Here is a 72,089-nt window from a genome sequence, read left to right as displayed (position 1 = left end):
AATTGTTTCGAGGATGATGTCTGAGTTTTATCATTGCTTTTTCAGGATTGGATGGAGAGGGCGAAGCGGATCCAGTGTCCGGCTCCGCTGCCTGAAGAACCAGTCATCCCGCGTCTGGCGAAGATGCTGGTGCCGGTGCCATATAAGGCACCGGAGAAGAAGGCTGAGAAGAAGGCCAAGGGGGCCAAAAGTGGCCCCCCGTCGCAAGGGCACTTCAGACGTGACGTCCGAAGAGGAGGAAGCCCATTCCTCCATCCCTGAGGACGACGACGAGGAAGAGGAGGAGGAGGAGGAGAAGAAATCTCCCCCTAAGGAGAAGAAGAGGGGGGCCTCCATGAATCTGGAGGCGGGAATGCCCAAGAAGGGGAAGGGCGCCCCTGCGGTCGACACCGCGTGGGACATTGACAGCAGTACGGAGCGACGGCTCCGCACTATGCCCCGGGCCGCAGCGTAAGTACTATAACTCCCGTACATAAGTGTACCCGGCCTCTCCTTTTTATCGTTTTGACGTGGTTAATTGTGCCATTGCAGTCCGGCCCACGGCAGCATCCAGCGATCCTCATCTGGGGGTTCGTTGGATCCGGTGGAAATGGCCAGTATGTCGCCGCCGCCCGCCTACTCCCCTGAGGCCAAGGACGACACCGAAGTGTTGTCCCGGAGGACCGCTCCGAGCTGGGGATGGGCCCAGGACGCTATCCAAGAGGCGCCACAAGGCGAGACCTCCACTGCCGGACACATGGGGGAGCAGATCCCCATGGAGGCTGGCGAAGAGGGACGTATTCAATTCGGCCCTCAGCCGAATATGATCCCGGGGACCGATACGGCCCCGGAATTTGGCACGCGCCTACCTTCAAAGGAGGGGGTGCACCAATTCCACCGATGGCCCCTTTCCAACCAAGGGCACCGGATAACCTGATGGAGGCACTACGAGGAGCCTCCATTGCGGACAAGCACCGTATCCTTATGGGTACGGTGATCGAGAAAGTTCAGTCCGTCAAGAGCGGACTAAACGAGGCCTGCCACAACTTGTTGACAGGTTTCGAGGTAAGTCATGTAAAAAGAGAACACCCCATGCTGACAGTAGCCCCTGAGACACTGTCCGGTATTCGGAAAGAAAGGCCGGACAGAGGATCAACCCCTTGCAGGAGACTAATTTGATATTTATGAATAAGCAGGCGTCGCTGTTGGCCGTGACCTCGCATGCTGCCGAAGTCTCTGAACTGAAGCAGAGGTTGGAGCGGACCGAGAACGAGCTCGGCGAGGTGAAGATTCAGCTCCATGAGAAGCAAGGTGAGTAACAACTTGCTGTGTATTCGGAAAGAATAAGTGGTGAGTATTGACCGGAGTGTCATAATATGTGTAGGGTCGGCGACCGTGGTCGAGCCCCTGAAAAATGCCTTGACCGAAGCTGAAGGGAAGGCTGTCCAGCAGCAAGCCGTCCGTAAGAAGGTCAAGGCCCGGGTCGGCGAGATCCAACATGAGCTCCAGGACGCGGTGAAGAAGTGTGAGGCTTTGGAGCGCGAAGCGTCGGTTCAAGAGACCGAACTTGCCAAAGCTCGCCAGAGCGCGGAGGCCGCACAGAATGAAGCCCGGGGTGCTCTCCAGGAGATCTAGGAGGCCAAGAAGATCGCAGCGAGTAAGGCTTTTAACATGCAAAGCAAGTATGTGGAGAAGAAGTACCTTTTACTAACCCGGGTTCGGAGTTGCCCAGGGGCCTTTGCGGATCTGCCATGCAGCGTGTCCGATGCCGCGGAGTTCTTCCGAGCCGGAGAAGGGAATTCCACGGAGAAGTTGTTCTGGTCGCAGTATGCTGTGCCAGATCATCTGGTGCCCTTTGCCGATCAACTGAAATAGTTGGTCGAGCTGCACAGGTGATAACACACAAGTATAGGGGATCACAATAGTTTTCGAGGGTAGAGTATTCAACCCAAATTTATTGATTCGACACAAGGGGAGCCAAACAATATTCTCAAGTATTAGCAGTTGAGTTGTCAATTCAACCACACATGGATAACTTAGTATCTGCAGCAAAGTATTTAGTAGCAAAGTAGTATGGAAGTAACAGTAACGATAGCAAAAGTAATATTTTTGGGTTTTGTAGTGATTGTAACAGTAGCAACAGAAAAGTAAATAAGCGGAGAACAATATGTGAAAAGCTCGTAGGCATTGGATCGGTTGTGGAGAATTATGTCGGATGCGGTTCATCATGTAACAGTCATAACATAGGGCGACACAGAACTAGCTCCATATCATCAATGTAATGTAGGCATGTATTCCGAATATAGTCATACGCGCTTATGGAAAAGAACTTGCATGACATCTTTTGTCCTACCCTCCAGTGGCAGCGGGGTCCTAACGGAAACTAAGGGATATTAAGGCCTCCTTTTAATAGAGTACCGGACCAAAGCATTAACACATAGTGAATACATGAACTCCTCAAACTATGGTCATCACCGGGAGTGGTCCCGATTATTGTCACTTCGGGTTGCCGGATCATAACACATAGTAGGTGACTATAGACTTGCAAGATAGGATCAAGAACACACATATATTCATGAAAACATAATAGGTTCTGATATGAAATCATGGCATCGGGCCCTACTGACAAGCATTAAGCATAGCAAAGTCATAACAACATCAATCTCAGAACATAGTGGATACTAGGGATCAAACCCTAACAAATCTAACTCGATTACATGATAAATCTCATCCAACCCATCACCGTCCAGCAAGCCTACGATGGAATTACTCACGCACGGCGGTGAGCATCATGAAATTGGTGATGGAGGATGGTTGATGATGATGACGGCGATGGATTCCCCTCTCCGGAGCCTCGAACGGACTCCAGATCAGCCCTCCCGAGAGAGTTAGGGCTTGGCGGCGGCTCCGTATCGTTAAACGCGATGAATCTTTCTCTCTGATTTTTTTCTCCCCGAACACGAATATATGGAGTTGGAGTTGAGGTCGGTGGAGCTCCAGGGGGCCCACGAGGCAGGGGGACGCGCCTAGGGGGCAGGCGCGCCCCACCCTCATGGAAAGGGTGTGGGCCCCCTGGCCTTGATTATTTCACCAGTATTTTTTATGATTTCCAAAAATAATCTCCGTGAAGTTTCAGGTCATTCCGAGAACTTTTGTTTCTGCACATAAATAACACCATGGCAATTCTGCTGAAAACAGCGTTAGTCTGGGTTAGTTCCATTCAAATCATGCAAGTTAGAGTCCAAAACAAGGGCAAAAGTGTTTGGAAAAGTAGATACGACGGAGATGTATCAACTCCCCCAAGCTTAAACCTTTGCTTGTCCTCTAGCAAGTTGATAAACTGATAGTGATAAAGAAAAACTTTTACAAACTCTGTTTGCTCTTGTTGTTGTAAATATGTAAAGCCAGCATTCAAGTTTTCAGCAATGATTATGAACTAACCATATTCACAATAACACTTAGGTCTCATGTTTACTCATGTCAATGGCATAATCAACTAGCGAGCAATAATAATAAATCTCGGATGACAACACTTTCTCAAAACAATCATGATATGATATAACAAGATGGTATCTCGCTAGCCCTTTCTGAGACCGCAAAACATAAATGCAGAGCACCTTTAAAGACCAAGGACTGACTAAACATTGTAATTCATGGTAAAAGAGATCCAGTCATAGTCATACACAATATGAATTAATTGTAATGAATGCAAATGATAGCGGTGCTCTCCAGCTGGTGCTTTTTAATAAGAGGGTGATGACTCAACATAAAAGTAAATAGATAGGCCCTTCGCAGAGGGAAGCAGGGATTTGTAGAGGTGCCAGAGCTCGATTTTAAAGTAGAGATAAATAATATTTTGAGTGGCATACTTTCATTGTCAACATAACAACCAAGAGATGGCGATATCTTCCATGCTACACACATTATAGGCGGTTCCCAAACAAAATGGTAAAGTTCATACTCCCCCTCCACCAACAAGCATCAATCCATGGCTTGCTCGAAACAACGAGTGCCTCCAACTAACAACAGTCCCGGGGGAGTTTTGTTTGCAATTATTTTATTTGATTTGCATAAAGCATGGGACTGGCATCCTGGTGACCAGCCATTTTCTCGTGAGTGAGGAGCGGAGTCCACTCCTCTTGAGAATAACCCGCCTAACATGGAAGATACGGACAACCCTAGTTGATACATGAGCTATTCGAGCATACAAAACAGAATTTCATTTGAAGGTTTAGAGTTTGGCACATACAAATTTACTTGGAATGGCAGGTGGATACCACATATATAGGAAGGTATGGTGGACTCATATGGAATAACTTTGGGGTTTAAGGGATTGGATGCACAAGCAGTATTCCCGCTTAGTACAGGTGAAGGCTAGCAAAAGACTGGGAAGCGACCAACTAGAGAGCGACAACAGTCGTGAACATGCATTAAAATTAATAAACATTGAGTGCAAGCATGAGTAGGATATATTCCACCATGAACATAAATATCGTGAAGGCTATGTTGATTTTGTTTCAACTAGATGCGTGAACATGTGCCAAGTCAAGTCACTCGAATCGTTCAAAGGAGGATACCACCCCATCATACCACATCGCAACCATTTTAATAGCATGTTGGCACGCAAGGTAAACCATTATAAACTCCTAGCTAATTAAGCATGGCATAAGCAACTATAATCTCTAATTGTCATTGCAAACATGTTTATCCATAATAGGCTGAATCAGGAACGATGAACTAATCATATTTACAAAAACAAGAGAGGTCGAGTTCATACCAGCTTCTCTCATCTCAATCAGTCCATTATATATCGTCATAATTGCCTTTCACTTGAACGACTGAATGATGTGAATAATAATAATAGTGCACGTGCATTGGACTAAGCTGGAATCTACAAGCATTTAATACAAAGGAGAAGACAAGGCAATATGGGCTCTTGGTTAAATCAACAATAATCCATATAAGAGCCACTTCAACAATTTAATCATGGTCTTCTCCTATCGACCCCCAAAGAAAAGAAAAGAAATAAAAGTATTTACACGGGAAAGCTCCCAACAAGCAAAAGAAGAACAGGAAATCTTTTTGGGTTTTCTTTTAATTATTACTACTACAACAAGAAAATAAACTAGCTAAAAGCTATTACTAATTTTTTTGGTTTTCTTAAGATTTTTCAAACACACAAGAAGAAAGCATAAAAAGGAAAATAAAAGCATGGATATTACAGCGAAAAAGTATGAGCACCGACATCTAGCAATGAGTGTGTGAACATAAATGTAATGTCAGTGAGAGATACGTACTCCCCCAAGCTTAGGCTTTTGGCCTAAGTTAGTCTATTGCCACGGATAATTTAGAAAACAGACAGAAAAAAATACTATTTTTACTTTATTTCAACTAAATAACAGAAAGTAGAGAGAGGGTACAGAAGGTTGTGCTTTCTAAGTTCATCCATCTAATGTCATCAAAAGGAATCCACTAACAAGGTTGATCAGGTCTTGTTAACAAACTCATTCCGAATCGCATGAAACCGGAGAAATTTTGAATAACACTATGTTACCTCAACGGGGATATGCACATCCCCAATAATAAGAATATCATATTTCTTCTTGACAGTAGGTAGAGGAAATTCAAAACCTCCAAAAATAATCGATGGAACTTTTCCAATAGAATTGATACTGTGGACTTGAGGTTGTTTCCTCGGAAAGTGTACCGTATGCTCATTTCCATTAACATGAAAAGTGACATTGCCTTTGTTGCAATCAATAACAGCCCCTGCAGTATTCAAAAAGGGTCTTCCAAGAATAATAGACATACTATCGTCCTCGGGAATATCAAGAATAACAAAGTCCGTTAAAATAGTAACGTTTGCAACCACAACAGGCACATCCTCACAAGTAACGATAGGTATAGCAGTCGATTTATCGGCCATTTGCAAAGATATTTCAGTAGGTGTCAACTTATTCAAATCAAGTCTACGATATAAAGAGAGGGGCATAACAGTAACACCGGCTCCAAGATCACATAAAGCAGTTCTAACATAGTCTCTTTTAATGGAGCATGGTATAGTTGGTACTCCTGGATCTCCTAGTTTCTTAGGTATTCCACCCTTGAAAGTGTAATTAGCAAGCATGGTGGAAATTTCAGCTTCCGATATCTTTCTTTTATTAGTAACAATTTCTTTCATGTACTTAGCATAAGGATTCATTTTGAGCATATTAGTTAATCGCATACGCAAGAAGATAGGTCTAATCATTTCAGCAAAGCGCTCAAAATACTCATCATCCTTTTTCTTGCATGGTTTGGGAGGAAAAGGCATGGGTTTCTGAACCCATGGTTCCCTTTCTTTACCGTGCTTCCTAGCAACAAAGTCTCTCTTGTCATAACGTTGATTCTTTGATTGTGGGTTATCAAGATCAACAGCAGGTTCAATTTCTACATCATTATCATTGCTAGGTTGAGCATCAACATGAACATCTTCATTAACATTATCACTAGGTTCATGTTCATTACCAGATTGTGTTTCAGCATCAGAGATAGAAATATCATTTGGATTCTCAGGTGGTTCAGCAATAGGTTCACTAGAAGCATGCAAAGTCCTATCATTTTTCTTTTTCTTCTTTTTAGAAGGACTAGGTGCATCTACATTATTTCTCTGAGAATCTTGCTCAATTCTCTTAGGATGGCCTTCAGGATACAAAGGTTCCTGAGTCATTTTACCAGTTCTAGTAGCCACTCTAACAGCAAAATAGTAGGCATTGTGTTTACTAATGAGTTTAAGTTCACCTTTAACTCTAGACATATAATCCCCCAAGTGTTCAATCATATAAGCATTGTGTTTTAATTGTCTACCAAAATAAGCATTGAAGTTTTCTTGTTTGACAATAAAATTATCAAACTCATCTAAGCATTGTCTAGCAGACTTATAGTGAGGAATATCACCTTCATCAAATCTATAGAGAGAATTTACCTTTACTACCTGTGTCGGGTTATCAAGACCATGTGTTTCTTCAATAGGTGATGAATTAAAACCATGTATTTCTTCAACATGCGGTAAATTAAGACCATGTATTTCTTCAATAGGAGGTAAATTCTTAACATCTTCAGCTTTTATACCTTTTTCTTTTATAGATTTCTTTGCCTCTTGCATATCTTCAGGACTGAGAAATAGAACACCCCTTTTCTTCGGAGTTGGCTTAGGAGTTGGTTCAAGAGTTGGCTCAGGAAGTGTCCAATTATTTTCATTGGTCAAAATATTATTCAATAAAATTTCAGCTTCATCTGGTGTTCTTTCCCTGAAAACAGAACCAGCACAACTATCCAGGTGGTCTCTGGAAGCATCGGTTAGTCCATTATAAAAGATATCAAGTATTTCATTTTTCTTGAGAGGATGATCAGGCAAAGCATTAAGTAATTGGAGAAGCCTCCCCCAAGCTTGTGGGAGACTCTCTTCTTCAATTTGCACAAAATTATATATTCCCCTTAAAGCAGCTTGTTTCTTATGAGCAGGGAAATATTTAGCAGAGAAGTAATAAATCATATCCTGGGGACTACACACACAACCAGGATCAAGAGAGTTAACCATATCTTAGCATCACCCTTTAATGAGAACGGAAATATTTTAAGGATATAATAGTAGCGACTTTTCTCATCATTAGTGAATAGGGTGGCTATATCATTTAATTTAGTAAGATGTGCCACAACAGTTTCAGATTCATAGCCATAGAAAGGATCAGATTCAACCAAAGTAATTATATCAGGATCAATGGAGAATTCATAATCCTTATCAGTAACAAAGATAGGTGAAGTGGCATAAGCAGGATCATATTTCATTCTAGCATTCAGAGTTTTTTTAAGCTTAGCTAATAATTTCTTAAGATCACTTCTATCATTGCAAGCAAGAAAGTCTCTAGCAGTTTCTTCGTCCATAACATAGCCCTCAGGCACAACAGGCAATTCATATTTATTGGGAGAGTCTTCATCATCACTTTCATCAATATTATCAGTTTCAATAATTTCATTCTCTCTAGCCCTAGCAAGTTGTTCATCAAGAAATTCACCAAGTGGCACAGTAGTATCAAGCATAGAAGTAGTTTCATCATAAGTATCATGCATAGCAGAAGTGACATCATCAATAACATGCGACATATCAGAATTAATAGCAGAAGGAGGTTTAGGTGTCGCAAGCTTACTCAAAACAGAAGGTGAATCAAGTGCAGAGCTAGATGGCAGTTCCTTACCTCCCCTCGTAGTTGAGGGATAAATTTTTGTTTTCTCATCTTTCAAGTTCCTCATGGTGACCAGCAGATGTAAATCCCAAGTGACTCAAAGAATAGAGCTATGCTCCCCGGCAACGGTGCCAGAAAATAGTCTTGATAACCCACAAGTATAGGGGATCGCAACAGTTTTCGAGGGTAGAGTATTCAACCCAAATTTATTGATTCGACACAAGGGGAGCCAAAGAATATTCTCAAGTATTAGCAGTTGAGTTGTCAATTCAACCACACCTGGATAACTTAGTATCTGCAGCAAAGTATTTAGTAGCAAAGTAGTATGGAAGTAACAATAATGATAGCAAAAGTAATATTTTTGGGTTTTGTAGTGATTGTAACAGTAGCAACAGAAAAGTAAATAAGCGGAGAACAATATGTGAAAAGCTCGTAGGCATTGGATCGGTGATGAAGAATTATGCCGGATGCGGTTCATCATGTAACAGTCATAACATAGGGCGACACAGAACTAGCTCCAATTCATCAATGTAATGTAGGCATGTATTCCGAATATAGTCATACGTGCTTATGGAAAAGAACTTGCATGGCATCTTTTGTCCTACCCTCTCGTGGCAGCGGGGTCCTAACGGAAACTAAGGGATATTAAGGCCTCCTTTTAAGAGAGTACCGGACCAAAGCATTAACACATAGTGAATACATGAACTCCTCAAACTATGGTCATCACCGGGAGTGGTCCCGATTATTGTCACTTCGGGGTTGCCGGATCATAACACATAGTAGGTGACTATAGACCTGCAAGATAGGATTAAGAACTCACATATATTCATGAAAACATAATAGGTTCAGATCTGAAATCATGGCACTCGGGCCCTAGTGACAAGCATTAAGCATAGCAAAGTCATAGCAACATCAATCTCAGAACATAGTGGATACTAGGGATCAAACCCTAACAAATCTAACTCGATTACATGATAAATCTCATCCAATCCATCACTGTCCAGCAAGCCTACGATGGAATTACTCACGCACGGCGGTGAGCATCATGCAATTGGTGATGGAGGATGGTTGATGATGGCGACGACGACGGATTCCCCTCTCCGGAGCCCCGAACGGACTCCAGATCATCCCTCCCGAGAGAATTTATTGCTTGGCGGCAGCTTCGTATAGTAAAACGCGATGAATCTTTCTCTCTGATTTTTTTCTCCCCGAACACGAATATATGGAGTTGGAGTTGAGGTCGGTGGAGCTCCAGGGGCACACGAGGCAGGGGGCGCGCCCAGGGGGCAGGCGCGCCCCCCACCCTCGTGGAAAGGGTGTGGGCCCCTTGGCCTAGATTATTTCGCCAGTATTTTTTATTATTTCCAAAAATAATCTCCGTGAAGTTTCAGGTCATTCCGAGAACTTTTGTTTCTGCACATAAATAACACCATGGCAATTGTGGTGAAAACAGTGTTAGTCCAGGTTAGTTCCATTCAAATCATGCAAGTTAGAGTCCAAAACAAGGGAAGAAGTGTTTGGAAAAGTAGATACGACGGAGACGTATCAAAAGGGTGGCCGAACTGGCCATGAAGGATTTAATAATCCGGCTTTGGCCAGCCGAAGCTATACCTAGCAGTTATTTTGGCCTCGTGAAGCGGGTGATGGAGGCTTGTCCGCGGCTAGACATCTTCAAGTGATCAGTCTGCATCAAAGGTGCCCGCATGGCCTTTGCTCGTTGCAAAATGTGGTGGGCGAAGATGGACGCCGTCGAGGTGGCCAAGGGGCTGCCGGAGGGCAAGGAGCACCGCACACCTGAGCGATATTTTGCGGATCTCCTAGAGGGGTCTCGACTTGCAGCAGCGCAGTGCGGGCGGGACATTATTTTCGAATGAAGACATTCGTTTTTTGTCTTTGCCTTGTATGACGAAAACAAATCCGGTTTGTAATATAATGTTTGTTATGTTTTGATTGTTTCCTCCTGTTTGGCCGTGTTGTATGGAAATCTGAGGGTTGACCAGTCGTCGGCTTCTGCCCTCACGTAGGTAGTACGCAGGTGTTCGAGATGGAATCTAAACAATCTTGATCCAATTATATGGTCCTTGAAGGAGTTGTTTAGCACAACGAACCAGGCAATCAGACTATGCGGCTTAAACGCCCTCACTTTGCCATAGGAGTTTTATAATAAAACATAGGTGCAACCCCTGGTATACGAACTAGAGTGCTGTCAGCGCCTGATCGGGAAGTACCGATCCTTCGCGTAATGCGGAAAAAAATCTCCAACGATTTGTGACCTCCGAACAGCTGACCGGCTCTCGCCGCATCATGACAGTCAATTTTCGGCTTTCTCTACTGAGGTGCTCATCCGGTTTAGACCAGGGCACAATCGCAATAGTTCTCCCTTTACTACCCTAGCCGATGTAGCGGAACGTAGGGTAGCAAGCATAGGAGCCGGGCAACCCAACTATTAACCAAAGACATGCTTCGGAGCCAATGCATATAATGCTAAATTTGGGGTGCCGAACTTATCTATAAGAAGTGTTCGGACTTTGTTGCCGTATTATGGGGCGATAGGGAGCCCCTGGCGAATATGAAACGTACCAAAGTGCTCGAGTGCGAGGATATAAGTAATTAATAGCAACGGGAAACAGAAAAAGAGCGGAGGTAGCATCTGGGGCCCCTTGACTTGGGCCGTAAACTGTTTCCATTATAGTTGGGTTAATGCGTCAAAGCGCATTTATACAAATAATGCGATAAGCAACCGGCTATTTAACATGCCAGAACCAGAGGAGAGCTGCATTTGGGTATTGAAAAACAGGTAGACTAGTCGTTGGATTGTTCTCTAGGGCTTCCCCTGTATGCCTGTTCTCTGCGCCAATCTGGTGTACTTGTCCTTTGACAGGACCGGTAATCAGGCCGTCGAAGGGGGCCTGTATAAAAGGTACCTGAAAGAAAAAGAAAAAGAAGGAAAAAAGGAAATAGTAAAGGTACCAGTGAGTCCGGGATTGGTGTAGCCGAACTACAAGCTAATTGTGCCTCCGTCGATGCCCATGGGATTTTGAGTGCGTAATTATGTACGCGTGGTGCGGATGCCGCTACCTCATCGGGACTGGGATGGAGGCCGAATTGCTAGTCGAGCTCTTGACGAGCCGAACCATCCTGTTGTAGTGTGGTCCGGACTCTCTTAGTGATGTCCAGGGGCTCGGCAGCCGGATTCCGGTTCTGCTTGAGAAGGCCGCTCTGTACCTCTGCTGCTAGGGCGGCTGTGTGCTCCTCTGTTCGGAGGGAGCGTTCAGTGTTTCCGTTGACTGTTATGACGCCGCGTGGACCGGGCATCTTGAGCTTGAGATAAGCATAGTGCAGCACTGCGTTGAATCTAGCAAACGCAGTTAGTCCGAGCAGTGCGTGGTAGCCGCTGCGGAAGGGGACGATATCGAAGATTAACTCTTCGCTTTGGAAGTTGTCCGGGGAATCAAAGACCACTTCCAGCGTGATTGAGCCCGTGCAACGGGCCTCTACGCCTGGTATGACTCCTTTAAAGGTAGTCTTTGTGGGCTTGATTAGTGAGGGATTAATGCCCATTTTGCGCACTATATCCTGATAGAGCAGGTTGAGGCTGCTACCACCGTCCATTAGGACTCGTGTTAGGTGAAATCCGTCGATGATTGGGCCGAGGACCAGTGCGGCCGAACCGCCATGGCGGATACTAGTTGGATGATCTCAACAATCGAAGGTGATCGGGAATGACGACCAGGATTGGATTTCGGGGCGACTGGCTCTACCGCATAGACGTCCCTGAGTGCTCGCTTGCGCTCCCTTTTGGGGATGTGTGTAGCGTATATCATGTTCACCGTTTTGACTTGAGGGGGAAATTTCTTCTGCCCCCCAGTGTTCGGCTGCCGGGGCTCTTCGTCCTCGTCCTCGCTTTGTGATCCCTTTTCCTTGTTCTCGGCATTTAACTTGCCAGCCTGTTTAAAAACCCAACAATCTCTGTTGGTATGATTGGCTTGTTTGTCTGGGGTGCCATGTATCTGGCACGGACGGTCGAGTATGCGGTCCAAGCTGGATGGTCCCTCATTGTTCCTTTTGTAGGGCTTCTTCTGCTGGCCGGACTTGGAGCCGCTGAATCCGGCGTGAACTGCCGTGTCATCGGTGTTATCGCCATTACTTCGGCGTTTGTGTTTATTGCGCCGGAGCTTCCCGGTGCTGTTTTTGGCCTCAGAGGGGCCTGCCTCGTTGGTTGTGTTTGTACTACGAGCCAGCCAACTATCCTCACCCGCGCAAAAGCGGGTCATGAGTGCCGTGAGGGCTTCCATAGACTTCGGCTTTTCTTGGCCGAGGTGGCGGGCAAGCCATTCGTCGCAGATGCTGTGTTTGAAGGCCGCTAGGGCTTCGGCATCCGGACAGTCAACGATCTGGTTCTTTTTGGTTAGGAACCTAGTCCAGAAATTTCTGGCTGATTCTCCAGGTTGTTGAACTATATGACTTAAGTCATCAGCGTCTGGTGGCCGGACATAAGTACCTTGTAAGTTGTCAAGAAAAGCTTCTTCCAAGTCCTCCCAGCTGCCGATGGAATTTTCAGGCAGGCTGTTTAGCCAGTGTCTAGCTGGTCCCTTTAACTTTAGTGGGAGGTATTTGATGGCGTGGAGGTCGTCTCCTTGGGCCATATGGATGTGGAGAATAAAATCTTCAATCCACACCGCGGGATCGGTTGTTCCGTCGTATGATTCAATATTGACGGGCTTGAACCCCTCGGGGAATTCGTGATCCAGTACTTCATGTGTGAAGCAGAGAGGGTGTGCAGCTCCTCTATATCGGGCAGCGTCACGGCTCCGATGAAGTCCGTCTACGGTTATCGGTCCGGGCGTGACTAGGTTTGTCACGTCCGAATAGGTATCCGTCATCCCGAGTCGGGAAGTGTCCTCGCGATCCGTAGATTGATCTGGTGCGTCCCGCTCTACTGTCCAGGTCCTGCCGAAGGTCGTATGTATGGTCCTGAGCTGTTCTGTCCCTGTTTTTACGAGGCGGTGAGGCGGGCTGTTGTAAGTGCATCTAGTGCCCCTTAGTGCTTTTGGTGTATTGAAGACTTATAGGTTAAGGGACTAATGTGTTTATGAGTGTACACAGGTCTATAAGTCTATGAGGAGTTTGATATTTACAGAGAAAGTTGACCCCTAAAAATGAAGTTCTTCGACTGAAGACTTTGGATTTCTGAAGACTTTCTGAAGACTTTGAAAGTGAAGAAATTGGTGTGACCTTGAAGACTTGGTATTCATTTGAGGAACATGAAGCGTGAAGACTTTTGTTTTCGTAGTTTCATTTTCTCTTTCTTGAGTCATAGGAAACACCGTACTGTTAAAGGGGGTCGAGGAAATACTAAGGAAAAATTTCCATGTGATGCTCAACTCAAAATCCTACACCTACCAATCCCTTCGAGTGAAGCCATTGGAAATCTCATACAATTCAGTCATATTCTTCAGTGACAGAGACGAAGTTCTTCTGGTCGTTGAGGAATTTGTTTTGACTGAGGAGTTAGGAATTCGCCAGTGCGGATTGCCTACACAGTGAGGAACATGATAGCCCTGAGGAATTTAATACTCAAATTTCCGACCGTTGCTGTGCTATGCGCCAGCTGTCCCAAAATATCTACCAACCAAACGGTCATATCACTGAAGGGCAATTATGTCTTATCATGCCGGGCTGCTCCCTAGGCTATAAATAGCCGCCCCCTACAACCACTAGCTGGTTGGCTGCTCCGAGAGAAACTGACACTTGTCAATTGAGAGCATCCCATCCTCCGAGGACTTTGAGCGAAAATCTACAAGTGAGGAAAACCCAAACCCAAACACCTACAAACCCAAAGTGATTGAGCATCACTGAAGAGATTGATCCTGCGTGGATCCGACGCTTGTTACCTTTGAAGACTGTGCTTCTTCCATACAGTTAGGCGTCATGGTCTAGAGCATCCAAGAGGAAATTGTGGATCGTTGAGTGACCGAGTTTGTGAAGGTTTGGAAGTCACCTGAAGACTTACCACGAGTGATTGGGCGAGGTCTGTGTGCCCTTAGCTCAAGTAGAATACAGTGAGGACTGTGTGTCCTCGGGTTTAAATACCTAGCCGCTCCAACCAGACGTACAATTGAGACAGCAGTTGGAACTGGTCTACCAAATCATTGTCTTCACCAAGCTTACTGGTTCTATTTCCTTAACTCTTTCATTTCCTCATTACTGTGTTGTGTGCTTGTTCATATCTGTGTTTGAAGACTTTGACTGAAGACTTTCTCAATTTCCTCAGTTCAATTTCCTCAGTCTGTTTGTCTTCATCCTGTGTTATCCTGTGTTTACGCTTTCTGTACTCTGTGCTTGTCTTCATTTCATCATGATGACTATGCTTGTGTTTTGCTATGCTTACTTTTGAGTGCTTATTCCGCTGCAAGTAGTTCTTCGCTAAGGAATTTCCTCACTAGCAAATTCCTCAGTGAAGAATTCATAAAAATCGCCTATTCACCCCCCTCTAACCGATACAACGCACTTTCAGCTGTTGTTCGGCCTGAGTTGCCGTTTTATCCCGACCGCGGGGTGGTCGGTCCGCCTCACTATCCCGACCATGTGGTGGTCGTTCCGCATTACGCGAGGGAGGTATGGGATCTGGTGCCTACTCATCGAACTGAGGTAGCATTCTGTGCTTTGGGTAACTCTTGGCTGGGCACTTGAGGCCGTATTCTTCGGCTGCCAGGACATCGGTCCATCTGTCAATGAGTAGGTCTTGATCGGCTTGGAGCTCCTGCTACTTTTTCTTCAGGCTTCTTGCAGTAGCTATTAGCTGGTGCTTGAAGCGCTCCTGCTCGAGGGGTGCCTCAGCCACGATGTAATCCTCGCTGCCGAGGCTCTCCTCATCCTCGGAGACTGGACGATAACTATCGTCATCCGGGTCATTGGGGATGGCCTGTTTATCAGGGTTAACTTGCCCGTTGTCTTGTTCCTCCTGTTCGGATGTAGCTCCAACAGGGTCTTCATTGTTTTCGGCGTCGCCCGGAGTACTATTTTCTTCGGTGCCAGTGTTGCCATCTTGTGAGCGACGAGGCTTAGAACGGCGTTTAGGGCGCCGGCGCTTGGACTATGTCTTAGAAGGTTTATTCACAACTGGATCTTCTTTGTCACTGTTGCTAGCTTTTTTAGGTGTGTCAACCATGTACACATCATACGAAGAGGTGGCCGTCCAACGTCCAGTGAATGGCGGGTCTTGGCCTTGCTCCTTGTCGGCATCGTCGTCCATACCGTCGATGTCCTCGGATCCATAATCAAGCATGTCGGTTAAGTCATCGACGGTGGCTATGAAGTGGGTGGCGGGTGGGAAGCAAAATTCCCCATCATCAGCCTCTAGCTCAAACCAAACATAGTTCGGCTGTGAGTCCTTCTCCAAGGACAGATTCTTTAAAGAGTTTAGCACATCACCCAAAGGTGAGTGCTGGAAGATGTCTGCGGCGCTGAATTCGAAAATCGATAACCGATCCAGCTCGATGTCCGCAGGCGTACATGGTCCGTAACTTATAGCCGGAGACGAGTCTGGAGTTCCGTTGACGCAAATATTGCAGGGTGTCGAGTCTATGTGCGGCTCCAACGCCGCGGACTCTGTGGCCTCGGATGGCACGATCTGCTTCAGTTCTAAGGCCGTTCCAGCAACAGGAACCATCTCCTGGATGTGATCCGATGACATATTTAAGTCATGTTCATCGGAGCGAGGGTGAGCGATCATCACGGTCTCAAATCCGTCGAAGATCAAGTCTCCGCGGACGTCCGCGACGTAGTTCAAGCTTCCGAATCTGACCTGATGGCCAGGGGCGTAGCTATCGATCTGCTCCGGATGGCCAAGCGAGTTGGCCCGTAGTACAAAGCCGCCGAACACGAAGATCTGTCCGGGGAGGAAGGTTTCTCCATGGATGGCGTCACTATCGACGATTGAAGAGGCCATTGAACCTTTCGTCGACGGCACAATGGAACTCTCAATGAAAGCACCAATGTCGGTGTCAAAACCGGCGGATCTTGGGTAGGGGGTCCCGAACTGTGCATCTAGGATCGATGGTTACAGGAGACAGGGGACACAATGTTTACCCAGGTTCGGGCCCTCTCTACGGAGGTAATACCCTACTTCCTGCTTGATTGATCTTGATGAATATGAGTGTTACATGAGTTGATCTACCACGAGATCGTAATGGCTAGACCCTAGAAGTCTAGCATGTATGACTATGGTAATGAATATCTGCCATCCGGACTACGCCCTCCGGTTTATATAGACACCAGAGGGATCTAGGGTTACATAGAGTCAGTTACATAGGAAGGAATCTTCATAGTTGATCGCCAAGCTTGCCTTCCACGCCAAGGAGAGTCCTATCCGGACACGGGTACAGTCTTCGGTCTTCGTGTCTTCATAGCCCATCAGTCTGGCCCATAGATAACAGGCCGGACGCCCGAGGACCCCTTAGTCCAGGACTCCCTCAGATGCCTTCATCAGAATTGGTGGGATTAAAGAAACAGCTGGATGAGATGCTGCATAAAGGATACATCCGCCCAAGCTCTTCACCGTGGGGATCACCCGCTATATTCGTGGATAAAAAGGATGGCAGTCTTCAGATGTGTGTGGGCTACCGACAGTTGAATGACGTCACCATCAAAAAAAGTATCCATTACCAAGGACTGATGATTTGTTTGATCAACTCAGTGGGGCCAAAGTATTCTCCAAAATTGATTTGAGGACCGGATATCATCAACTCAAAATCAAGAAGGAAGATATTCCCAAGACCGCGTTCACTACTCGATACGGTCTTTATGAGTATACCATTATGTCATTCGGTCTCACCAACGCCCCTGCCTTCTTCATTGATATGATGAATAAGGTGTTTATGGATTTCTTGGACAAATTTCTGGTGGTGTTCATCGATGACATCCTCATTTATTCAAAAAGCGAAGACGAACACAAGGATCACCTCCGAGCAGTTTTCCAAAGACTCCGCGACCATCAGCTCTACGCGAAGTTCAGCAAATGTGAATTTTGGCTCAAGGAAGTGGGATTTTTAGGGCATGTTATCTCAGTAGAAGGAATAGCCATGGATCCAAGTAAGGTGAAAGATGTGCTTGAGTGGTCCGCACCCACGACAGTCTCAGAAATCCGGAGTTTCCTTGGACTAGCCGGGTATTATCACCGATTTATTGAAGGATTCTCTAAGATTGCCAAGCCAACGACAGAACTCCTAAATAAGGATAAGAAGTTTGAATGGACTGAGGACTGCGAACGGAGTTTCAATGAGTTAAAAATCAGACTGACGTCAGCACCAGTATTGACTCTACCCGACATCTACCGCAGTTTTGATGTCTACTGCGACACCTCCAGAAAAGGCCTTGGATGTGTACTTATGCAAGATGGCAATGTTGTGGCCTATGCATCCCGACAACTATGGCCGCACGAAGGAAATTATCCCACTCATGATTTGGAATTGGCTGCGGTGGTGCACGCTTTGAAGATTTGGAGACACTATCTTATTGGAAAGAGGTGCCAGATATTTACAGACCACAAGAGTCTCAAGTATATATTCACTCAGCCCGATCTAAACCTTTGTCAGTGAAGATGGCTCGAGTTAGTTAAGGATTACGACCTCGGTATAAATTATCACTCGGGTAAAGCTAATGTGGTGGCTGAGGCTCTCAGCCGAAAGCCTGCCAACCTGAATGCTCTAATGGATTCTTTGCCTCCTGAACTTTGTGAAGAAATTGCTCAGCTAAATTTGGTAATCGTGGATGCCAGTCTTGCTAGCATATTGGAAATTGCTCCTACCCTCGAGGCAGAAATTCGCAATGCTCAAGCAGATGACAAATCATTGCAATTATATGCCAAGCGTTTGCAAGAAGGACAGACACAAGATTTCTCTAAGGATCAGCAAGGTACGCTAAGGTTTCGAGGAAGGATTTGCGTACCCAACCAAGAAAGTCTGAGAAAGAAGATATTGGCAGAAGCACACAAATCACCATACTCAATTCACCCAGGTGGCACCAAAATGTATGAAGACCTTTGTCAGATATTCTGGTGGGATGGAATGAAGAAAGACATCGCTTACTTTGTGGCTTGTTGTGATATATGCAACAAGGTAAAGGTGGAACACCAAAAACCCGCCGGACTCCTTCAACCCTTACCCGCATCGCAATGGAAATGGGACGATGTCTGCATGGATTTCATCACGGGTTTACCAAGGACTCACCGAGGGAATGACGCAATATGGGTCATAGTGGACACATTGACGAAGGTAGCCCATTTCCTTCCCATCCGGACCACCTACCGTGCCGATCAACTTGCACAATTGTATGTGTCCAGAATCATCAGTCTGCATGGAGTGCCAAAGACTATCACCTCAGATAGAGGATCTCTCTTCACTTCAGCATTTTGGTCCCGACTACATCAAGCCTTGGGGACTCCCCTGAAATACAGCACAACTTGTCATCCCCAGACAGATGGACAGACTGAGAGAGTAAATCAAATACTCGAGGATATGCTCCGAGCATGTGCATTGGCCCAAGGATCCAAGTGGGAAGACTGTCTGCCGTACGCCGAGTTTTCTTACAACAACAGTTTCCAGACCAGCTTAAAGATGTCACCCTATGAAGCCCTGTATGGCCGTAAGTGCAGCACTCCATTGAACTGGTCTCAAACCGGAGACAACCGTATTTTCAGGACTGATTTAATGATTAAAGCTGAGAAGCAAGTCAAGGAGATCCGAGACAAACTGCAGTTGGCCAAGTCATGACAGAAGAGTTATTATGACGCAAAACATCGTCAGATCAGCTTTGAACCCGGAGAACACGTGTATCTCCGAGTCACCCCTATGAAAGGAGTTAAGAGATTTTAGACCCGAGGAAAATTGGCACCTTGATATATTGGTCCATTTCCAGTCATGACTAGAGTCGGAACAGTTGCCTATCAGTTGGAATTGCCACCAGAACTGTCAGAGGTACACAATGTGTTTCATGTCTCACAACTAAGGAGATGTATCTCGCCACCGGAGAAAAGGACTGATATGGCAGAGATAGAACTGGCTAAGGATTTAACTTATGAGGAAAGACCGTTCAGAATATTGGATGAGACAGAAAGAGTCACTCGCATCAAAGTGATAAGGTTTTACAAGGTTCAGTGGGAGCATCACACCGAGGAAGAGACAACCTCGGAAAGAGAGGATTTTTTAAGGACTGCTTACCCAGAACTGTTTTCTCGGGTAACTGAATCTCGAGGACGAGATTCATCCTAAGTGGGGGAGGTTTGTGACAGCCTGGATTTTGCCTTCTCTCTTTTTCCGGACTTGATTTTGCCTTTGCCTTGGATTTGAGTTTTTGGAATCAATTCAAATGGACTTATCACTTGGGCATGCCCTTGACCTTCACCCAAGTGACCCATCTACCTCTCATTCAATCTCATTTTCTCTGAAAAATCCCAAAGTGGTCAAATGAATATTTTTCATAAAAGAAAAATATTCAATTTCTCTTCTAAAACTCATTTCCAAAACTAGTGCTCCATAGGAACCCTCATTTTTATTGCTCCAAAAATCTTGAAATAATTCCTGAATATTCTTTGAACCTTGGCCCACCTCCCCAAGCAAAATTATTGCATGAATTTTTGTAATATTTGGGCTACAGAAAATCATTTCCCTTCTGGCCCAAAAATGCACTTTCTACAACAACTGTATTTTTCCTTGATCCTTTGGCCCTGGTTTTTCTTGAGCCTCACTACCTGCCTAAGTAAACCCTAACCCCAGGATATCAGCCCTAATGGCCTTCTAGAAGCCCTCCAAACGTAGCGGCCAAGTTTCTGGCCAGAAACTTGCCAAGAAGCTTGAGTCACTTCTGTTCGGCCTGCCAGTGAGTCCTCAGCCTCCCTAGACCTAACACTGCGCGGACTATAGCCCACACAAGGTTAGGCCGAGCGTGGGCGTCGTTTTGACCATGCCAGGGCGGTGACCGCGTGTGGACACGGGGTCTGGCATGTGTTCGACGTGCTCTACGTCGCGCCAACGCCTCTGTTCGGCGCGTGCTCGAGCCAGAGCTCGCCGACGACTGCCGCGCCGCGCCACCAGCTTCGACTCATCACCCTTGACCTCTCCCTGGTGCTCGCCAACGCCGGAGACGCCGCAGTGAGCACGGGCACGTCGCGGACAAAAGCCACAGTGCGCTCGTGCCCTTGTCTTCTTCTCCCCTGCCTCCTGTGCTCGTCCGCGAGCGTGGACACCTCCCGCCTGAGCGCTGAGCCCTTGCCCTCTGTCACTGGCGCCCTTCATCGTCGCTCGCCGGCTGCTAGAGAACTCCAGCGACGCCACGTACCCGCCTCCTACTCCGGCTATATATGGAGCCCCTCCCTCCGTTCCGAAGCCACACACCACACTTCTCAACCACCACGACCACGTAGGATAGCCGTAGCCCGGTCGGGCAGGCCTCTGGCCGTCGACCACGACCAGAGATCGTCGGCGATCCCCGCAGCCCAGCCACCCTGCTCCAGAGCCCCTCGAGCTCAACCAACCACCCAGGCGCATCATTGGAGGTTAACTGGTGTCGCCTGGAAGCAGCAGGGCCCCTGGAGTCGCCCCTCGCCGTCGCCTTCTTCCTCTCCGGCAAGCCCCGACCGCCACCGCCGCTTGCGAGCTTGGTTGCGAGCAGCTCTGGCCATCCCCCGACAAGCCACGGGTACGGGCAGGTGCGCCGTGACCCCCTCTCCACTTCTATCCCTCTGGCTTCACCCAAGAACCTTGTTTCTTCTCTCCCCCTCTCTCTCCTAACTGGTGGGGCCCGGTCTCAGCCTCTCCACTCACACCCGAAGCGGTACGAGTGGAGGCGTATTCTGCCTTTATGCCATCGACGTCACCCCCCACTTTTTGTTTTATTCAAATTATTTCAAAAATTTGACCACAACTTTGACCAGTGATAATTTCTAGCCTATAAGTCCAAATGAGTTGATTCTTTGTCGGTGTACGAAAGTAGCGGCACTCCTTTGTACCCCTTTACTTGTGCACGGGTAATCGGAGCCGCGCTCTGCGGCCACACTAAGCAGGGGAGAGGAGGGGACCTGGAGAAAAGCCGGAGCACAAGACGGTGAAGGCAGTGCCAAGACCAGAAACACCAAAGAGCAAGAGGGCAAGGGCCTTGTCGGGGCAGCTTGCCCAACACCAATAGAGCGAGCCACCCTTGAGCCCACATGTTCCTACCCAACCAACTACGTTGGACCCCAGGGCTTGGGAGGCGCCTCTGTGGTGGCATGCAGATCTTCGTCAAGATCCTAAACATGTGAGATCAGATGAGGACCAGAAGACGGCGACCCTCGGCGGGATCCCAGCCGAGGGAATCCACAAGACCCCCGGCAAGCGCCTTGTCGGAGACGACTACAACACCACGGCAAGACCCTTACCAGGCCCCCGGCAAGGCCCTTGCCGAGGACGCCAGCAGGGCCACTGCCAGGCCCGCACCAGCCAAGACTCCACCGCCGTCCCCAAGCAGTTGTTAGCTCAACCAACTAGGCAGGCACCTGCGTGGCGACGGGCGGCCTCTACACCAACTCAGCAAGCACCTGCGTGGTGGCATGCAAATCTTCATGAAGGCTCCACCACGGCGTCACCTTAGCAGCCTGCCTGCCTACATGGCGCAGCATGCATCGCTGGCCTGGGCGCGTGTCGAAGCGAGGCGGGGAGGCGACGGACGGGACGGGCCTCGTTCCCGTCCCCGATAAAGCTAATGGACACCTCAGTAGCACATTTAATGCGTTTTCCCTAATGCCAGGCGATAACCTTGCGCACTGTAGACCTTTCCACCTTCTGTGTGCCACTGTGGCAACCCCTTTTGCCTATAAAAGGAGGCCCGAGGCGACCAGGAGAGGGATTCGGCTCTTTTGGGCAAGTTGCACCCCATAGCTTGCTCAAGAACACAAGAACACTCAATCCATCCACCAAAGCAGGACTAGGGTATTACGCATCCTCGCGGCCCGAACCTGGGTAAACGATCCGTGTGCTTCCTGTTAGAACTGCTCTTCTCACGACCCTGCGCCCGCCAACCGTAGAAGGGATTCCAGTGATCCCATAGGTGTCGTTTCCACCGACATCTTTGGCGCGCCAGGTAGGGGACGCAGTCGTGAGAATCTGATCTAGCAGTTAGCCTAGCGGTTCTTCATCGCCATGGCTCCCAAGAAGAAGACGATCACGGCGATCGGCTCGTCGGGAGCCGAACGACCCGTGCCAGTGCGGACGAGCAGTGGGCCGGTCGCGGACAGAACCCGAGCCGCGGCCCGCGAGCACCAGCATCGCTCTGGCAGTCATAGCCTGGCGAGCGGCGTCGTTCATGCGCCAGACGATGGGCCACGCATCGCCAAATCCAAAGATGGGGCTGGGCCCCCCGCAGGCGGCGCGGGGCCCTCCAGGGGTGTCGCTGTGCCCCCTGCGGGCGGCGCAGCGGCCTCCAGGATGCCCACGCCGGCGCCTGCAGCACGCACTTCCCATGGTGTGCGCGATGAGCAGGGTCACCATGCCGGTGACCCTGGGCACCGCCGTGGGAACAGCCCTGTGCATCATCTGCGGGACAAAGGAGGCCAGCATGCCCGCCGAAGCGCTGGCGACAATGGCACGCAGCCGCTGGGCCGTGATAGAGCTCCTTCTAACGAGGTTAGAAGTCGAAGCGCACCACGGTCCACGCATCTTTCACCACCACCCACGCCAGCAGAAGCTTTGGCACGCGCGCAGCTGCTCCTCGACTTCCCTCCTGCTGTGGAGAAGCTCGACGAGTGGAGAGCCACCATCCGGAGCCTCGTCGCCGTCGCGAACAAAGACGAGCCACGGCCGGTAGGGCCCTCAGGCCGGCGCTCCATCGAGCCACCGCACGCCAGTGGTGGAAGGACCGGGGGAGCTGCAGCCACAGTGCACTCTCCTCCCCCACGCCAGCTGCCGCCGGTCCCGGTCCATCGTGACGACGCATGTGATAACATTTCCATAGCGTCGTCCGACCCACGGACCCATCGCGACCAGTGTCATGTTCTTCGAGAACGAGCCCATGAAGACGCTCGAACCACGATCGAGCACCGGCACGACACACACCACCAGTCGGATAAGCGGGCGGGACCCGCTATGGAGCTCCCAACACCGGGGGGCTCCGGCGGCCTACCTTACGAGGTGGGTTGCCCAGCCTTTAACCGTGAGCTGCAGCAGTTCCAGTGGCCGTCCCACCGCACGTTCAAGCCTGACGTCAGCGAGAAGTACAACGGCAAGACCCATCCGTCAGAGTTCCTCAGCATCTACACCATCACGATGCAAGCTGCCGGAGCTCGCGGCGACAAGGTGCTTGCCAATTACTTCCCGTTGGCACTAAAGCCCAACGTCATGTCTTGGTTGATGTACTTGCCGGCGGATTCCATTTCTTCTTGGTCGGATCTGTGCCATGAGTTCGTTGGCTCCTTCACCGGAGGCCACCAAGCTCATGGCCAGGCCAGTGATTTGCATATCATCCCCAGAAGGAAGGGGAAACCCTGCGCAAGTACAACCAGAGGTTCAGCAGGGTGCAGTACAACACCCCCGATGTTCATCCCGCCGCCGTGATTAGCGCGTCTTATCAGAATGTGCGCAACCGCAAGATGCGCGAAGAGCTGGCGATGAACAAGGTCAAGGATGTGGCTGAACTTTATGTTCTGGCCGACAGATGCGCCCGGGCCGAAGAGGGAAGGAAGTACCCCAGCGAGGACGCCGACGCGGAAACCGACTCCAGAAACGAAGACACCGCCGCCCTGAGAAAGAAGGGTCGGCGCCGTAGCAGGAAACGCAAGGATAAGACCGTGATTGCCGTCGAGGGATCCGAGGACGCCGGCGCTGCCAAGAAGGCCAAGGCAGATGACCCCGACAAGGAAATATCCGGGTGCGCCGCCAGATGGGCCTTGGCGGCTGCAAGATCCACCGCACCAAGGGCCACGAACTCCAGAACTGCCGGCAAGTCGAGCTGCTTGCTGAGAAGCAAAAAGCTGAGTATGAGAGGCGGGACAAGGAGAAGGGCCAGGATGGTGCCGAGGGATCCGGCAAGAAGCGTGGCGGCCAAGGAGGTCGCGGCGGCAAGGATAACCAGCAAGAGAGGCCCGCCCGGGGCCGCGACAAGAAGCAGGAAGACGATGATCATGACGAAGACGACGAGTCCGACAATCATAAGTTCCAGAAGGCTACAGAGGCCATGTGCGTTGATGGTGGGGCCTTGCTGCATACCTCTCACCGCCAGCTGAAGGAGTGGGCGCGTGAGATCACAGCAGCGGAGCCATCATTCGACACTCAGAAGCCACTGAAGCGGTCCAACACGTCTATCATCTTTGACACCGAGGACCACCCTGATCGCACAACTGCGGCCGGGTGCTTGCCGTTGTTGGTTTCACCAATGATACGCAACCTCAAGGTGAACAAGATGTTAGTCGATGGCGGGGCTGGTCTGAACTTGATCTCGCCCGTTGTGATCAAGAGGCTGCAAATTCCTGATGGAGACCTCGAGGAAACGGGCATGTTTCAAGGGGTCAATCCGGGAAGGAGTCAGCCGAAGGGGAAGGTCACGCTGCCCGTGACGTTTGGAGGCGAGTTGAACTATAGGACGGAGAGGATTGTCTTCGACGTAGCCGAGATCCCCTTGCCGTACAACGGGATCCTCCGCCGCCCGGCACTAGCCAAGTTCATGGCAGCGTCGCATTACGCCTACGACACGCTGACGTTGCCTGGGCCGATGACCATCATCACCGTCCCCTGCGACAAGAAGGATGCGCTGATCTGCGCCGACCTACTCTACCGGGAAGCAATTGCAGTAGCTGCCGCCAAGGCACTTGCTCCTGCCGCTAAAGCCCCGGGAGGGAAGAAGAAGCCCGGCAAGACCTCTCGCACCCACTCCGGCAAGCGCACCTCTTCAGAGTGTTGTGCTACCGTCGAGGATGTGCTAGGGAGCTCCACCGGCAAGAGCAAGAAATCTAGAGCTGCACCACCAAAGACCAAGAGGGTGTCCGTCAAGGAGGATGGCACGGGAGGGGCTTTCACCATAAGCTCCACCCTCGACAGCAAATAGGAAAGCACGCTCGTAACTTTCCTGCGGGCGAATGTCGATGTGTTTGTGTGGCAAGCATCCGAATCCCCGGCGTTCCCAGGGAAGTGATTGAGCACCACCTTGCTGTCTGTCCCCATGCGTGACCCGTCAAGCAGAAGGTCAGGAAGCAAGCTTTGGAACGACAGGAGTTCATCACAGAGGAGATCAGGAAATTGGAAGCGGCAGGTTTGGTGAGAGGAGTGCTCCATCCGACGTGGTTGGCCAGTCGGGTGGTGGTGCGCAAGGCAAATGGGAAGTGGAGGCTCTGTATTGACTACACAGATATCAATAAGGCTTGTCCTAAGGACCCCTTCCCGTTGCCGCGCAACGACCAGATTGTTGACTCCACGGCCGGGTGTGATATGTTGTCATTCCTCGACGCCTATTCGGGCTACCACCAGATCTTCATGACAAGAGAAGATGAAGAGAAGACAACATTTATCACCCCATGTGGTATGTATTGCTTTTTACGGATGCCTTTCGGGTTGAAGAGTGCTGACTCAACATTCGCAAGGGCGGTCTAGATTGGTTTTGAGCCCCAGCTACATAGAAATATGGAAGCTTATATGGATGACATAGTGGTCAAAACCAAGGACAAGGCGACCCTTGTACAAGACTTAGAAGAAACGTTTGCCAACCTACACAAGATCAACCTCAAGCTGAACCCTGAAAAGTGTGTCTTTGGCGTTCCGTCTGGAAAACTTCTCGGGTTCTTTGTGTCGCAGCGTGGGATCGAGGCGAACCCGGACAAGATCAAGGCTATTGAGCAGATTGAGGTACCCAAGCGGATCAAGGATGTGTGCCAGCTCACTGGCTCCGTTGCTGCCATGAGCAGATTCATCTCCAAGTCTGCTGAGCGTGCCCTTCCCTTTTTCAAAATCTTGAAGAGGGCAGGCCCAATGGAGTGGACCCCAGAGGCCGAGGCAGCATTGCAGGATCTGAAGAAATACCTTTCCTCTACGCCAATACTGGTTGTGCCTAAACCACAAGAGCCGTTGCTGCTGTATCTGGCGGCAACGAATCAAGCGGTCAGCGCCGCTCTAGTGGCGCAGAGGGAGGTCGACGAGGAGGCAGAGGCAACGGTAGGACCAGCGGACGGCAAGTCAGAGATTCCCGCGGCAGGGCCTGGTGCCAGCAAGGCAAGGCCCCCGGTAGAGTCTGACGCCATCGGGATAGGGCCCGCTGTGACGCCCCAAGACCGACGCTCCAGATGCCTTCCATGTATTCCCGAGATTCATCGTGTGATTTGCTTTGTTCGTTGTATTCTTCATAGCATCATTTGCATTGCATCATGTCATCATGCCATCAATTTCACAAACCAACTAAAACTCACTTACATAAATTGCATGGATCCTTGATCCATTTAAATCGAGGGAATTCACATGGTGATTTCTCTTTAAAACATATTCGAAGTCTCTCAATATTATCCGGGAGCTATAGTAAATATTCCATTAATTTGGAATAGACCATAACACACTTGCATTTGAAACTCCTCTCGTCTCTAAATTATTTAAATCCTCCATCCTTCTCCCCTTGCTCCAAATATAGTTGCGGAGCTTCAAAATTATGTCAAAGTAGTCACTTGCCATTTCAGTTAACTTCAGGTTTAATTGAACCTCCAAATAAATCCCTTGGCTCTTTTCTTTTTCTGAAATATGGAAAAGAGACCCCTTTTCTTTCTTTTGGCCAGCCAAGCAGGCCTCCTGGCTTTTCCCTTGCATCCGAAGTGGCCCAAGATCCAGCTGGGCCTCCAGGCGACCGAAGGCCAGCCCAGCCTCTCTCCCTCGCTAACCCTAGCGCCAGGGGAGAGCCTCCTGCTCGATCCCCATCTCCCTCCCGAGAGCCGTCACGCAGGGAGAGGGCAGCGCTAACCCTTCTCCCGATCCACTTCTCTCCCTCGATCCCTCGCTCTCCTCTCGATCCACCATCTCCAGCCGCTCCTCTGCAGCTCCTCCTCCACCTCGTGCTCACGTCCGGCCTCGTCCCCAACCCGCCGTTCGCCTCCTCCTCGCCAAATCCTCGTCGCCCGAGCGCTCGAGGAGAGGAGCTCCGCGAGCACCCGCGCCCGCTTCCGTCGTCCTCCGTGCCGTCTTCGTCGAGCGCCAGCAGCTCAACCCCGAGCCTCTCCACGCGCGCCCGCAACCATCGCTTCACCCCCACAGGCGCGCAGCCGCCCCGTGGCCCCTGTGTTCCTCGCCCCGCCGTCGCACCATCTTCTTCACCTCCTGCCGCGAGCTCCGCCTCCCATGGCGTGCTGCTGTCGACTCCACCTCACGCAACCTCCTGCCTCGTCCTCGTTCCCGCGCCGCTCGTCGCCAGAAGCCAGCGGGAGAAGCCCCGCCTCCGCTCAAGGGCCCCGTGACATCCTCTGCTGCACATCCACTGGCTGGCGACCTCACCTGAACCTCGCCAGCGAGCAGCCCGCCAGGACAGGCTAGTCCCGCTCGGAACCAACCTCCTCCACGCGCCAAGTCCCGCGGCCGTCGCCCCTGCATCGTGCCAAGTCCCTGCATCGCACCCCTATTGCTGTTGACGCCAAGTCCAAGGCCCACCGAGCGTGGAATTCGCCAAGTACCACTACCAATGCCTCTGGATTCGCAAGTACACCACCGGCAAGACCACTACTAGAACGAGTGCCGAACGAAACGCCAAGCCCCTCTTCTAGATCTGTGTATGACCTTTGTAACGATGTGCCAAGTACCTCTACGGGCGCACTGAACGTCTACGAACCATGCACGACTACAACGCGAACGGGTACCCGATTACCCCGAAGAACTCGAATTCGTCAAGTCCCTCTCCGAGACGTGTACCACTACTTCCACTACCCTCACCATGTACCACTACTTCCACTACGACCATCCCAAGAACGTCTACTTCCCCTACACCACATCGAACCCGATCCGCTCTGAAAATACATGCTTCAAAGGTATAATGACGAGACGACGCCCGTGAACGAATGCATGTGTGTTGTATGAGATGCTCGTGGTTGCACCGTTTCCGAGTTGTCATTGCACGTTTCTCCTAGTTTGCCATGCCGTCGACCCGTGGGAACCCGGTTACCGGGAGCACCCCACCATCTCTTGCGTGTTCCACACATCCGCACACTTCTCTTTTGCATCGGTATCTCAATCGAGTTACCGGTACCGATATGTTGCCGTGGCACCCTTTCGTTCTGCCATGGTGACCAAATGCTCTATATCATCCTTCATGTCAACTTTTCATAAATATTGCATCCAACCTTGGATATGTCATCCGCATCATGATAACAACATTTAAAATGTCTAAAATTGATGTTTGCATTAAAATTGCTAAATGACATGGGGATTTTCCGAAATTGTTGTTTGTGTTTCCGGCCTCATTTAAACTTGCCTAAATAGTTAGTAATGATGCTTCATCCCTTGCCATGTTTAATAACATTTAATATTGTTGGGTACATAAATGAGAGAGAACTAAATAATTGATGTGGTGTTTCGTCAATATGCAACTCATTGCATATTGAGCTCCACTTAATTTGTAGTATTGTTTATGCACTTTGCCATGCCATGCCTCATTAAATCGGACATGCATCATACTTGTTTGTGCATCATGCCATGTGTATGTGGTGGTTGTTTACTATGTTGTTTGTTTCTTTCCGGGTTGCTTCTCTCGTTAGCTTCGGTTTCGTTCCGGAGTTGTGAGGATTTGTTCGACTACATCCGTTTGTCTTCTTCATGGACTCGTTCTTCTTCCTAGCAGGATTTCAGGCAAGATGACCATACCCTCGAAATCACTTCTATCTTTGCTTGCTAGTTGTTCGCTCTATTGCTATGCCGCGCTACCTACCACTTGCTATATCATGCCTCCCATATTGCCATGTCAAGCCTCTAACCCACCTTTCCTAGCAAACCGTTGTTTGGCTATGTTACCGCTTTTGCTCAGCCCGTCTTATAGCGTTGCTAGTTGCAGGTGAAGATGAAGTTTGTTCCATGTTGGAACATGGATATGTTGGGATATCACAATATCTCTTATTTAATTAATGCATCTATATATTTGGTAAAGGGGGGAAGGTTCGGCCTTATGCCTGGTGTTTTGTTCCACCCTTGCCGCCTTAGTTTCCGTCATACCGGTGTTATGCTCCTTGATTTTGCATTCCTTACGCGGTTGGGTGATTTATGGGACCCCCTTGACAGTTCGCTTTGAATAAAACTCTTCCAGCAAGGCCCAACCTTGGTTTTAACATTTGCCACCTAAGCCTTTTTCCATTGGGTTCTGCAGACTCAAGGGTCATCTTTATTTTATCCCCCCGGTCCAGTGCTCCTCCGAGTGTTGGTCCAAACTAGAGCCCTTTGCAGCGCCACCTCGGGGAAACTTGAGGCCTGGTTTTAGTTGTACGGACTGCTCATCCGGTGTGCCCTGAGAACGAGATATGTGCAGCTCCTATCGGGATTTGTCGGCACATTCGGGTGGTCTTGCTGGACTTGTTTTACCATTGTCGAAATGTCTTGTAACCGGGATTCCGAGACTGATCGGGTCTTCCTGGGAGAAGGAATATCCTTCGTTGACCACGAGAGCTTGTGATGGGCTATGTTGGGACACCCCTGCAGGGTATAAACTTTCGAGAGCCGTGCCCGCGGTTATGTGGCAGACGGGAATTTGTTAATGTCCGGTTGTAGAGAACTTGACACTTGACTTAATTAAAATGCATCAACCGCGTGTGTAGCTGTGATGGTCTCTTTTCGGCGGAGTCCGGGAAGAGAACACGGTCTTGTGTTATGCTTGAACGTAAGTAGTTTCAGGATCACTTCTAGTTCATGACCGTTGCGTTGCTCCTCTTCTCGCTCCTATTTGCGTATGTTAGCCACCATATTTGCTTAGTGCTTGCTGCAGCTCCACCTCATTACCCCATCCTTCCTATAAGCTTAAATTGTCTTGATCTCGCGGGTGTGAGATTGCTGAGTCCTCGTGACTCACAGATTCTACCAAAACAATTGCAGGTGCCGATGATACCAGTGCAGGTGATGCCACTAAGCTCAAGTGGGAGTTCGACGAGGACCTTGGTCATTTGTATGTTTCGTTTCCTGATGATCAGTAGTGGAGCCCAGTTGGGACGATCGGGGATCTAGCATTTGGGGTTATCTTCTTTTTATCTGGATTTGACCGTAGTCGGTCTATGTGTGTATCTTGAATGATGTATGAATTTATTTATGTATTGTGTGAAGTGGCGATTGTAAGCCAACTCTTTATCCCATTCTTGTTCATTACATGGGATTGTGTGAAGATGACCCTTCTTACGACAAAACCTACAATGCGATTATGCCTCTAAGTCGTGCCTCGACACGTGGGAGATATAGCCTCATCGTGGGTGTTACAAGTTGGTAATCAGAGCCATCCCCGAGTTAGGAGCCCCCTGCTTGATCGAATCGCTGGCGTTGTTGAGTCTGGAACAAAAATGTTTAGAGTCTTAGGATTATATATATAGGAGAGTAGGATTCTTTTTACTCCTCAGTCCCTTCATCGCTCTGGTGAGGCCTCCTGACGTAGAAGTTTTGACTCTCCTCTCCTCAATTTCACTAAAAAAAATTTAGGATCACGCGGGTATCTTGGAATCGTTCCGATGGTTTTGTGATGAGAACATTGTTCTTGGTGCCTCCTGACATTTAGGGGTTGTGGCAGTGTCCCGGGGAGTTGAGCTCCGAGGTGTTGTCGTCACAATTTTATCGTTGCAGTTCTGGAATACCTGAGTTTTTTTCGCCGACATCGAAAATCTCTTTTATGCAGTTGTTGGTGAGATCACCTCGACGCCACCCAGTACTAGGGCGGGAGTTCGGGAGTATTGCCATAACTCGTATAACGGATGCTTTTCTAAGGTTGAGGTACATGATTTCCAGAGTTTTCTTGGTTATGTGTTGACGGATGGATACAGTTGGATCTAGGGATTGTTAGTTTGGGTGAGATATATTGTGTCCCCTGTATCCCCAACACCAGATTGCATAACTAGAAAGTTTTAGGAGTTTATAAGTGGGAATTCAAGTATCTCGTAGGATATCTTTCCAACACACACATGATACGATATGGGATCTATCATATGTTTGTTTCCGGCTTATTCTGCGAGCCAATCCTTTGTTCTGTTTTAAGTTGTGGTATTCGAGTTGCTTCGAAGTCAAGTGTTGATTCCATACCTTTCCTAAGTGGTGTTCTCATACTTCTATGTGAATACCAATCCTTCTTGATCATCGAGATGGTCATGCCAATTCTTTCCAACCGACCTGCTCTTTTTCAAGTGGATCCGATCATTTCAACATTTGCGAGATCAATTCTCAGTTCTTTGCAACGGTGTTTGCTTCATCCGTCCCAAGTTGTCTTTGTTTTTTCCCGCCCTCCCACCATTTTCTTCAAGGACTCAGATTTCTCAATCATGTATCCTTTTATTGATGGGAAGCCTCTCCATCCTTTTCCGTCAATGTTCTTATCCGGTGATTCTCAGGAAGGCTCTAACGGAGCTTCAAGTTCATCATTCTTTTTTCTTCTCCGGTGGATTCAATTCAAGTTTTCGGTGTTAATCACATTCCTTTCCTTGTTTCAAATTCTTTTCCATGCCGATGCACCTCTTAATCGTTCATCTCTTTTTATTCATATCCGAAGTGATGAAGATATCTCAGAAGATTCGCGTTTCCATTCTCGATCCGTTCAAGTTATTTCGAGGTTGTTATCTCATTCAAGCCATTTAATGCAACCGGTGCAATCTCCTTTTCAAGTAATCATTCCAACGGTGTTTCTTTTGAGTGGGCCCTAACCCACAGGTCTTTTCCCAGGATCTTACCTGACTCTTCTAATTCTTTTCAGAGTTATTCTCAAATCATTGCAAAGTTTGACGTAAGAATGAATTATCATCAGTCAAATGTCTTTCTCCAAGATCTTTCAAATTCTTTTCATCGTTGGTTCAACCTTTCTAATTTTCATTCCGGAGTGCCTCAACAATTCATGGTGGTGTTTCTCATCGTCATTCTCGGATTTTGAAGACCGAAGAAGAGTTCCTCTTAAACCCTTACCCGTTCTTCCAAAGATTCATGGTTCTAGCGTCATACCATCCTCTCATAATTGTTTTCAATTGTGAGAATTCTTTTCACCCATCCGGAGCAATTCATGAGTCTTTTCTGTTTGATTCTCCGAAGGCCATCATTTCAAAAGATTTATTCGTTCTCAACATTCAGCTCTCGTTCTCCAAATCTTACCGGTGCATCATTCAAGTATTCTCTAATCAATTCGTGATCTCTTCGTTTCACTTGTATCTAAATTATGTCAAGTATCTTTATTCGTTTTCTAATTCTTCCCGGTGTTTCTTTATCTTATCTTCGTTGATTTTCAATTCTTACGGTGGTTCACGCAAGATTTCTCTTCCGTTGTTATCATATAAATTCATTCGTTCTTTCCAAATCCTACCGGCGGATCGTTGAAGAATTTTATCAAGTTTGCGCTATATCTATCTTAATCCCTTCTACGAGAATAAGTAGTATGCCAAATCCATTGCTTGTCATCAATATAAATTGATGAAGGATACGCATAACATAATTCTTGTTCTTGTTTCATCCAAGTGATTAATTCCTTCTTCCGGAGTTCGTAGTGATATCAATTTCTCAATTATATGTGTTCATCTTCTTCCTGAGTTCCAAGTTTTCTGCTTTATCTCGTCGCGAAGCTCCATCTAAATCATCACAAGGCTTCACCTTGTGTTTTCAACTTCTCTTTTCTTTCTATCATCCTTTTGTTTACCGAAGTTCTTCATGGAGGTTATACATGGTGGTTCATCAAATATTTCTTTCATTCTTTCATCAAGATTCTTCTTGGAGGAGCTCAAGTATTCTTCTTCCTGCATTCCAAAGTGCAATCCCTTCTACCTTATCTTCGAGATGGTCTTATGTCATTCTTGACAATTTCCCTTCGTGTTTCATGATTCGCAAGTTGTCACGGATGAGACATGTAAACCCATCATTTTCTCTTCGTTCAGGAGATCCTTTGCAACCCATCAATCTCTTTGTTGGATTTATCTTGTGTCATGTTTCACTTAAAGCCTTCCCTAAGGAATGTTGCTATTATGGTGCTTATCAATGATCCAAGTTTTCTCCTATCCTCTTGGTGAAAGAAGTTTTTCATCGCCTTGGTGCTCTCACTCAAACCAATGGTTTCCTTTAGTGGCCGTTTGTCACCTCATACTGTTGAGATGTTTCCATAAGCCCACTACAAGCTTATTCTTTTCGTTGTTGGTTTTCCAACAACTCCGTTCAATCCTACTTTGTAAGGATGCTCTTTAAAATTCATTTATGGTAGGAGATGTTGGTTTCATTCTTCGTTCTATTCACTCCAACTATCTAACTATCATGCATTGTTTCCAGAGGCATTGTGATATCGCTCTCTTCGACCCATCTTCTTGTTTTGTCAAGATCATCTTCTTTCCTTGCTTATCCATTTAACCGGAGTGTTGTGTCATCTCTTCAATTTCTTTTCATCTTATCAAGTTTCCTTCTCTTTTTCAACCGGAATACTGTCAAAATTATGTCATTCTTGTTCCTTGGCTATCTCGTTATACCGGTGTGGTTTCATATTCTTTTGGTTCGTTAAGCCCTTGTTTTATGTCTTTCAACCCACAAGGTTCTCATAATGTTCCTTGTTCCCCTTTTCTAATGGAGTGTTTGTAATCTCGTTCATCTCCGTTGTATTCTTTTCTCAAAATTGTTTAACCTCTCAAGGTTCTTTGGTTTCACTCGTTTGTCAAAGAAGCAACTTAGCCTTACCTCTTCTCTTCCTCTTCCGTTTTTCTCCGGTGCCATCCTAGATCTCGGGACGAGATCCTTTTGTAGTGGTGGAGTGTTGTGACGCCCCAAGACCGATGCTCCAGATGCCTTCCATGTATTCCCGAGATTCATCGTGTGATTTGCTTTGTTCGTTGTATTCTTCATAGCATCATTTGCATTGCATCATGTCATCATGCCATCAATTTCACAAACCAACTAAAACTCACTTACATAAATTGCATGGATCCTTGATCCATTTAAATCGAGGGAATTCACATGGTGATTTCTCTTTAAAACATATTCAAAGTCTCTCAATATTATCCGGGAGCTATAGTAAATATTCCATTAATTTGGAATTGACCATAACACACTTGCATTTGAAACTCCTCTCGTCTCTAAATTATTTAAATCCTCCATCCTTCTCCCCTTGCTCCAAATCTAGTTGTGGAGCTTCGAAATTATGTCAAAGTAGTCACTTGCCATTTCAGTTAACTTCAGGTTTAATTGAACCTCCAAATAAATCCCTTGGCTCTTTTCTTTTTCTGAAATATGGAAAAGAGACCCCTTTTCTTTCTTTTGGCCAGCCAAGCAGGCCTCCTGGCTTTTCCCTTCCATCTGAAGTGGCCCAAGATCTAGCTGGGCCTCCAGGCAACCGAAGGCCAACCCAGCCTCTCTCCCTCGCTAACCCTAGCGCCAGGGGAGAGCCTCCTGCTCGATCCCCATCTCCCTCCCGAGCGCCGTCACGCAGGGAGAGGGCAGCGCTAACCCTTCTCCCGATCCACTTCTCTCCCTCGCTCTCCTCTCGATCCACCATCTCCAGCCGCTCCTCTGCAGCTCCTCCTCCGCCTCGTCCTCACGTCCGGCCTCGTCCCCGACCCGCTGTTCGCCTCCTCCTCGCCAAATCCTCGTCGCCCGAGCGCTCGAGGAGAGGAGCTCCGCGAGCACCCGCGCCCGCTTCCGTCATCCTCCGCGCCGTCTTCGTCGAGCGCCAGCAGCTCAACCTCGAGCCTCTCCACGCGCGCCCGCAACCATCGCTTCGCCCCCACAGGCGCGCAGCCACCCCGTGGCCCCTGCGTTCCTCGCCCCGCCGTCGCACCGTCTTCTTCACCTCCTGCCGCGAGCTCTGCCTCCCATGGCGTGCTGCTGTCGACTCCACTTCACGCAACCTCCTGCCTCGTCCTCGTTCCCGCCGCTCGTTGCCAGAAGCCAGCGGGAGAAGCTCCGCCTCCGCTCAAGGGCCCCGTGACATCGTCTGCCACACCTCCATTGGCCGGCGACCTCACCTGAACCTCGCCAGCGAGCAGCCCGCCAGGACAGGCTAGTCCCGCTCGGAACCAACCTCCTCCACGCGCCAAGTCCCGCGGCCGTCGCCCCTGCATCGCACCCCTGTTGCTGTTGACGCCAAGGCCAAGGCCCACCGAGCGTGGAATTCGCCAAGTACCACTACCAATGCCTCTGGGTTCGCAAGTACACCACCGGCAAGACCACTACTCGAACGAGTGCCGAACAAAACGCCAAGCCCCTCTTCTGGATCTGTGTACAACCTTTGTAACAATGTGCCAAGTACCTCTACGGGCGCACTGAACGTCTACGAACCATGCACGACTACAACGCGAACGGGTACCCGATTACCCCGAAGAACTCGGATTTGTCAAGTCCCTCTCCGAGACGTGTACCACTACTTCCACTACCATCACCGTGTACCACTACTTCCACTAAGACCATCCCGAGAACGTCTACTTCCCCTACACCGCATTGAACCCGATCCGCTCCGAAAATACACGCTTCAAAGGTATAATGACGAGACAACGCCCATGAACGAATGCATGTGTGTTGTATGAGATGCTCGTGGTTGCACCGTTTCCGAGTTGTCATTGCACATTTCTCCTAGCTTGCCATGCCGTCGACCCGTGGGAACCCGGTACTGGGAGCACCCCACCATCTCTTGCGTGTTCCACACATCCGCACACTTCTCTTTTGCATCGGTATCTCAATCGAGTTACCGGTACCGATATGTTGCCGTGGCACCCTTTCGTTCCGCCATGGTGACCAAATGCTCTATATCATCCTTCATGTCAACTTTTCATAAATATTGCATCCAACCTTGGATATGTCATCCACATCATGATAACAACATTTAAAATGTCTAAAATTGATGTTTGCATTAAAATTGCTAAATGACATGGGGATTTTCCGGAATTGTTGTTTGTGTTTCCGGCCTCATTTAAACTTGCCTAAATAGTTAGTAATGATGCTTCATCCCTTGCCATGTTTAATAACATTTAATATTGTTGGGTACATAAATGAGAGAGAACTAAATAATTGATGTGGTGTTTCGTCAATATGCAACTCATTGCATATTGAGCTCCACTTAATTTGTAGTATTGTTTATGCACTTTGCCATGCCATGCCTCATTAAATCGGACATGCATCATACTTGTTTGTGCATCATGCCATGTGTATGTGATGGTTGTTTACTATGTTGTTTGTTTCTTTCCGGGTTGCTTCTCTCGTTACCTTTGGTTTCGTTCTGGAGTTGTGAGGATTCGTTCGACTACATCCGTTTGTCTTCTCATGGACTCCTTCTTCTTCCTAGCGGGATTTCAGGCAAGATGACCATACCCTCGAAATCACTTCTATCTTTGCTTGCTAGTTGTTCGCTCTATTGCTATGCCGTGCTACCTACCACTTGCTATATCATGCCTCCCATATTTCCATGTCAAGCCTCTAACCCACCTTTCCTAGCAAACCGTTGTTTGGCTATGTTACCGCTTTTGCTCAGCCCCTCTTATAGCGTTGCTAGTTGCAGGTGAAGATGAAGTTTGTTCCATGTTGGAACATGGATATGTTGGGATATCACAATATCTCTTATTTAATTAATGCATCTATATATTTGGTAAAGGGTGGAAGGTTCGGCCTTATGCCTGGTGTTTTGTTCCACCCTTGCCGCCCTAGTTTCCGTCATACCGGTGTTATGTTCCTTGATTTTGCGTTCCTTACGCGGTTGGGTGATTTATGGGACCCCCTTGACAGTTCGCTTTGAATAAAACTCCTCCAGCAAGGCCCAACCTTGGTTTTAACATTTGCCACCTAAGCCTTTTTCCCTTGGGTTCTGCAGACTCAAGGGTCATCTTTATTTTATCCCCCCCGGGCCAGTGCTCCTCCGAGTGTTTGTCCAAACTAGAGCCCTTTGCAGTGCCACCTTGGGGAAACTTGAGGCCTGGTTTTAGTTGTACGGACTGCTCATCCGGTGTGCCCTGAGAACGAGATATGTGCAGCTCCTATCGGGATTTGTCGGCACATTCGGGTGGTCTTGCTAGACTTGTTTTACCATTTTCGAAATGTCTTGTAACCGGGATTCCGAGACTGATTGGGTCTTCCTGGGAGAAGGAATATCCTTCGTTCACCGTGAGAGCTTGTGATGGGCTAAGTTGGGACACCCCTGCAGGGTATAAACTTTCGAGAGCCGTGCCTGCGGTTATGTGGCAGACGGGAATTTGTTAATGTCCGGTTGTAGGGAACTTGACACTTGACTTAATTAAAATGCATCAACCGCGTGTGTAGCCGTGATGGTCTCTTTTTGGCGGAGTCCGGGAAGAGAACACGGTCTTGTGTTATGCTTGAACGTAAGTAGTTTCAGGATCACTTCTTGATCACTTCTAGTTCACGACCGTTGCGTTGCTCCTCTTCTCGCTCCTATTTGCGTATGTTAGCCACCATATTTGCTTAGTGCTTGCTGCAGCTCCACCTCATTACCCCATCCTTCCTATAAGCTTAAATTGTCTTGATCTCGCGGGTGTGAGATTGCCGAGTCCTCGTGACTCACAGATTCTACCAAAACAGTTGCAGGTGCCGATGATACCAGTGCAGGTGACGCCACTGAGCTCAAGTGGGAGTTCGACAAGGACCTTGGTCGTTTCTATGTTTCATTTCCTGATGATCAGTAGTGGAGCCCAGTTGGGACGATCTGGGATCTAGCATTTGGGGTTATCTTCTTTTTATCTGGATTTGACCGTAGTCGGTCTATGTGTGTATCTTGAATGATGTATGAATTTATTTATGTATTGTGTGAAGTGGCGATTGTAAGCCAACTCTTTATCCCATTCTTGTTCATTACATGGGATTGTGTGAAGATGACCCTTCTTGCGAAAAAACCTACAATGCGATTATGCCTCTAAGTCGTGCCTCGACACGTGGGAGATATAGCCGCATCGTGGGTGTTACACCCGTGCAGCCAAGTGAAGTGGTGCAGAAGAAAAAGATGATGCAGCACCCGGTTTACTTTGTCAGCTCCCTCTTGCAGAGGGCTAGGTCAAGGTACTCCGGTGTGCAGAAATTGCTCATCGGCCTCCTTATGGCCTCGAGGAAGCTGCGTCATTACTCCCAAGACCACGAGATGACTATCGTCACCCGCCTCCCGTTGCAACAGATACTGCACAACCCAGATGCAACCGGAAGGATTGTGGAGTGGGCTTGGAGTTGTCAAGGTTTGGGTTGAAGTTTGAAAGTACTTTGACAATCCAGAGCAGAGTCTTGGCGGAGTTCATTGCAGAATGGACCTCAATGCCCGACGAAGAAATCCAGGAGACCGCTCTCCCCGGGAAGGAAGCAAGTCGCAACTGGATCATGTACTTTGATGGGGCTTTCTCGCTGCAAGGCGCCGGTGCCGGTGTGCCGCTTGTCGCACCCACCGGAGAGCACCTCAAGTATGTGATCCAGATGCATTTTCCCAGGGAGATGTCCACAAACAACCCTGCTGAGTACGAGGGGCTGCTTGCTAGTCTCAAGATCGCGGCAGACCTCGGGGTGAAGAAGCTCATTGTCAGGGGTGATTCGCAGCTTGTCATCAGACAAGTCAACAAAGATTATCAGAGTTCGTTGATGGAGGCCTACGTAGATGAGGTGAGGAAGCTGGAGGAGCGCTTCGACGGTATACAAGCGGAGCACGTTCCCCGAGCGAAGAACGACATCGCTGACTACCTGTCAAAGCGCGCTGCATTCAAGCTACCTGTGGAACCAGGTACCTTTTTGCTTCGGTTGACTCAACCATCCATCGAACCGTCAACGGAGCAGAACAAGCGGAGGAAATCAGGCCCCGGCAAGTACTTTCTCGCCGAGCCCCCAGGGGCCGCCGGCAAGGGTGTTGCCATAGATTCTGAGCCTGCCAAAGGACAGCTGGCTACGGCAGGGCACCAAGCCTTGGCCGTAGAGACAGTTTCCCCCATGGCGGAAGAGATGCCTTTGGTTCTTGCCATCGAGCCCCAGGCCCCGGCATGGGCAGAGCATACCGTCCATTTCCTCCAGACAGGGGAAGTTCCTGAGGAGCAGGAAGAAGCGGAAAAAATAGCCCGTCATTCTGCCTTGTACCAGTTCGTCGATGACATCCTGTACAGAAAAAGACCGAACGGTGTGAAATTGAAGTGCATCCCCCGGGAGGAAGGACTAGAGCTATTGGCAGAGATACATGGAGGCGTATGTGGCTCCCACATACGGTCGAGGGCCCTTGCCGTCAAGGCATCCCGGCAAGGCTTCTTCTGGCTCACCGCCCTCCAGGATGCGACGGCACTAGTAACCAGGTGTGAAGCGTGCTAGTTCCATTCGAAGAAGCTTCATCAGCCAGCTCAAGCCCTTCAAACAATCCCTCTCTCCTGGCCGTTTTCGGTCTGGGGGCTCGACATACTGGGCCCTTTCCCTCGCGCCGTCGGGGGCTTTGAGTACTTGTATGTCACATTCGACAAGTTCACAAAGTGGCCGGAGGTGGAGGTAGTGAGGAAGGTTACCGCACAGTCAGCCGTCAAGTTATTTAAGGGGCTAGTTTGCCGTTTTATTGTACGAAACAGAGTCATCACCGACAACGGCACACAGTTCACCAGCCACACCTTCATGCAATACATCCAAGACCTCGACAGCAAGGTCTGTTTTGCTTCCGTAGCACACCCACGGAGCAACAGCCAGGCGGAGAGGGCAAATGCTGAAGTGTTGCGAGGCTTAAGGACAAAGACTTTTGACAGGCTGCACAAGAGCGGAAGGCGCTGGATTGATGAGTTGCCGGCGGTTCTTTGGTCGATCAGGACGACGCCAAATCAAGCCACCGGCCAGACACCCTTTGCCCTAGTATATGGGGCAGAAGCAGTTCTCCACACGGAACTCATATACGGGTCACCTCGAGTGCTCGCTTATGACGAGCTTGAGCAAGAGCAGTTGCGACAAGATGATGCAACGCTCCTTGAGGAAGATCGTCTTCGGGCGGCTGTGAGAGCAGCGCGCTACCAGAAAGCCTTGCACCGCTACCATAGCCGCAAGGTTCATGCCCGAAGCTTTGAGGAAGGCGACCTTGTTCTTCGGCGCGTTCAGTCGGCCAAGAACTCCAGCAAGTTGACGCCGAAGTGGGAAGGCCCTTATCGGGTAATACGAGTCACCAGGCCCGGTGCAGTCCGCCTGGAGACCGAAGATGTTGTCCTAGTGAGCAACTCCTGGAACATCGAGCATCTTCTCAAATTTTACCCATAAAGCGCGGCTTGCCGGGCCTCCCGGCAAGCCACCTTTTGTACAAGCTTTGCTGACAAGGCATGTAACCCTCTGTACAAAGCCAGGCACAGACCTTGAGCATAAATAAATGAAGCGCTGGCGCCCTAAGTTATAGCATGCATGCTAGGTTAAGTCTCTCCCTCGGTTAGGGTTGATAGTGCTTAGCGGTGACTAACCCCTAGCCTAGAGGTCGAGTGTGTGTCTTTCTGTTCTCTTTGGTTCACAGGGCACGTGGACACTTCTGCTGAGCCACTTGGGAAAAGGAGAATGAACTAGTGCTCTGGCCCCGGCAGACCAAGAGTGTAGAGGGCTGAAGATACAAGGATCCAACCACGGCAAGCCAAGGTTGCCGGGGGCTGCGGATTCAGATAAGTCTTCCATCCCCCTGTTATGCATTTCCATATAGAACTGGGACATGTGAAACCCCGTTTACGTTCTTAAAACCACCGTGCTCCCCCTGTCCTGTACCCAAGAGCTACCTCCTGGGTTGGAATTTGGTCGTAGTCGCGGTGGCGAGGAAATGAACGAGGGGCCTAACTCTACTTCGCCCCTGCCTCCGCCAAGAGCACGAGGATGGTCGACTGAAGTGGAGAGACGGCAAGGCCTGTTCCTGGGCAACAATGTTTATCTTAAAAATAACAAGGATTCATCCTTGGCATGGGCCTCGCTCACGCACAAAGAACCCGACAAACACCCTTTTTCATTAAAAACATCCCATACAGGTACATTTCATACGGAATTAAAAATATGAGCAAGGGGATTACAAGTCTTAAAATTAACAAGTGCCTGCAGGCTTACAAACTAAAAAGAGATAAGGTGCCCGTAATCCCTTTCTTGTCCCTCCCCTCAGAAGGTGGAACAAGGCAGCAGAAGGTCAAAAAGAGCGCCTAGGCAAGGTACTAGGAGCAGAAGGCACCAAGAGAACATCTTGGTGCCGGCAAAGGAGCTGGAAGACGAGTCAGCGGGCCGGCAATGCACGACGAAGGTGTCGGTGCCCGCGTACTCCGAGTTGACGGCCGCCACCCGCCTTCTTCGCCTTCTGCGGCCCTCCTACGCCAGCCGCCCGAGGAGACGATGGGGAGCGCCCCGATGGAGAGCTTGGAGAGGATGGCCCTCGGCAGGGCGCGTGGCCGAGGGAGGAGCGGCACGGTCAGCCGGAGTCGGCATCCCGCTGCTCGACTCCCTCGTCGTCGCTGTCGCTGTCCTCCTCGTCACTCCTGATCGAGGAGGAATCTTCATCGTCGGAGGAGCTCTCCACGCAACACTTTAGACGAGTTCCAAGATCTCCGAAGACCTTGACGGAGAGCAGGCAACCCTCCATTAACTTGAAGTAGAGGACGAGCCCCGCCGTCAGGCTATGGATACGAGCAAACGTCTTCCATCCACAAGGGAGGTACATGACGTGAGGAGCGGGGAAGTCGACATCGACCCGCGTGCTGCCGCTCCCGCAGCCCCTCATGTGCAGCCTGAGGGCCTTGGGCGGATCGAGCTCCATGTCCTGAGCAAAAGGGGTGGGGAGGCGGAGACGACGACCCGGTGGCCGGCGCAGCCTGATGAAGAACTCGCGGGGCTGGTCCCCGACGCGGCCCCCATCGCGGGAGGCATCGCTGGTGGAGGCACGACCATCGCGCCGACTCGTCCCCCTCTCCCCCGACCGCTGCGGCGACCTCGGCCTCGCCCCCTCCCCCTTCCCCTCGTAGCCGGCTCCGCCGCCGTGATCTCGTGGGAAGGAGAAATGCGCTGTCGGGCGGCGACCCTCGCCCCCACCGTTGAAGGGCCTGCGCCCCCTCTCGCCATGACGGGTGGAAGGAAGGAGCGAAGGAGGAAGAGGATGGATGTAGAGAGAATGTGGGATGACATCCCCCTCCCCCTCCTTATAAAGGGGCAGGGTCGAGGCCCGCCGCCCCATTCAGCCAATCCAGCCATCGGAGGCGTAGGGAATCAGGACCGACCCGCCGCCCGAATCAGCGACGGCCCGGTTTCCCGCCCCCACTGCCTGCCACCTGCATGGATGACGCGTGCCGAGCGGGCAGAATCTAGGGGACGGGTGAGGTGACCGTTCCCCCCCCCCGTGATCGTGGGGCGTGGGCGCCTTGAAGACTGTGACCCAAGTCCACTTAGTAAATGAGTCGCGCCTCCACGCCTCCCTCTTTTTATGGGGAAGGCGCGAGCCGCCTCTTTACTGGGACATGATGCATGCGTGTGGGAACCGCCCCACGCATGGCCCCCACTTCAAGCACGACCCTCCACGTCGCGCGTTCAACACGGGTCGTGGGGAAGCGCAGCGGACGAAGAGTTACTGCGGTAAAAATCCGACCCACCTGCCCGTGCACCGTTTTGTGCCTGGCCCAACAACGTGTCGCGCTTATGTGTGGCCTAGGCCCGGGGGCTCCTGTCAGTATATGACATTAGGGGCACTCCTTTGTACCCCTTTACTTGTGCACGGGCAGTCGGAGCCGCGCGCCGCGGCCATACTAAGCAGGGCAGACGAGGGGAACCGGAGAAAAGCCGAAGCACAAGACAGTCAAGGCAACGCCAAGACCAGAAACACCAAAGAGCAAGAGGGTGAGGTGGCCTCCCCCGGCAAGGCCCTTGCCGGGGCGGCCTCCGTGGCCCCGGCAATATCCTTGCCGGGGCAGCTTGCCCAACACCAACAGAGCGAGCCACCCTTGAGCCCACGGGTTCCGACCCAACCAACTACGTTGGACCCCAGGGCTCGGGAGGCGCCTCCGTGGTGGCATGCAGATCTTCGTCAAGATCCTAAACATGTGAGATTAGATGAGGACCAGAAGACGGCGACCCTCGGCGGGATCCCAGCCAAGGGAATCCACAAGACCCCCGGCAAGTGCCTTGCCGGGGACGACTGCAACACCATGGCAAGACCCTTGTCGGGCCCCCAGCAAGGCCCTTGTCGAGGACGCCAGCAGGGCCACTACCAGGCCCGCACCAGCCAAGACTCCACCGCCGTCCCCAAGCAGCTGTTAGCTCAACCAGCTGGGTAGGCACCTGCGTGGCGACGGGCGGCCTCTACACCAACTCTGCAAGCACCTGCGTGGTGGCATGCAAATCTTCGTGAAGGCTCCACCACGGCGCCACCTCAGCAGCCTGCCTGCCTACATGGCGCCGCACGCATCTCTGGCCTGGGCGCGTGTCGAAGCGAGGCGGGCCGGCGACGGACGGGACGGGCCTCGTTCCCGTCCCCGATAAAGCTAATGGACACCTAAGTATCGCATTCAATGCGTTCTGTTCCCTAATGCCAGGCGATAAGCTTGCGCACTATAGAACTTTCCACCTCCTGTGTGCCACTATGGCAAGCCCTTTTGGGCAAGTTGCACCCCGTAGTTAGCTCAAGAACACAAGAACACTCAATCTATCCACCAAAGCAGGACTAGGGTATTACGCATCCTCACGGCCCGAACCTGGGTAAACGATCCGTGTGCGTCCTGTTAGACCTGCTCTTCTCCCGACCCCGCGCCCGCCAACCATAGAAGGGATTCGAGTGATCCCATAGGTGTCGTTTCCACCAACATTCTTTTTGCATTGTGTTTGTTTCAGAAAGCTCTAGCAACACACCAAAATGTGGATTTTTCCTTGTTGTCTAGAATTTCTGGTGATTTTCAGATTGGTTTTTGACATTTTTTTTTGTGGTTTTTAAATATTTTCAGAAGGAGAGACTTGCCTAGAAGATATCCGGGAGGAGTGTGACCCTCCACTGCACTAAGGCAAGCCACACTAGCATTTGGATGATGTCATTTCAATATCTATGATTTTTCTTACTTGAATATGAGTTCTTTTATACATTTAAAATTTGGTAAATAAATTTGGTTGAATGCTAGTTACCTTGTCATGCTTGAAATGTTTGTTTAAGTTACTAGTTGAATGCATGGAGTAGTTTGGTGTAGTAGAATAGAGTTTGACTTAGTTATATTGCTATGATAAATAATGACAGTTCTTTTTGCTTAATGAGAATTTCATATAAATTATGAGTTAATCAAAATATTGCATGATCATAAATAGTGAGGTAGAACCAGTAAAATTTAATGATGAGTTATTGCCAGAAAGTTATACTGGTAAGGTTGATCCGTTCTTGTGAGTTGCATGTTTTGCATATCAATTAGTGCATACTCATGGCATCGTATGACTTGGCATAGTAGTTTTTATTTTCAAGTTAAACCTGATAATAATCCAACTTGAAGATAACATTGATCAAGTCATGGTGCCACTGAATCGGGTTTTTCCTCAGTGCGACCACATTTACCTTTATGGGGGGTCTTGATTCGGTCCCTTGTCGTGCCTCTCGCCGGTGCCTCCAACGAGGGAAGGTTATGGGCGTGCGGTACCCTGGCCCGGTAAGCAGACATAACCTTGTGTGCCTGTTTGTTTTTATGGTACCTTGTCCCCGTTTGGGACCATTTTTGCCACGACGGTGGCCGTTGATGCCTTTGGTAGGCACGGGGCCACCTAGGACTTAGCCCTGAGAGGGAGTTGGTCGGAGTGGCTGGGAGAGTGTCATGGCAAGGGGAGGGTTTCGTCGGAATGCCGTTGGTCAACCCGAATGGGAGTGCGAGGCCATGGGTTCCGTGGTGTGGGTAAAGTGCGCTACCTCTACAGAGTGTATTCAATCTATCGATAGCCACGTCCTCGGTTACAGATACAACTCGGGAGTAGGTCACACCAAGGATCACCATTTATAATTAATCCTGCACACTAAATATTTATTGTTGGCACTGGTTTTGTGATGATTTGTGAGATCATGAGCTGATCATGAGTGATTGGCTTCAGTTGTGATCCTGGTATGATCACCGTTTGGTTATGAGGTAACCCGTCCGGTAAGCGAGTCCGAGGGACTCGATGCACATGTTGGTTTCATCGTATTAGTAGCATTACTTGCATTGCATTAACCTGAATAATTGTCATGATATTGTTTGTCATCATGCTTATGTTTGTTGTGAGCTTGCAAGTACATTCAATGTACTGACCTGGCGTGTGATGCCAGATTTCAGGCAAGTCTTACCGCATCGGAGAGCTTCCCGTGTGTAGGCCGTGTCCACATCGGTGTCCCTGTGCTATGGAGTTCCACTTCGTCGTAATTCCGCTGCCACGTAGTTTATGTGCTCGAGGCCCCTTCATGTTCATGAAATAATGTACATACTGTTCAGTCGCACCGTGTGTGCCGCTTGGCCTCTTATCTCGATGTAATATCAGACTTATGTACCCGCTAGCATCAATAAAGCGGTTGTTTCTGTACCATGTTGTTGTGTGTTGCTAGAAGACTTGATCTCTGGGCTGGCAATGCAAGGTAAACCAGTTGCTCTGAGCCGGGGTGCCACAGATATGCACCATAATCCGAGACGGTTCACAGAGAGGAAACGTGTGCAAGCATGCACACAGTTGCCTTTTGCAAAGCGTGTGCGATGCCAGACAATATCACAAACGGTGAGGGCAACCTAAACGTTTGTGTTAGTTGCCTTATCGTACACGATTCGCAACCATGAACTGTTTCTGATGAAGTATGCATCGTAAATGTTGCACCACAGAATAGCGTGTGTGATAGTTGTCGTGTACGACGATGTTACGACGGTCCGACGTTTCATAATCCTGTCCGACACTCGTACGACGATTAGCTAATCTTCTTAACAGTGAACCGTTTGTGATGGGCCGCGCATCATACACATTCTATAATAGTGAACCGTTTGTGATGGACTGCGCATCATAAACGTAGCACCACAGAATACCGACTGCGATGGCAATGCGAGCAGAAACGAGTAGGAGTACTGTAGGGGCCCTATCCCCGACGATTTCTGGGTCGTGTGGGAAGGACCCCCCTATCGCCCACACTCACTTGGCGACGGTTCCAAATGCCGTCACGGAAAGGGTTTAAAAACCGTTTGTTTAGGACTGACGCGCACTAGTGGCCATTCGCTGTAGCCTATTCAGCCGGACCTGTTGCCGTCTTCTGGCCGACGACAAAGGCCTTTGCCATCCGCCAGGCATGCCTTTGCCGTCAGCTATGGCAGACGACAAAGTGCCCGATTCCTGTAGTGGTAAGAAGTAACGAAAGTGAGCAAAAACGGTATTGCAATGCTTGGAAACAAGGCTTAGGGTTCATACATTCACTAGTGCAAGTTCTCTCAACTATGATAACATAATTAGATCATACAACAATCCCTCAACATGCAACAAAGAGTCACTCCAAAGTCACTAATAGCGGAGAACAAACGAAGAGATTATTGTAGGGTACGAAACCACCTCAAAGTTATTCTTTCTGATCGATCTATTGGGCTATTCCTATAAGTGTCACAAACAGCCCTAGAGTTCGTACTAAGATAACACCTTAAGACACACATCAACCAAAACCCTGATGTCACCTAGATACTCCAATGTCACCACAAGTATCCGTGGGTTTGATTATACGATATGCATCACACAATTTCAGATTCATCTATTCAAACCAACACAAAGAGCTTCAAAGAGTGCCCCAAAGTTTCTACCGAAGAGTCAAGACGAAAACATGTGCCAACCCCTATGCATAAGTTCACAAGGTCATAGAACCCGCAAGTTGATCACCAAAACATACATCAAGTGGATCAGGTGAATATCCCATTGTCACCACAGATAAACACATGCAAGACATACATCAAGTGTTCTCAAATCCTTAAAGACTCAATCCGATAAGATAACTTCAAAGGGAAAACTCAATTCATTATAAGAAGGTAGAGGGGGAGAAACATCATAAGATCCAACTATAATAGCAAAGCTCACGGTACATCAAGATCGTGCCAAATCAAAAACACGAGAGAGAGAGATCAAACATATAGCTACTGGCACATACCCTCAGCCCCGAGGGTGAACTACTCCTTCCTCATCATGGAGAGCGCCGGGATGATGAAGATGGCCACCGGTGATGATTTCCCCCTCCGGCAAGGTGCCGAAATAGGGTCCCGATTGGTTTTTGGTGGCTACAGAGGCTTGTGGCGGCGGAACTCCTGATCTAAGTTTATTTTTGGGGGTCTCCCTATTTATAAGAATTTTTGGCATCAGTTTCCAGTCGGGGGGTCCTCGAGGAGCCCACAAGGTTGGAGGGCGCGCCCAGCGGGGGGGGGGGGGGGGGGGGGGGGGGTAGGCCGTGCCCTCCACCCTTGTGGAGGCCTCGTGGCTCTTCTGGCCCAACACTTTTGCTTCGGGGGCTTCTTCTGGTCCATAAAAAATTACGGTAAATTTTCAGGTCAATTGGACTCCGTTTGATATTCCTTTTCTGCAAAACTCAAAAACAAGGAAAAAAATAGAAACTGGCACTGGGCTCTAGGTTAATAGGTTAGTCCCAAAAATCATATGAAATAGCATATAAATGCATATAAAACATCCAAGATGGATAATATAATAGCATGGAACAATCAAAAATTATAGATACGTTGGAGACGTATCAAACCCCCACCGGGAACTATTCATCCAACCCCAACCACATACGTCTCGACTCGTTCAACCAACCCCCACATTCACTGTTCATCAAGAGGCATCAGGTTTGATTGGCTTCAGTAAGCAGCAGTAGCGAAGGAATCCCTCGATCGGGTTCAGTTAACAGCCAGGGATCGATCGATCGCTCGGGTTCAGTAACGTAGCTATTGCAATCGCTCGGGTTCAGTCAGCGAACGCCACGCTCGGGTTCAGTTAGAGCCCAACTCCTCACACACACACGCACGTACGTGTATGGGAGAAACGTGCAATCCCTCTGTGCATCGCTCGGCCCCGACCACCCACCGTAATAGGAAACTCCCCGAAATTTTCCTCGCCCTCGCTTCTACCATGATTTTGTTCCATCATGGAGAGCCCAAAGAATGTCATGCATGTGTGTCTCCGGCCCGCCCAGGATGAAAAGCACATTTCTATCATGATTTTTTGTCATAGAAGTAGGAGCCCACCACATCTATGATGGTACCGTGTTTTGTCACAATTATCGTCATAGAAGTGTTATAAGCATGACCGAAAAAAATTCGTTCGGCCCAAAATGTCACAGATGTGTCCTTTTTTTATAGTGATAATCTTGATCATATAATCTAATCATGGCATGAATATTATGACACAAGTGATTCAAAGAAATAGTTTATCATTTGACATTAAGACAATAATACTTCAAGCATACTAATAAAGCAATCATGTCTTCCCAAAATATCATGGCTAAAGAAAGTTATCCCTACAAAATCATAGTCTGGCTATGCTCCATCTTTATCACACAAAGTATTTCATCATGCACAACCCCGATGACAAGCCAAGCAATTGTTTCAGACTTTCAATGTTCTCAAGCCTTTTCAACTTTCACGCAATACATGAGCGTGAGACATGGATATAACACTATAGGTGGAATAGAATATGATGGTGGAGGTTGTGTGGAGAAGAAAAAAAAGGAAGAAAGTCTCACATCGACGTCACTAATCAATGAGCTATGGAGATGCCCATCAATTGATGTCAATGCGAGGAGTAGGGATTGCTATGCAACGGATGCACTAAGAGCTATAAGTGTATGAAAGCTCAAACTGAAAACTAAGTGGGTGTGCATCCAACTTGCTTGCTCATGAAGAACTCGGGCATTTGAGGAAGACCATCATCGGAATATACAAGCCAAGTTCTATAATGAAAATTCCCACTAGTATATGAAAGTGATAACTCAAGAGACTCTCTATATGAAGAACATGGTTCAACTCTGAAGCACAAGTGTGGTAAAAGGATAGTAGCATTGCCCCTTCCCTCTTTTTCTCTCATTTTTTGGGCTCTCTATTTTTTGCCTCTTTTTATATATATCTTTTTCGTCCGGAGTATCATCTCAACTTGTGGGGGAAATCATAGTCTCCATCATCCTTTCCTCACTAGGATAATGCTCTAATAATGATGATCATCACACTTTTATTAACTTACTACTCAATATTACAACTCGATATATAGAACAAAGTATGTCTCTATATTAATGCCTCTGACAGTGTACGAGGATGTGCAATGATCTAGCAGAGCAAAGATATCAAAAAACGGACAAGCCATGAAAATATCATGCTAGCTATCTTACGATCATGCAAAGCAACATGACAATGAATGCTCATGTCATGTATATGATGATGATGGAAGTTGCATAGCAATATATCTCGGAATGGCTATGGAAATGCCATGATAGGTAAGGATGGTGGCTATTTTGAGGAAGATATAAGGAGACATGCATGATAGAGCGTATCATATCACGGGGTTTGGATGCACCAGCGAAGCTTGCACTGAATCTCGAGGTGAGAAAGGGCAATGCATGGTACCGAAGAGGCTAGCAATGATGGAAGGGTGAGAGTGCGTATAATCCATGGACTCAACATTAGTCATAAAGAACTCACGTACTTATTGCAAAAGTTTATTAGCCATCAAAACAAAGTACTAATACGCGTGCTCCTAGGGGGATGGATTAGTAGGAGAAGACCATCACTCGTCCCCGACCGCCACTCATAAGGAAGACAACATCAGAAAATAAATCATGCTCCGACTTCATCACATAGCGGTTCACCATACGTGCATGCTTCGAGAATCACTGACCTTAACACAAGTATTTCTACCAATTCACAGGTACTCACTAGCATTACTCTAATATCACCATCTTTATATCGCAAAACTATTGCAAGGAATCAAACATATCATATTCAGTGATCTCCAAGTTTTATGTAGGATTTAAAGACTAACCATGTGAATGACCAATTCCTGTTGACTCTCTAAATAGATATAAGTGAGGAAATAGAGTTTAATTCTTTCTAAAAAATATAAGCCCATGCTCTAATAAATATAAGTGAGGCAAAAGAGCATTCTATAAATGCCGGTTATCTATGTGCAGAGAAACAGGCAATCCAAACTTCAAATGATATAAGTGAAGCACATGAAGCATTCTATAAAGCCATGCTCAAAAGATATAAGTGAAGTGCAAAGAGCATTATATAAATCAACAAAGAACTATCTCATACCAGCATGGTGTATTACTAAAACAAAAGTAAAAAGCACACGATGCTCCAAGATTTACACATATCATGTGACGAATAAAAATATAGCTCCAAGTAAAATTACAGATTATCGTTAGAAGAAAGAGGGGATGCCTTCCGGGGCATCCACAAGCTTAGTTGCTTGGGAGCCCTTGAATATTACCTTGGGGTGCCTCGGGCATCCCCAAGCTTAGGCTCTAGCCACTCCTTATTCCTTCATCCATCGTGATCTCACCCAAAACACGAAAACTTCAATCACACAAAACTTAACAAAACCCTCGTGAGATCCATTAGTATAATAAAGCAAATTACCACTTTAAATATTGTTGCAAATCCATTCGCATTTTATTTCTGCATTGTAGCTACTGTATTATAACTTCTCTATATCTTATACCACCAATACAATCGGTAGTTTCATCAAAACAAGCAAAACAATGCATCAAAACCAGAATCTGTCTTAAACAGGACAATCAGTAGTAATCTGACCATTTACCATACTTCTGTAACTCTAAAACTTCTGACAAATTAGGAAAAATAGAAAATTGTATAGCAATACTGTGCAAAAAGTTTCAGAAGCTTTCGACCTTCCAGTAAAAAATGTAAATTCACGCACTACAGCCAAAGTTTCTGTTTTTGCACTGCACATACCAAACAAGCAATCTAATCATCCTAAAGGCAAATCTTGGCACATTATTTTTATATACAATGGATTTGTACAAGGGGATATTATTTTTGTTGAAAAGTTTCTATAATCAAGGTTCACAAAGTTTCCATGAGCATGAACAAAGTTCAAGGCTAGCTCCCACTTCAACAATGCTCGTCTTTCTCACTTTCTCTTTTCTTTTTGAAAAGTTTTAGGTTCCCCGATAGTGGTGTTTTGGCACATGGGAGCACATGCTTCTGTTTTTTAAAATGTGTTTTAAACATATTTTGAAATGTTAAAAAATTCCAAACAAAAACTTGACGCGTAAATCTCGATATTGTACATGCTCACATAGTCGTTTCGCGAAAAACCGATAACTTATGTGTCGCGTGTGAAAAAGACAAAATCTGGTGTTAAAAAAATGCTTTTTACAAGACATCCTTTTGTCTTTTTTACGCCAGCCACAAAATGTCAGTTTTCTCCGAAACTTGACGTGCACACATATAATGTCGAGATGTATTCGTCAAATTTTTTTTTTTGGAAATTTTTCACACTTTGAAATATTTTTTTCGCTTGCAGGAGCGTGTGCTCCCAGGAGCACTAAAGAATTTCTGTAGGTTCCCCTTTATTTTTTTGTTTTTAAACTTTTTAAAAGCACACAACAGAATAAAATGACTCTCTAAAACTTCCGGGTTCTTTAAAGCCATTAAGCTAGGCATAAAGTGCTTAAGTAATTGATCCACCCAGATCCCAAGGTAAATCAATGCCAATTTTAATTAACAATGATTTGTAATTTATTACTGAGCACAAAGTAATATATATATCATGCAACAACGAAGTCTAACTCTCTTCCTATGCATCGGCATGTCATAAAAGAACAATTCATGCACACATAGTAAAGGCCGATACATAGCATAAACAGTTTCTTGCAATTTTATTGTATTGGAAACATAGAGAGGCAGAGATGTAGTTCCTCTCTCATAATAATTGCATGTAGGACCAACAAGAACATGCATATTATATTTATCAAAATCATCATGTGCAATAGTAGAATGCAACCATTAATATAGTCCTTAATAAGCACAAACTTCTCCGGTATAGTGTAGTTGGGAGAATTCAAAAAGATAATTGGACTATCATGAGTGGGTGCAAGAGCAACAATTTGATTCCTAACATTAGGAACCATAGCAAGTTCATCTTGATAAGCATAATTCATATTGGCATCATGGCCAAGAGCATAGCAAGCATCAAATTCATCAAAAAGGGATATTCCAAACGAATCCAAGGGATCATAGCAATCATTCATCCTTCGGTAAGCATGAAGGGAAATTAAACAATGTGTGAGTTGAAGAGTTACTCTCATTAGAAGGTGGGCACGAGTGATCAATCCTCTCTTCCTCCTTTTGTTCTTCGCTCTCCTCCTCATCTTTTTCATCCAATGAGCTCACAGTGTCATCAACTTCTTCTTCCATAGATTCCTGGAAAAATATTAATCTCTTCCTCCTTTAGTTCTTCGCTCTCCTCCTCATCTTTTTCATCCAATTAGCTAAGAGTGTGGAGCCTTCATCCTAGAGCAACAAGTATAATCATATCTCAAGCATAAATTTCGAGCATACCAATGCAACATACAAATTTTATCCCATAAGAGTTTCCCTTTTTGAGTCAAGCGATAATCCCTAAAGTATTCACGTTGATCCGCTGTGTCTCCCATTATCAAGTTGCACGGGGTTTTCTCTGGATTATCAAAGCAGTGTTTAATATTTTCCACATAACGAGCATCGAGGGTTTTCGGAGGTTCCCCATTTCCATGAGTAGCAAGTACACCTAATTTTTTGTGGTATTTGATCTTCCATATCCATAACTAAAGACATAAAACAACTAACAACATCAAATAAAATCTACTTAGTGATAAAGCAAACAAGCACACATGAGAATATTCACCCCGCGCTATTGCTCCCTGGCAACGGCGCCAGAAAAAGGTCCTTATTGTCGGATTCTGGGCTCCGCAGAACCAAAAAAGGTTCGAACTCTGGGGCGTGTGCGAAGGACTCAACCTCTCCAGCCAACCTGTTCGTCACCCCCACGGCCTAGCTCGACGAACAAGAACAGAAAGGGACACTGCAGTTTACCCAGGTTTGGGCCACCTTGGCATGGAAGACACTACTCCTGCTTTGGGGTGGATTATCCTCGCGAGGGGCTGAGGATGAACCAGTACAAGGGTAAAACAACCTTAGGAGGTCTGTTCTAGTGTGGGTGTGAGCTAGAAAGGTCTCTCTCTCTCGGATCCGGATCCCCTCCTATGGTGGTGGCTAAGCTATATTTATAGTGGCCTTGGTCCTCTTCCTCCAAATGAAGGCGGGAAGGGATCCCACATCTGCCAATTTTGAAGAGGGGAAAGAAGTACATCCTATCCCGACGAAAGGTGGTCTTCGCCTACAAAGCTTCTGGTTGTGACACCATGGTGGGCTCGGTGATGACATCCGTCCTGCCGTCCTCGCGGTCTTGGTCTCGTTGCACGGGAATGGAAACCTTTGGTTGATTCCTCGGGACCCCGCGCCTGCGCTTGCCTCCTTAGCACCAAAGAGGAAACCTACCACTCTGCGCCCGCTGGCGCCCGCCAGGCCTTGGTCGTCATGGCTGGCGTCACCTCCACCTCATGAGGTGGGGACCTGCATAGGAATATCCGCTCCTTGGGAACCAGCCTAGGGAGGCCGCTCCCTTCGGAGGTCTTGGCGTCGGCCGCCTCATGAGGCTAGCCCCCCGCGAGGGTCTTGTCTTGCTGGTGCCAAAGATGGGCCGTACCAGGCCATCGATGGAGCCATGCCGTGGGCTGCAGGCAGGCAAGTCTGGGTACCCTGGTTCCCAGAATGCCGACTATAGCCTGCGAGCCCAAGGCGCGCTCAGACTTTGGCTTTGAGGCAAAGCAAAGGGCAAGGGCGAAGCGCCGCGGGCCCCAATCGCCTGCGTACCGAGCCGACGCGTGGCGCTTGACGTGACGTGGGCGTCTCCACTTCCCCACACTGCCTTGGCAAGTGCCCGACTTGACAACTACCTGATGCATGCAGAAAAACCACCATTGCACGAGGCCGGCGATTGGCCTCCCTTGGCTATAAGTGCGAGAGGGGGCGGAGCCCCCTGCTCATCTTCATCTCGCTGCTCGCTCCTCCTTCCTCCTCTTCGTCCCATCGTCTTCCCAGAGCGTCCATGCTGCCAGTGAGGAGGTTTTTCGCCGCACAGAAAGGGAAGGCTCCCAAGGAAGGCCCAGGATCGCCGCCGCACAAGAGAGACCGCGGGCGCCCCCGGAAGCACGCCACGACATCGACGGTGGCTCCTCGAGGGCGCGGACGCATCCCTTCGAAGGTTGGCGCCGCCTCTGGAAGCCGCGGGGGAGCTTCTTCCCGCGGCGGAAGTTGCCGCGGCAGGGGCAACCCCTGCGATGTGGGAAGGCATGTGGCCATCGCTCGGCCGCCGTGTCCACGCTCCCGGAGTTTGTTGTGTGTTCAGAGAGGCCCGCATGCATCTGGTTCCAGCTTCCGCGCTTCTTCACAGGCGCGCTGCCGGCCTGGGGGGGCAGCGGCCTTTGGCTGCAGGCCGACGGCTGTAGCAGCAAGGCCTCATGGGTGGAGGTCGAGGTCACTGCTGCTGGCAACGTGATCCTGAACCACGGGTGGCAGCCATTCGCCCGCGCGCGGGGCCTGCATGGGAGGTGCACCCTCCACTTCAGGTATGACGGCGACGCGACCCTCTACGTCAGGGTCTTCGGGGAAGATGGCCGGCGCCTGGTGTGGTTCCCGGTGAGCGACAACGACGACGATGATGATGATGACAACGACTGGAGGGACGACATCATTGCTGGCGGTGAGCTTGCCCATGGCGATGGTCGCGTCGCCTCCAGCGATAGTGGCTCCTCCCCTGGGGAGAGCACGAGCGACGGTGACTATGATGAGCCGCTGCGTCGTCCGGCCTGCATTGGGGAGGGCGACGAGCACCCCGGTGAATCAGGAGGAAGATTCCGACTGAGATTGGGTGCTGCTGGAGCCAGGCCTCAGGAGCCCTTGTAGTCGCGCGGCTGCTTTTGTTTCTTTCCTTCCCCTGCATAAAAAAAGTAGAAGGCCTTGTCGGGGCGTGTAATGAATCATGGCGCTTGCGCCGTCATGTTATGTTATCACTTTTGCATTGCGTCATGATATCTGAGCTTGTCGGCGTTCTGGGAACCGGGGTACCCAGACTTGCCTGCCTACGGCCCGCGGCGTGGCTCCATTGACGGACTGGTAGGGCCCATCTTCAGCACCAATAACGCAAGTCCCTCGCGAGGCGGATGACGCCAAGACTTCCAGAAGGAGCGTCCTCCTCAGGCTGGCTCCTGAGGAGCGGTGATTTCTATGCAAGCCTTCATCTCATGAGGTTCGGATGATGTGAGGCATGACGACCAAGGCAAGGTGGGCGCTAGCGAGCGCAGTACAACAGGTTTTCTCTTTGGTGCTAAAGAGGCAAGCGTAGGCGCGAAGTCCCGAGGTATCAACCAAAGGTTTCCATTTCCATGCAACAACGCCAAGGCCACCAGAACGACAGGATGGAGGTCATCGCTGAGCCCACCACGGTGTCACAGCCAGAAGCTTTGCATGCGAAGACCACCTTTTGTTAGGATAAGATGTACTAGTTGTCTCCCTTTGAATTTGGCCGTTGTGGGATCCCTTCCCGCCTTCATTTTGGGAGAGGACCAAGGCCACGCCACCACCGTAGAAGGGGATCTGATCATTCATCACCTCACCAGCTCACACAACACAAGAACACACCTCCTGACGTTGTTCTCCCACTGTACCAGTTCATCCTCAGCCCACCTCAAGGAAAATCCACCACAAAGTAGGAGTAGGGTTTTACACCGCAAGGTGGCCCGAACCTGGGTAAACTGCCTTGTTCCATTTTCTTCCAGTTCATCGAGCTAGGCCGTGGGATCGACGAGTTGGCAGACTGGGGAGGTTAAGTTCTTCACATGCACCCCAGAGTTCGAATCTATCCAGGGTCTACGGAGCCCCGAATCCGACATTTGGCGCGCCAGATAGGGGTGTGTCGGAACCTCTCTTCCTCCGGTCGATCTGCCACTACTTTGCCGTCCCAATGGCTGATGCTCGTCGAGTTCGCGCTGAGTGCTGGGCCGCCCTCGCCGCCCGCATCGCCCAGACAGCGCCTGCAGGTGATGGTTCTCCCCGTCGTTACCCATCTCCTATGGCCAACACTGCTGCCGGCCTCGCGGCCTACGAGCAGTAGGCTTCGTCGCTGCAGCCTTCTCTGCGGCGCGATGGGCGCACCGCCACTCCGTCGCTTACCCGAGCGGCTACTTTGTCTTCCCATGCTCGTCATGGGCCGGCGAACGCGCAGGCTACGTTGCTCATGGCCCACAAGCTCTTGCGCTATTGCCCAACCGACGACCTCTACGAGGACTGGCTGGACCGAGTCGCCGAGCTCATCAGCGCCGCCGGAGAGGCCCCTGCACCGTATCCTTTGCTACCTTCCCCGCCGCCTCTCGCGGGCGATGTGGCCCACGGTGCGCCTCCTCCACCTCCCAGGAAAGACGTCGTCCCCGAGCCAAGTCGTGAGGTTCCACGGCGCGACCCACCACGCAGGGCACCGGCGCGCGACGAGGAAAGCTGCCAAGTGGTGCAGCGGCCGCAAGGAGATGCGCGTGCGCTCCCAGCATCGCCACGTCAAGACCGCGTGCTGCCCGAGGTGGTGGTGCGCGAGCGCAAAGATCAAGCTCCACCTCCAAGGCGGGCTCCGGTGACAACGACGGGATGCTGCGCGTTCACTCTGGCCAGGGAAGTTCAAGCCAGACCTGCCTCCATGCTATGACGGCATTCCCCGACCCTGCCGAGTTCCTGCAGCTCTACGAGTTGAGCATCAAGGCAGCCAACGTTGATGATAAGGTCATGGCTAACTGGTTCCCCATGGCCCTCGTAGATGGCACGCGCTCGTGGCTCGTAAACCTCCCCGCGGGATCGATCTCGTCCTCGGATGAGATGCGAGGGCGCTTCGTCGCCAACTTCCAGGGCACTCGCGACTGCCCACCGACTGCGGGTGACCTCCGGCGCATCAAGCAGGAGCCAGTAGAAACCTTGCATAAATACATCCAACGCCTCAACAACGTTTGCCTCAAGATTCCCAAGGTGTCGGACAAGGCTATCATTTCAGCATTCACTGATGGCGTCCGAGACGTCAAGATGAAGGAAGAGCTCGCCATACACGAGGACATGTGCATGGCTCATGAGATGTTCAACATGGCAACCAAATGTGCGAAAGATGAGGATGGTCCCCTCCCCTCCTGGAGCTTCTGGAGGCTGACCCAAAAGACAAGAAAGCCAAGGCCAAGGACGTAAAGCGCAAGGGTCCAGCGATGCTCCCGGCCGAACTAGAGATGAAGCTCGGCCACAACACCATTGACTGCCAAGAGCTCAGGGCCATCCGCGACGGGCGCCTCGATCATCGCCCCAAGCGCAACGACCAAGGCTACTGCCGTGGAGGAGGCCGAGGCGGAGGACGCTGGGACAACCGCGACGCCCGCCAGGACTGGCACGGTCAGCCTCGTGAGGACCGCTGGCAGGGCCAGCCTCATGAGGGTCCCTAGAGGGATCAGCCTCGCGAGGACCGTCCTCAGGGCAATGCTGGCCTTCCTCTGCCACCGCCACCATCGAGAAGTAATGATGACCACCACCGGTTGGGGGCTTCCAAGAGCCTCGCGCCATCGCTTGCATCCTAGGCGTCGCTCAGGCCCCTGCCTCTCATTGCACCTTCAAGCAGTTCACTCACGAGGGGAACGCGGCCCTTCCCAAGCTCGAGGCGACGCGTCCGCTCAGGTGGTCCAAGTGTGCCATCACCTTCGACTCTTCTGACCAGATCAAGGGCGCGGCCACTGCCGGCACCCTCCCGATGCTCTGCTCGCCTACCATCAGCAACGTCCTCGTCACCAAGACACTCATCGATGGCGGCGCGGGGCTCAATGTTCTCTCCGTCAAGACGTTTGACAGGCTCCAAGTGCCATACAACCAGCTTCAGCCTACCAAGCTCTTCTCAGGAGCGACCGATGGCTCCACCACCCCGATAGGGCAGATCCGCCTCCCTATCACCTTTGGCAAGCGTGATAACTACTGCATTGAGCTCATCGACTTTGACGTTGCCCACATTCTCCTCCCGTACAACGCCATCCTTGGGTATCCAGCCATGGCCAAGTTCATGGCTACGACTCATCATGGCTACAATGTCGTCAAGATGCCAGGAAGTTCTGGCATCATCATGGTCGCCTGTGACGAGAAGGACGTCGTGTGCTCCCTCGAGCGCGCCTACTAGGCTGCAACGGTCAAGAACCCAGATGACGAGGGCGCTGTCTACCCTCCAGAGGCCATCCCCAAGAAGAAGAAGCTGCTGCTTCACCGAGGACCTCAGGAGGATGGGGCGTCCGGTGGCCCTGCCTCGGGACTTGCGCCCACTGACGGCGCGCCTTCCCCTCTCGCATAGGAAGGCGCGCCCGGCGCCCCTCTCAGGCTGGGCTCGGGGGCTCTCCTCTGGAGGGCCTCTAAGCTGGCCAGCGTCACGAGGGAGGCGCTCGGGCACCATGTGGAGGCGTGTTTCAATGCGCGCTTCCAGGAAGAGAGCGCAGGGCGCGAGGCGCCAGGCGCTCAGGAGTTCATCACCAAGGCAATCAAGGAGCTACAGGAGGCAAGAGCCTTGCGAGGCGAGCGTCGCCCAGCACCACCCGGCGCAGCTCCCTCCCCTGGCGAGGGCAGCGAGCTGCGCGCCTACGTCAACATCCCATGGCTCAACAGGGCCGCGTCTTAGGAGCTCTTCTGGCCATCCCATGTAGGCCGGTGCGAGGGCCCACCTCACAGCTACATTCGCATACCTTCCGGTTTGTTGAACAGGGCTACCACGCACCAGCGCCACATGCGGGGTGTCTTGGTAGCTCATGAGGCTAGGCACTAGGCGATCCTATCGGAGGTGGCGACGGATCCTCGCGACCACCCTGGGCCTCCAGGACCTGGGCGACTCGTTAGGAGCGACTTCTGCAGCGCGCATCTTCAGCTGCTCCAACACTTCTTCAACAATGGTGCCAGGTGATACTTTTTGGTTTATTCAGTTGGGGGCGCCCCTCGTGCTGCATCATCCCCAAGCCATGTGGGTCCGTCCCTGCGGCATGTATCGTTCTTTGCATCTATTAGAACTGGCTTTACCCTCTTCCATGAGTTGCTTTATGATTATCACCTGTCTATTCGGTGCTCCGTGGCCCTTCGCGGCCTCTGCGCATTGCGAACCCGCCACTTGCTCATCCCGCAACGGGGGCTACACATGTTGGCACGGCGTTTGTGCTCGGGTCTGTCCCTGAAACACTGATAAATCTGAGAGATCGAGCTCTGGCTCGCGGCCTGCCCCGTGCACGTCACCTCACCAGATCCTCAGTGCCTTCATCTTCTTGCGAAAAGATTAGCGGCAGGACAACAAGCCCGGTTGTGTGTTATGTTCCCCTCCTCGGACTAACTCGCAGGAACCTCCAGAGCTTGACTACAAGCGGCCTCGCCGGCCACCCCCTTTTTTCATGCAAATTCGCTTGCACGTTAATGGGGGGCTCCTGAGCATCGCGCCTTAGGAGCTCCTACTGGCTCTAGAGCCCTCACCCATTGGCCTTGACCACGGCATTGTGACCTAGCTGGCATACCAGCGGCGGCTGAGCCTCGCTTGAGGGATGGGACCCGAGGACGTAGTGCATCTAGATGAGCGAGAAAAGGGGGAATCGGCGTGAGCTTCGGCTAGAAGCGCCACCACCAGGGTGCGGCCAGGCATCGCACAAGGGAATCACTGCGAGCTCGCCAAGATAAGTCACTGTCGGCGTTCTGGGAACGGGGCCCAGACTTGCCTACCTGCGGCCCATGGCGTGGCTAAGACAGCAGGCCGTACGACCCATCTTCATCAACAAGGCATCCAAGACCCTCGCGAGGCGGACGGCGCAAGACCTCCTCAGGAGGGGCCTAGTCAGGCAGGCTCACGAGGAGCGGAGATATAAAGGCGGGGCAAACCTCACGAGACTCTCGTGACGTGAGCCATGATGAACGACACCAGGAGGGCGCCAGCGCGCGCAACGTCCTTGTTTCCTCTTTGGTGCTAAGGAGGCCAGCGTAGGCGAGGAGTACCGAGGCATCAGGCAAAGGTTGCTATATTGGTGCAACGAGACCAAGACCAGGAGGACGGCAAGGCGGAGGTCATCGTGGAGCCCAAGACGGCGTCACCACCAGAGCTTTCCGCAGGCGAAGACCACTTTTGTCAGGATAGCTTGTACTAGCTGCCCCCCTTCAAATTTGCCCGCCGTTGTTGGCTCCCTTCCCGCTCAATATTTGGGAAGAGGACCATGGCCCCTATAAATAGTTCTAGCCACCATAGTGGAGGGGGATCGAGTAGTGGATCTAGCTCTCACGCGCACAAGTACGCAAGCACAAGAACACCTCAACCTCAGGAGGCTGTTCTTCCCTCTGTACTGTTCATCACCAGCCCAAGAGGCAATCCACCACCACCACACTGGAGTAGGGTATTACACCACAATGGTGGCCCGAACCAGTATAATTCTCGTGTCTCTCTGTGATTGTGAGTTCGTCCGCGAGATCTTAGCGAGCTAGGGCGTAGATCGGTAGGAGGGAAAGACTACGCGCGCACCCCAGTGTTTAACCTTAAGGGTTTGCCGGAACCCCACATCCGACATTTGGCGCGCCAGGTAGGGGTGCGCCGGAGCTTCTTCTCCACCAACCAGATCGCCGACGCTCCACAGCCACGATGTCCGGCGACTCAAGGGCCGGCTCCGATCGCTGGGCAGCCTGGCCAGCCCGGGCAGCGCCGCCTTCCCATGAATACCTCGACCCCACGCTCCAGGCGGCGCGAGCGCCGCCAAACCCCGCCGGGCGCGGGCAGCGCGGCTAGGCGTCGTCCACCCTCACCCCGCGGCAAGTACGAGCTGCTGCAAGAGCAGCGAGTCACGCCGTAGCAACGGCACCGCACTCAGGACGGGAGCAAGCAAACATGCGGGCAGCGCTGATGGTGGCAAGGGAGCTGCTGCAATGCAGTCTGATGGAGAGCGGCCGGGATGCACTGCTGGAGCGTGTTGCCGAGCTACTGGATGCAGCGGCATCGGGGGCACCACCTTTCTGCTATCGACTTTCTCCTCAGGCCACTGCAGGGCCACATGGCGGGCCTCACCACAACCGCATGCCGTCAGCAACGCCCGAGGGCTTCATCAACACCAGCACGGCCAGCAGCGTAGGGGGCTCCGCTGCCCCCATGCCGCCCGCGAGAGGCATGGGCACAAGCGTCGCCCCCCATGGTCCTGGCCGGATGCCACGATACCATTCTCAGGAGGCCACCCTGGGCCGAGCAACATGGAGCGTGGCGCACTATGGCGAGGTGTTCGGGGTGACGGCCCCGGAAGCCTATGTGCCCCGCATGATGGACCAGGAGTACGCACCAGAGGACGACCCCGGCTCATTCGTTGGAGAATATTGGGGGGAAGGGGCACTAGGAGGCGAAGCCTTCCAAGAACCAACGGAGAACCACGACGATCGCACCGACAACGGCAACTACAGGGTACCGCTAATCTCTCAGGAACAGGCTTACGCTAACCACGGGCTGCAGATGAATCAGGTTGCAGCGTCGATCGACGACCCTGGCACCCCTTCCAGCAAGGGAAACTCGCTGGGGGCCGCCAGGAGGGAGCCAGGAGCAAGGCCCCTCCCCGTGTCGCGCGACGCCTGGCGACACCCGGAGGTAGGCCCTCTGCCGGGGAGGCCTGGACAACCCTTCCCCCGGTAGAGGACCTGTGGTCACCGAGGGCAGCGCTGGCGTCCTCTTTCCCTCTTTTGTGTCGTCCCGGTGACCGGTCGGCTCAAAGGAGGTCAAGGGTGGCGCAAGGCGGGGCCCTCGACTGGCGATATGAAGCAAGGCCGGTACCTGTGAAGAAGGCCCAGTGCCTGTGAAGCTCGCCGCCAGTGACACTCTCACGTAATAATGAGTTGGGGCTGTACACGCCCCGGAGTCTCAGGGGTGCCGACCTCAGGCCCTGGGGCTCCCTCCCACGCCTAGTGGCAGCACTTAGCTCCGCGCTGGTGAGAAGACTTGAAGACCGGAAGACTAGACTAGGTGGCGGACGCGGCCTTTTGCTTTGGGTCTCTCTTTCTATAGCTTTGCTTTCTGGATCTGGATTTAAGTTGAAACCGAGTTTTTATCGGTGCGCGCGGGGGGTGCCTTTTCTTGCTCGAGTAATTTCTTGCCTTCTGGATCTCATTTTGTCTAGGACTCATGTCCGTCGCCTTCCCCTCACGAGCTCCTCGCGAGCGGGACTGCGTGAAGCGCGCACGCCAAGTGCGCGCTAGCACTGCAACTGGCGCTCACCGCTTGTGGGGCCCCTTCTGACAGGGCGACGAGCTCCGCAGGGTTCTCAGAAACTCGACGCCTCGCGACCCAGCTCAAAGCTGGCACTGACTAAGGTAAACCATGACAGAGAACTCGCATCCGGATTCACGAGTTCATGAGGACACAAACTTACATCGCATAGGAAAGTAAAAACTGCAATTTGCTTACATGAGGGGCTCCCCTCCGAAAATTCTCTTACAAGTTTTCCAAGGGCCATGCCCGAGCTTCGTGTGCAGGGTGAAACGACAGGAGAACATGGGATCAGCCAGAAATGTCGCTCGCTACATCACCCGCGGATGCGTCACTCGCGTCATCATCGTCTTCATCGGCATCGTCGCCGCCGTCGGCGACGCCCCCGACGCCATCTTCAACGACGTCGCCTTCGTCTGCGGTGACCACCACCCCGTCATCTTCCGAAGTGAAGGCCCTGACCAACGCGTCCACGTTGTCTTCAACCCAACGCGCCAGGTCATCCCAGACGACCGTGGGAACGGGGCCGATGGCGGCGTCGAAATCAAAGTTGGGGTCGGCATTCAAAAGGTGGCCGAAGACACGGGAGAAAGCACGCTCAAGCAGGCCACGCCCCCTTTCCTCCACAAGCTGGCGAGCTCGGGCAGATCGAGCCTCCAGGCGCGTCACCACCTCAGTGAAGAAGATCAGATGGCTGGCATAGTCATTCGAGTGAGGGGCCGGCACCTCCACGTCGCAAATATGGCCCAAGGTGGTGTTGGTCCTGTTTCGGAGATCCTGAAGCATAGGAGCATGCTCGCGCTCCAGCGTTCGTTGTTGGAGCACTTCCTCCGTGTTCTGTCGTGCAACGGCCTCAGCATCACCAACCCGCCTACGAAGGGAGCGCAGCTCGGCGCGGGCGAAGGCCAAGTCCACCTGCGCCGTAACCAGGGCGGCGGCCATGGCCTCCGCGCGCCTCTCAGCCTCATCCAACCTGGGCCTGAGGGCAGCGGCCCTGCCCGCATCCTCCGTACCTGCGAGCTTCAGCTCTAGGTCGTACCTACCCTCCAGGTCCGCGCGAACCTCGGCCACCCAGCGATTCACCTCCTCCTCAACTCCGGCATCGCGAGCCCCAATGACATCTTCTGCTTGAGCAACTTGGCGCTCCCTCGTCTCTAGTCGCTCGAGCTCGAGGCTGCGCTCCACGGCTTCCAGGGCCAGTGTCTCAGCGCGCTTTCGGACCTCCTCATCCTCGACGGGCGTTCCCCTCAGCGATGCAAGAGCGGCCCTGCGCGCCTCCACCTGCTTCTCAAGGGATGCGCTCTAGGCCTGGAGCTCCCACGCGCGTTCCTCCGCAGCCTCGCGACGGCGGTCAGCCTCGTGAGCCTCTTACAAGGCTCGCGAGCGGGCTTTATGGGCGATCTTGAGGGACACCTCGGCCTTCGCATTCTCAAGGTCGCGCTGATAGCGACCGAGGTTGATGGCCACCCTCAACTTGCGCCGCTCCTCCACCAGCCGGAGACCTTCAGCCTCAAGGCGAGAATCGACACCCGCAAGCTCTTCACCAAGTCGGCTCATCACGCCCATCGTCTCCTAGAAGAGCTCGTGATGAACTATGCTCTGCCCGCGCTCGAGCTCGAACGCTCGACCATCCTCGTCCTCCACCTCGGGGGCTGCGGACGCGGCGCCAAGCAGCGCACCACCTCCCGGCAGGGGGCTGGGGGCTGACGCCGCACCTAACGCCAGCCCGTCCTCGTGAGAAGCCCAAGCCGACTGAGGCTCGCTGCTTGAAGAGGAACCAAAGATCGAAGCCATCCAGCTGCTGCCCATGAGCAAAGGAGGAGTCTTGGGCACACCCGCCAAGCTCCACGCCAGACCGTGGGGGAGGGATGGCCAAGCTGCGGGCTCAGCACGCCGCGAAGGCAGAGATGCTCCCCCAACCAACCCAGATCCAAGGGCGGTAGGAAGACCAGGAACGCTCAAGGCAGATGGGGGAGTTGATGAAGGAGGAGGCTGCTTCTCGGGAGACACAACAACTTCAACGTAAGGAGCCCTGGAGAACTGACGTCAGGATAAGGAGGCTACACACAGGAAGCCGTGACAACAAGATACTTACGCGTCAATGGTGATGTACATTCGCCGCTTCAACGGCCCGAAGATGTTGCTGCCGTTAGGGGATCCTTTCCTCTTGCGGAGCTCCTCGAAGTCCACACAAAGGCGACCGAAACGCTGGACGTGACGGCCGGTGCGCGGCGGGGCCGAAGAAGAGCCTGGAAGGATATCTTCAGGGGTGCCCGGTTGCGGCAAACAGCTGGGCACCGTCTCACCACAACCTCCTGAGGCTCCTGGAGCCTTGGCCTTGGGAGCCGCATGCTGCACCTCCTCAATAATCGGCGCCTCAGGAGGGGGGTCGCGGGCCCCCGAGGACGACGCCCCAGGATCACCACTCGGCATGTGCTCCTCAGGACTCGAGCCACCGGCCCCCGTCGTAGCTCGCCCTGCCGCACCTTCACCTGGGGCGAGCTCGGCACCGGCCGCGAAGAAGGGAACCACGACGACGGTGTTCTCGCGGGGCCCCACCAGTCCGATCGGCCGCAGCCCCCATTCGTCGAAGGAAGGCATGATCGCTGCAAACTCATCCTTGTTCTTGCAGCGATACAGCAGGCAATTCTTCCCAGACATTTCGGCCGGCAAAGGGTCACCTGTCAAGACCTTGAGCACTGTTTGCCGCATCCCGAGAGGGAGCCCAGACTCCTGGAACCTCATGTGGTCCTGACTGTTGAGCAAGGTCCACATTGGGGGAGAGTGGCGCTGAAGCAGAGCAACCCGGCGCTTGACGAACTCCTTCACCACCATCGGCGCGGTCACGCCGCGGTCCTTCAGCAGCCTTGGCCTTGCCCATACGAGAGCAAGGCGGGGGATCGAGAGCTTCTGGTGGCTCCAGCCGGAGTTTGGAACAGCAGGTCCCGGCGAGAGACGAAGCAGGGGGCTGAGCACGCCGGCATCAACAAACACCCATCGTGTACGAAACTCGCTCGTGGATGAAGGGAGCTCGAAGTCAATCCCCGCGCCCGCAGTCGCAGCCATGGCCTGGAAGCTCACGTACCCTGAGCATTGCCGAGGGTCGGTCAGGTGCAATAAGAAGAAGTGACGAAGGAGGGCCACTGAAGGAGCGATACCCACCATGGCTTCGCACACGAAGGCGAAGACAGCAAGAAGAGTCACCGATTGGGGGTCCAGATGCAGCATGTGGATCTGGTAATGCTCTAGCACCGCGTTGAGGAAGGCGGAGAAGGGAGGAATCAGGCCGGCCCAGAGGGCATCTATGAAGATTGGGACCTCGGTGGCTGCCCGAGCCATGCGAGTGCGAGACGCAGGCCAAGCCACCGTCTCTCCCCACTCGTTGAAGCTGGAAGCAAGCATCGGATGCACCTTGTCCATGGCCTCGTCGTTGAGCACCCGGGATCGGCCTAGTGCTGGCTCGACAGCTGGAGGTGCGCCTGACGGAGACATTGGATTCTTCCCCTTGTCCGCTTGTTTTGGCGCCATGGCAACGAAGCAGGGGGAGAGCAGGTCAGATCAGGGAAGGGAAGCAGAGTCTCAAGGAAGCAGGGAGATAGGGGAAGCGAGGCACAGGCGACGGAGGAATAACTGTGTAGGCCGCGGGGGCCGCATAGCTAGGCGGATTCAAAGGCAGCGTGGGGAAGCGGAGACGTCCATGTCCAATCAACCGCCACGCGTCAACCGAGGCCGCAGGCTTTTGGGGCCTGCGGTGCTCCGTACTTGAACCTTGGCTTTGCCGCGAAACCAAGCCCGAGCGCACCTTGGGCCCGGGGGCTACTGTCGGCATTCTGGGAACGGGGGTCCCCAGACTTGCCTGCCTGCGGCCCATGGCGTGGCTATGCCAGCAGGCCGTACGGCCCATCTTCATCAACAAGGCATCCAAGACCCTCGCAAGGGTCCAATCCTCGCGAGGCGGACGACGCAAGACCTCCTCAGGAGTGGCCTAGTCAGGCAGGCTCACGAGGAGCAGAGATATCAAGGTGGGGCAAACCTCATGAGACTCTCGTGACGTGAGCCATGACGAACGACACCAGGTGGGCGCCAGCGAGCGCAGCGTCCTTGTTTCCTCTTTGGTGCTAAGGAGGCCAGCGCAGGCGAGGAGTACCGAGGCATCAGGCAAAGGTTGCTATATTGGTGCAATGAGACAAAGACCAGGAGGACGGCAAGGCGGAGGTCATCATGGAGCCCAAGACGGCGTCACCACCAGAGCTTTCCATAGGCGAAGACCACTTTTGTCAGGATAGCTTGTACTAGCTATCCCCCTTCAAATTTGCCCACCGTTGTTGGCTCCCTTCCCGCTCAATATTTGGGAAGAGGACCAGGGCCCCTATAAATAGGTCTAGCCACCATAGTGGAGGGGGATCGAGTAGTTGATCTAGCTCTCACGCGCACAAGTACGCAAGCACAAGAACACCTCAACCTCAGGAGGCTGTTCTTCCCTCTGTACTGTTCATCACCAGCCCAAGTGGCAATCCACCACCACCACACTGGAGTAGGGTATTACACCACAACGGTGGCCCGAACCAGTATAAATCTCGTGTCTCTCTGTGATTGCGAGTTCGTCGAGTTCGTCCGCGAGATCTTAGCGAGCTAGGGCGTAGATCGGTAGGAGGGAAAGACTTCGCGCGCACCCCAGTGTTCGAACCTTAAGGGTTTGCCGGAACCCCACATCCGACAGTCACCCCATACAAATTGGCGTGAACCTGACGACCCAGTATTTCTACTCTCGCGATCTCGCTTACGCAATGCCGCTTTTCTTTTCAGCCTTCAGGGAGCTGCTTGCACGCTAAAGGGGACCTCCTGAGCATCGTGTCTCATGGGCTCTTACCAGACCTCGGGCCGCTCACCTCCTGGCCTTGACCACGGCATCGCGACCTAGCATACCAGCGACGACTGAAGCCTGCATGGGGACTGGGTCCTGTAGGCGTAGAGCACTAAGCTACCGCGAGAACGAAAAGGAGCACCGTGCCGAAGCGGGATATGCAATCATAACATCGGACTAGGAATAATAACATTGAAGCAAAAGCATTACAATTTCTTACACGCCCCCACGGGGCTCGTCACAATTCTGCGCAGTGAAAGCAAAAGAGGAGGACCTGGAAGGACCTCGGCAACAGGGCGTCACCAACGACGCCGGGCGGACGCTGCTGCTGCGCTCCGGGCACGGCGGGAGCTCGGCGGCTCGTAGCTATCGTCATTGCTGGACTCCGGAGAGTTGCTGGATTCCGGGGAGTCGCCGCTGCTACTGGAGGAGCCGCTGGCAAGGCCAGGAGCAAGTTCAGCACCCGAGGCCGTGCTGCGTGGACCGCCCCTTCCGGAGTAGCACTCCAGGCCCCGACCGTCCTCGCTGAAGACCTTGAAGAACAGCGTGGAGGCTCTGTCGTACTCGAACTGGATGGCGAGGGCCCCCTCCGGACAGCAGGAGCGGGTGACCTCGCCCCATCCTCGAGTCATGTAGACGTCCCACGGGGGGACGACCTCGACCTCCGCCTCCGTGGCTTGGCTCCAGCACCCGACATGTTGCAGCCATAGCTCAGCGGGCCCCCTCGGCGGCATCTCCTTGGCAAAGAACCTTGGGAACCAGATCCACGTGCGTGGCTGCATTGCCGCCCACACCACGAACTTGCGCGATGTGCCTTCGGTGTGATTTCGCGGGCTGGCTGGCCGTGCAGGCTCGGCCTGTCCTCCGCGACCCGGACCGCGTGGTGCTGGGCACTGTCACCCTGCCCAGGGCTCTGCGCACGAGCGTACAGAGGGATCAGGAAGCCAGGCGGAGGCCACCCATACAAAGGCCGCGTCACCTCCTGCCCCTCACCGGCGTCGCAGGAGTGGCCAAGCCTTTTCTTCAGCAGCGCCATGGATGCCACGGCAAGGCAGCGAAACAAAGAAGAAGAAGGAAGAGCGGGCAACAAGAAGATGGAGACGAGCGGGGGGCTCTGCCCCTCCGCCATTTATAGCCGGAGGGAGGCCAACCGCCGGCCTCCATGATCCCTCGTAATGATGGTTTTTCTGCATGCAGCAGGCTCTAGTCCACTCAAACGGTTGCCGAGGCTGTGTGGGGAAGAGGAGACGCCCACGTCCCATCAAGCGCCACGCGTCGACCGAGGCCGTAGGCGGTTGGGGCGCATGGCGCTTCACCCTTGCCTTTTGGCTTTGCCTGGAAGCCAAGTACGAGCGCGCCTTGGGCCCGAGGGCTACTTCCGGCGTTCTGGGAACCAGGGCACCCAGACTTGCCTGCCTGCGGCCCGCGACGTGGCTCCATCGACGGCCTGGTATGGCCCATCTTCAGCACGCGAGGCGGACAATGCCAAGACTTCCAGAAGGAGCGGCCTCCTCAGGCTGGCTCCTGAGGAGCGGAGATTTCTATGCAAGCCTTCACCTCATGAGGTTCAGATGACGTGAGCCATGAAGACCAAGGCCAGGCGGGCGCAGTACAACAGGTTTCCTCTTTGGTGCTAAAGAGGCAAGCGCAGGCGCGGAGTCCCGAGGCATCAACCAAAGGTTTCCATTTCCATGCAACAAGGCCAAGACTGCCATAACGGCAGGACATAGGTCATCGCCGAGCCCACCACGGTGTCATGGCCAGAAGCTTTGCACGCGAAGACCGCCTTTCGTCAGGATAAGATGTACTAGTTGTCTCCCTTCAAATTTGGCCATTGTGGGATCCCGTCCCGCCTTCATTTTGGGAAGAGGACCAAGGCCACTATAAATAGGGCCTACCCACCACCGTAGAAAGGGATCCGATCATTCATCAGCTCACCAGCTCACACAACGCAAGAACACACCTCCTGAGGTTGTTCTCCCACTGTACTGGTTCATCCTCAGCCCACCTCAAGGCCAATCCACCACAAAGCAGGAGTAGGGTTTTAAACCGCAAGGTGGCCCGAACCTGGGTAAACTACCTTGTTCCATTTCCTTCCAATTCATCGAGCTAGGCCGTGGGATCAACGAGTTGGCAGAGTGGGGAGGATGAGTTCCTCGCACGCACCTAAGTGTTCCAATCTATCTAGGGTCTTCGCTAGACTCCCTTGCTGCGAGGGAGTGCCTCTCTAGGGCTTGGATTACCTGCATGCCTCTTATTCCGGGTAGGTTCTCCTAGGGTTTCCGTCTTGAATATTCGAGGGTCGACGAGCCTCAGGAGGTGCCTTGTGGCTGCAGGGTTATGAGACCTCCAGTGGTCAGACCTCTGGGGTGCCTCAGGAGGCACCTTGTGTCTGCAGAGTTAGGAGACCTCCGGGGGTGCCTCACCTCGCGCGCCGGTCGCCGCTAGTACGTCATGTTACAATGCCCGGAGGCATGGACTCAAGAGGGCATGTGTGCTCGTAAGCTTGTCCGAGAGCGTCGCGCGAGAAAAAAGACACCAAAGGCCAGAACACCGAGGCTTTGGGGGGGTGTGTTCGCGGGCAAGCCCGAGCACAGACACCATGCCCAGCCACCGCGCGCGGGACACGCGAGGAAGAGCGATAGGCAACTACAGTTCTCCCTAAGGCAAGACCTGGAAGAGTGAACACTGCGAGGAGAATTTTTTTCCCAACCCTCAAAAAGGAGACACGAAAACTTCAAATTCCAATCAAGAAGTTGCAAACCAGCTACAGAAAGCAAGCAAAAGAATAGCCACGTCCGGCACCTACACTAGTCTTCTTGTCTTCCCACCAGCGCGGAGCATGGGGCCTCCACTAGGATGTCGGTGGGAGCCCCCGTGAGGCCCAGGGGCGGCGCTCAGGAGACTCTGGGGCGTGTAAAACCCCAACTCATTTTTACATGAGAGTGTCACGAGCGGAGACCTTTATCACGGATATAACTTCCGTAGATGCTGGATGTTCCAGGCATTCTGGATGGGTACCCCGTCGTGCGTCTCCAGGCGCACGGCGCCAGGCCTAGAGACACGGGCGATCCTGAATGGGCCCTCCCACATGGGCTAGAGCTTGTGAAGCCCCTCCCCGGAGATCACCCGCCTCAGGACGAGGTTGATACGATACTTATGCCTTTTCTCTCTTATTTTATAAGGTTTACATGAAGAGGGAGAATGTCGGCAACTAGAATTCTAGACTGGAAAAGCAGCAAATATTAGAGACCTATTCTGCACAACTCCAAAAGTCCTGAAACTTCACGGAGAATATTTTTGGAATATATAAAAAATATTGGGTGAAGAAAGCACCAGAGGGGGGCCACCAGCCAGCCACAAGGGTGGAGGGCGCGCCCTACCCCCTGGGCGCGCCCCCCGTCCTTGTGGCCCCCTGGCAGGCCTCCAATGCCCATCTTCTGCTATATGTTGTGTTTTGACCTGAAAAAAATTAGAAGGAAGCTTTCGGGACAAAGCGCCACCGTCTCAAGGCAGAACCTGGGCAGAACACATCTAGGGCTTCGACGGAGCTATTCTGCCGGGGAAACTTCCCCCCGGGAGGGGGAAATCGAAGCCATCATCATCACCAATGATCCTCTCATCGAGAGGGGGTCAATCTCCATCAACATCTTCACCAGCACCATCTCCTCTAAAACCCTAGTGCATCTTTGGTATTCGATCTTGGCCCCAAAACCTTAGATTGGTACCTGTGGGTTGCTTGTAGTGTTGATTACTCCTTGTAGTAGATGCTAGTTGGTTTATTCGGTGGAAGATTATATTTTCAGATCCTTAATGATAATTGATACTCTTCTGATCTTGATTATGAATATGCTTTGTGAGTAGTTACATTTTTTCCTGAGGACATGGGAAAAGTCTTATTATAAGTAATCATGTGAATTTGGTATTCGTTCGATATTTTGATGAGATGTATGTTGTCTTTCCTCTAGTGGTGTTACGTGAACATCGACTACATGACACTTCAACATTGTTTGGGCCTAGGGGAAGGCATTGGGAAGTAATAAGTAGATGATGGGTTGCTAGAGTGACAGAATCTTAAACCCTAGTTTATGCGTTGCTTCGTAAGGGGCTGATTTGGATCCATATGTTTCATGCTATGGTTAGGTTTACCTTAATTCATCTTTCGTAGTTGCGGATGCTTGCGAGAGGGGTTAATCATAACTGGGTGGCTTCTCCAAGGAATGGCAGCATCGAAGCACCGGTCCACCCACATATCAAATTATCAAAGTAACGAACGCGAATCATATGAGCATGATGAAAACTAATTTGACAACAATTCCCATGTGTCCTCGGGAGCGCTTTGCATTATATAAGAGTTCGTCCAAGCTTGTACTTTGATACAAAAAGGATTGGGCCACCTTGCTGCACCGTGTTTACTTTTGTTACTTGTTACCCATTACAAATTACCTTATGACACAACTATCTGTTACTGATAATTTTAGTGCTTGCAGAGAATACCTTACTGAAAACCGCTTGTCATTTCCTTCTACTCCTCGTTGGGTTCACCACTCTTACTTATCGAAAGGACTACGATAGATCCCCTACACTTGTGGG

Source organism: Triticum aestivum, chromosome 3D (genome assembly GCF_018294505.1).
Source record: "Triticum aestivum cultivar Chinese Spring chromosome 3D, IWGSC CS RefSeq v2.1, whole genome shotgun sequence".
Classification (NCBI taxonomy): Eukaryota; Viridiplantae; Streptophyta; class Magnoliopsida; order Poales; family Poaceae; genus Triticum; species Triticum aestivum.
The sequence above is the reverse complement of the archived record's forward strand: the minus strand, read 5'-3'. Positions refer to the sequence as shown.